Here is a 72,089-nt window from a genome sequence, read left to right on the forward strand (position 1 = left end):
AAACCATGACCATTTTTCGCATGAGTGTTGCCATCAATGCCAAAAGGGGAGATTGTTGGAAATTGACATTCAATTGGTTGGTTTCACTATGTTGTCATTGATGGCAACATGGTATTTTGTTCCGGCTTCATGTTTTGGTTCAGTTGTGTATCGGTAGTTACTTCACATACACTACACCAACATCGACACCAACAAGATAGAAGGATTTATTTGGTTACCGACAATGCAGACTGACATGGTTTATAATAAGGTTATCAGTATTGGAGGTTGACATCTCTTGGATCTGGCATCAGCAATTTTTTTTGGTATTCATGTATTTATGATATCTGGCTAACATGTAATTTTATATTATAATTATCTTTGTAATCCGACATAAGGCATGATAAGTTGTATAGGGTATATAGGTCAGATGGATTGGATCATTTTGGTAGGATAATGGAAATGGGATATGTGGATGTGATATGATATGAAATATATCAGAGAGATTATGTATGTGAGGATATTTTGTAAGGGTTATTCCGATAAAGGGTTTAGGGTTTTAGATCGAAATAGACAGAGCTTAACCTAAACTGTATTCTGGCATAGAAGATGTTATCTTTTTCAGTTCAACACTTCTCTGGATTCTAGTGTAGATTTATATGTAGTCAGTGAGGCTCCTTTTGTGATTGAGCAATGTGCTCTAGGTTGTAAGCCTTCTTGCAAGTGCAAGCCCCTTATATTTTGTAATATCTCTTCATATGGCTAGTGGATTGATATTGTGGGTCAAAAATCCCACCATGGTTTTTCCTAATGAATAATGATGAATAACAAATACCCCAACCGGTACTGAGAGGGGGGGGGTGAATCAGTACATGCAAAAAACTTTCTCAACAACTTATCTAGTTAACGCAATACCAACTGGTTATCACCATTACTGAACTTAACCATGGCAACACCAGTTAAACATAGTAAGACATCAGATACCATAAACTGATAAGTCTAATCACTTCAAATATGATCAATACTTGATATCAACTTCACCCAAAAACATATGCATGTGGTATACTAGTAATACCATAACCTATTAACCCTGCATGCATAATCTTTCAACCAAATACTTCATAAACATCACATGAAAAATGCATAACACATAACATACAAATTTTTCACGTGGAAACCCAAATGGGAAAAACCACGGTGGGGATGAATACCCACAAGCTTGTTTTTGAACTCTTTTGAAGCTTGTCCTGTTAGGAGCCTAGTCCGGTTAAAGAATTTACAATAAGGTTCTGTTAGGAACCGATCCTATTAGAGATCACCCGGTTAAGGGATGGCTATATACCCTGTTAAAGGTTGAAACCTTGTTAGAGGTTACCTCGCTAGAGGATTTGAAGAACTCAATGATCTTGAGTCACCTAGTTACAGGTTTTACAATAAGCCTATTAAAGCTACCCGACAAAGGGATTTTCCATCTATTGAAATGATTAGAAGACAATAGGTAAAACTTATGATCTGATAACAACACTACATGCCAAGGCAGATCCTTTTCATTTCCTCTACTCTGCAATCACACTCTGTAGTTTTTCTCTTACTGGTCTGGCAAGTATCTCATCACTCGGATACACACAACATTTGCCAACAACTTTTCAATAACAAACATCATTTCCCTTATAGAAAATAGATAGGTCGGTAGCATAAACCCTAAACCCTAAGCATCTTAGGTTTACAACACAGGCGGTCCAATCCTGACCGTCCAAACACATTGCATAGAGTATTACAATTTCAAATAGATCACAAGACAATCTACATCATTCATTCATCACCGCTCATGAGAATCAATAACCCATCATGCTTTCTTCTCATACCACTAAGAAGAATGATCATTCCCGAGGCAGACTTCAAACACAGTCGATCTTCTCATATCTCAATCCTTCACGCGCACAAGGCTGATGTGGCACCTTCATCTCATTTATATCTCTTAGCTAACTCATCACATAGTATCACTGGTTGCATCGCACAAGCTGGATCGCCAAACCGATAACCATAGAGCTGAGACTACTAGCCAATAGTCACACTTAGTGAAACCTTGACACTGGTTCACTGCATTTCCTCATACCTCTTCATACCGGTTCACTTGAACTTTATTGACATCAATGACAATATACATTATCATCATATCAATATACCAGTTCATCATATGCCAATGATATCCAACAATCTCCCCATATTCCAACAATATCCAACAATCTCCCCCTTTAGCATTGATGGCAATACTCAGTGTAGCATTGCAACTGAAAACCTCATAGATCAGTGTATCTGCATTATCAGATATCTTCTCCCCCTTTGACAACAATGCCAAAGTGGGCGCACAAGCTTCCAAAATCTACTTTGTTGCTCCCCCTAAGGAGTAGCATCCTTCAACACATCAATCCTGAAAGATTTGTCATTGTAGTACTTGACTGATGCAGAGCACACAACTTTAATTGATTTCATGAAGGGGTAGAACCCCTAATTCACCTCTCAAATAGGTAAATGTAGTCTCCAGTAAGGGCTTAGTGAATATATCTGCTAGCTGCTCCTTACTAGAAACATGTTGTAGTACAACCTCCTTATTCTGAACTTTCTCTCTCAAGAAGTGATATTTAAGCTCAATATACTTAGTTCTAGCATGCAATACCGAATTCTTGGAAATATTTATTGCACTTGTGTTATCACAAAATATATTCATGTTATCACAAAATATATTCACCGGTTTAGATACAGGTACTTTCAAACGTTCCAATACATGCTTCATCCAAATTGCTTGAGTGCGGTTCATAAATGCTGCCACATATTCTACTTCAGCTGTAGATTGGGAAATACAACTCTGCTTCTTACTTGTCCATGATACTAATCTTCCACCGAGAAAGAACGCTCCACCGGTTGTGCTCTTACGGTCATCCACATTACCTGCCCAATCGGCATCGGTATATACCTTGAGATTATAGTCACCATTATATGGATACCACAATCCATAATCAACTGGTCCTTTCAGATATCTAAGAATCCTTTTGACAGCTACCAAGTGGGATTCTCTTGGACATTTCTGAAAAATGAGCTACTATGCCTACTGCATGAGCAATATCTGGTCTGATGTGCACCGCATAGTGTATTTTACTGATCATTGACTGGTACTCCTTTTCATCCACCAATGTTGAATCATCTTCCTTAGTCAGTTTACAACTAGTCACCATCGGTGTACCAACCGGTTTGCTTTCCTCCATGCCAAAAGTCTTCAATACCTCTTTGACATACTTGGACTGGGTAATAAAAATACCCTCTTTCATTTGCTGAATCTGTAAACCAATGAAGAACTTTATCTCTCCTATCAAAGACATCTCAAACTCTTTCTTCATTTCATTTGCAAACACATGACTCATTTTATCATCTCCTCCAAAGATTATGTCATCCACAAACACTTCATAGATCAGAATCTGATCACTTCTGATTTCAAGTAGATATTGCTATCTTCACTTGTTCTCTGAAATCCAATCTTCACAAGATGAGAGTTTAGTCTTTCATACCATGCCCTAGGTGCCTGGTTCAGTCCATACATGGCTTTGTGTAATCTGCACACCATGTCACTATCTTCTGATAAGGCAAACCCTTCTGGTTTCTCTATATACACTTCTTCTAAGATTCCATTCAGAAAAGCAAAATTCACATCCATCTGATAAACCTTAAATCCCTTAAATGCTGCAAATGCAAGTAGCATTCGAACACCTTCTATTCTAGCCACAAGAGAAAAGGTTTCTCCATAGTCTTCTCCATCCTCTTAAGCATATCCCTTGCATACAAGCCTAGCTTTGTTCCTTACAATTGTGCCTTCTTCATTCAGCTTATTCCTGAAGACCCAGTTGGTATCTATGACATTTTTATGTTCTGGTCTGGGCACCAAAGACCATGTCGCATTCTTTTCTATCTGGTCTAGCTCCTCTTCCATTTCTTTAATCCAGTCTTCATCTGTAAGAGCTTCTCTGGAAGTCTTGGGTTCAAATTAAGAAATCATGCAAGAGTTATCCTTCACTTTTCTTCTTGTGAGTATCCCTGCATCTTTATCTCCTATGATTTTCTTTGGATCATGATGCAGCTTCACATATCTAAGAATGACTCTAGCTTGATCTGCTAGCTTTTCTTCTTCTTCACTAACCTCTTCTTCTTCTCTTATTGCAACTTCTACTGGTATAGGAACACTGAGATCTTTACAAGTTTCTTTCTTAACCAGTTCCCAGAAGGCTATACTCGGTTCATCTTCCACTTCTTCGCTACATGTTTCCTCAGGTTCCTTAGGGGATTCATCAACCTTGACATTGATACTTTCAACAATTTTCTGAGTTCTATTGTTGTAGCACTTGAAAGCTTTGCTCTTAGTGGAATATCCCAGAAATATTCCTTCATCACATTTTGCATCAAATTTGCTCAAATGCTCACCTCTCTTAATATAGCAGTTACTACCAAACACTTTAAAGTAACTCACAGTGAGAGTTTTCCTAGTCCAATACTCATAAGGGGTTTTATCTTTGCCTTTCTTGATGAGTACCTGGTTCATAGTATAGACTGCAGTGCTCACCGCTTCTCTCCAAAAAGTGTGAGCAACCTTTCCTTGGATCAACATTGTTCTAGCCGCTTCAACTACAATCCTGTTATTTCTTTCTGCTATTCCATTTTGTTGTGGTGTCCTTGGGGTAGACAACTACCTCTTGATACCATTATCTTCACAATACTTATTGAATTCATCAGAAGTGAATTCTCCTCCTTGATCAGTTCTCAGACATTTTATCTTTTTACCACTTTCTTTCTCTACTAATACCCTGAAAGCTTTGAATTTTCCAAATGCTTCAGACTTGTCGTTCAAAAATGTGACCCACATCATTCTTGAGCAGTCATCAGTAAGAATAATAAAATACCTATTTCCCTGAATACTTCTAGTTTTCATAGGACCACATAAATCAATATGCACAAGATCGAGTAAATTTTTTGCTGAGAAAGACTTACCTTTAAAAGTTGAGGAAGACATCTTCCCAAGTAGACATTCTCTACACAAATAATTCTCAGGTTTGTTCAGCAAAGGTAATCCTCTTACCGCCTTGATCTTACCAGCTTTGACAATGTTGTCAAAGTTCATATGACATAGTCTCCTATGCCATATCAAACTATCATCAAACTTAGCCATTAGACACCGACTTATCTTGGCATTCAACTGAAATAAGTTACCTCTGGTCTGCTTACCAGTGGCAATAAGTTCACCACTCTTCCCAATTATACTGTAGACTCCACCTTTGAATTCCAGAGCTAGTCCTTTATCATTCAGCTAAGCAACACTCAACATGTTATGCTTAAGACCTTCTACCCAGTAGACATCATCTGCACTGCTTTTTCCATTCAATGAGATGGATCCTTTACCTTTCACCAAGCATGGTGCATCGTTGCCAAATCTGACAACACCTCCATCATATTCCTCCAGAGACAAAAACTTTCTCTGGTCACCAGTCATGTGGTGAGAACAACCACTATCAATTATCCACTCATTAGAGTTTTCAATGTGAGAGACAAGAGATTTCTTGTCAGACACTTCTTCCTTTACTGCTACAAACACTATGTCTTCATTTTCTTCATCTTATGATTTATCATTAGTGACACCTTCATCTACAACAACTAGACAATTTCTTCCATTTCCTCCTTTACACTTTCTAAACCTCTCAGGTTTATCCTTATTGTAATTGTTATGACAATTAACAGCTATATGTCATATCTTGTTGTAGGAAAAACATTTCAAAGGAAGTTTACCTCTATATTTTCCAGTTCCCTTCGAAAGTCTTTTAGCAAGAAGAGCTTCAAACTCTATTAGAATCTCTTCATCATTCATATCTCTACATTGTTTGGATTCATAACCGGTACTAGTTTCTTTTCCTTTTCTGAATGGTACAGTAGATGCTTCAAAGGCTGACTCAGTCTTCTGAACACTGCCATCATAGCTATTCAACTCATATGCGGTTAAATTTGCAATAATAGAATCTAAGGATACCTTGGTTTTATCAATAGACCTTAGTTCCTGGATAGCAGCAACTCTAATTGCATAGATTGGTAACAATGATCTAAGGACTTTACTAACAATAGTGGTATCATCAATAGTTTCACCAGCGTTTTTGATATCACCAACCACAGTCTTAATCCTAATGCCATACTGTTGAATGGTCTCACCTTCAACCATCCTCATATCCTCAAATTTACCTCTAAGGCTCTCTTCCTTAGCTTGCTTTACATGCTCATCACCACCATAGATGTTTTCCAGTGCATCCAATACATCCTTAGGTGTGTTCTTGTCTTGTACATCAATAAACTCAATATCTGATAGGCTGCTGATAAGGGCTTCCATGACTTGCCCATTTTCTTGGATCTCTCTCTTCTGATCATCAGTCAGAGTGCCAGTGGGAGTCACATAGGAATTCTCAACATAGCTCCAGTGTTGAGCACCCATACTCGATATAAATTTTCATTATGTCCTTCCATATCTTAAAGTTATCTCTATTGAACTTATGACCTTCCCTCTTCATCATTATAGCAGGATCTTTTACCTCAAGTGGTTAAGCTTATATCACCGAGGACATGGAGGTGCTCTGATACCAATTGATGAATAATGATGAACAATAGATACCCCAACCGGTACTGAGAGGGGGGGGGTGAATCAGTACAGGCAAAAACTTTCTCAGCAACTTATCTAGTTAATGCAATACCAATTGGTTGCCACCATTATTGAACTTAACCATGGCAACACTAGTTAAACACAGTAAGACATCAGATACCATAAACTGATAAGTCTGATCACTTCAAATATGATCAATACTTGATATCAAATTCACCCAAAAACATATGCATGTGGTATACTAGTAATACCATAACCTATTAACCTTTCATGCATAATCTTTCAACCAATTACTTCATAAACATCACATGAAAAATGCATAACACATAACACACAGATTTTTCACGTGGAAACCCAAATGGGAAAAACCATGGTGGGGATGAATACCCACAAGCTTGTTTTTGAACTCTTTTGAAGCTCGCCCTGTTAGGAGCCTAGTCCGGTTAAAGACTTTACGATAAGGTTCTGTTAGGAACCGATCCTATTAGAGATCACTCAGTTAAGGGATGGCTATATACTCCGTTAAAGGTTGAAACCTGTTAGAGGTTACCTCGCTAGAGGATTTGAAGAACTCAATGATCTTGAGTCACCTGGTTACAAGTTTTACAATAAGCTTATTAAAGCTACCCGGTAAAGGGATTTTCCATCTGTTGAAATGATTAGAAGACAACAGGTAAAACTTCTGATATGATAATAGCACTACATGCCAAGGCATATCCTTTTCATTTCCTCTACTTTGCAATCACACTCTATAGTTTTCCTCTTACTGGTCTAGCAATTATCTCATCACTCGGATACACACAACATTTTCCAACAACTTTTCAAGACAACAGATAGGTCAGTAGCATAAACCCTAAACCCTAAGTATCTTAAGTTTACAACATAGGCGGTCCAATCCTGACCATCCAAACACATTGCATAGAGTATTACAATTTCAAATAGATCACAAGACAATCTGCATCGTTCATTCATCACCGCTCATGAGAATCAGTAACCCATCATGCTTTCTTCTCATACCACTAAGAAGAATGATCATTCTCGAGGTAGACTCCAAACGCAGATGATCTTCTCATATCTCAATCCTTCACACACACAAGGCTAACGTGGCACCTTCATCTCATTCATTTCTCTTAGCTAACTCATCATAGAGTATCACTAGTTGCATCGCACAAGCTGGATCGCCAAACCGATAACCATAGAGCTGAGACTGCCAACCAGTAGTCACACTTAGTGAAACCCTGACACCGGTTCACTGCATTTCCTCATACCTCTTCATACCGGTTCACTTGAACTTTATTGACATCAATGAAAACATACATTATCATCATATCAACATACCGGTGCATCATATGCCAATGATATCCAACAATCTCCCCATATGCCAACAATATCAGCATTTCCTCTTTGAGGTTTTCCATGTATAATTATGTGTGTTATGGTTCTCATTTATGTGATTGGCTTATTGGTTTCTTTACTTCTTTCAATTTTGTATGTACCGGTATACCGGTTGGTGTATGCATGTTTTAATAAGGCTAAAATTGAATTCACTAGTATAACACTGATTCACCCCCCCTCTTAGTGTTATTGGATTCCAACAATTGGTATCAGAGCCTCGTACCTTGGAGGAAGTTTAACAGCTTGAGGAGGATCCTGAATCCGGAATCCATGGACATGGGTTTGGAAAAGGAACTTGAGATGGCACTTGAAGATTATGATGTTGAAAGGTTAAAGAACTTAAAGCTACAAGATGAATTGAATTCTGCTAAGGAATTCATTCTTGTCCTACAGGAGAGGCTATCATGTGTTCAAGCTAGGAGGAAGGAACTTTTGCAAAATCAGGATGATGAAGAGAAAGATGTACTTAAGGAGCAATGTCAAAAATTGAGTTAGGAGAATATGGTTATGAGAAATGAAATGCAAGCTATAACTATGAGAATGTCTAAAGAGATTGAAGACCGAAATAAAATAGAAGAAAATATTGTTGTATCCCTGAAGAACAAATTTGAAGAATGTGGTAGGTTGGTTCATGAGAATGATATGTTGAGAACTGATTTAGTACAATCCTAGAGTAATGAACAAGAGCTTGAGAGACAAATGATAATTCTGAGAGATGATCTAACTACTGCAAGTGAGTACAAAGAGAAATTCAAGATTAGTTCGGCACAACTAGATGAGTTGTTGAAGAGACAAAGGCAGATTGGAGATTCCAGTGGACTTAGATTTGAGCAAGGACAGAGTTCCAGTACTGCTAATAAAGATCAAAACCATAAGGTGCTGGTAAGGTAGTTTAATGCTTATAAATTTAATGGTAGATGTTTTGTTTGTAATAGATTTGGTCACATGGCTAGGCAATGTAGAAACATAGCAAATCAAAACCCTAATTCTGCTCCTGGTCAATGTTCTAAATGTAATAAGTATGGTCATAAGACAAAAGATTGCAGAATGAATGTTAAATGCTATGCATGTGGAAAATTTGGACATATGGCTAATCAATGCAGGTCAAGCAATTATACCGGTTTTAGCAAAGCAATTCAAAGGAATAATGTTACATGTCATGCATGTAATGAGGTTGAACATATTGCTAAATTTTGTAGAAGCGAAAATCCATCGGTTGGTAATGGAGGATCAAATGAGAAAGGGAAAGAAAAGGTTAGTGAATCCATCAAGATTGTACTCAGAGATGGGTAAGGAAGACTAAAGAACAATCAGTAGATGAAGAATGCACCAATTACTTATCTGGCAGAGGAGGATGCTCTTGCACCAACAGGTAGCTCATCCGGTAACTAAGGAAGATGCCTTAGGGGTAGGAAAAATTAATGAAGATGCTGCATATGCCCCGGGAAAAGGTTCTGGAAGATGTTCCAGACATTGGAGATGCTTATCTAACATGGATATGTTCTGGTCGAGATCCAAGTATCTTTCACTGGCAATCATTGATGTCAATGAAAGATTAGGGTTTTTCTTGGAGGATAAAAGGTTGAATTCACTTCATTTTTTATCACCTTGCATCTAGAGAAATTCAATGCGATTAATAGCGATTTAGAGCGATCAAAGGCTATTCAATGTGATCAGATTTCTTCATGAGTGATTTCACTGGTGACTGGAAGAATCTGTTAAGGGTTTCACTGGAAGCGATCATTGAGTATTTAACTTTAAACATGGAAGCGAGATCATCATCTATTCCTATCTTTGTTGCAAACCTGACTGTTGTAGAGATCAAGGACCGCCCTAGGCCAATTTTCAAGTGGTATCCACATCTGGCTACCCTGGAAGATTCAGTTGGAGCATTTTCCTATGTTCCAGAAGGAGTTGTTTATGTTGAAGATGTTAGGGCATACATACATTGTCACATTGAGGATTTGGGGACATCTGATATAAAGAGCATATACATGAGCGAGCTTATAAAAGATTCTGGAAAGATCAAATTGACATACAAGCACATTGAAGACTTGGGGTTTACCGACATTCCGGACATTCCAAAATTCGAAGTTGAAATAATTAGGTATGTTTTAAGAAGAGTACATGGAGAGTTTATCTAGTTGGATAGACCTTACAAGATCACCAAGGAAGCCATTAGGGAAATCACTGGTTAACCATAGGTTGGGCAACGTCCAAACAAGAAGGTCTTTAATGATTATGTCAACAAAATTACTGGTGCAACATCTGATAGGAGATCTATGAGAATAAGCACTATCACCAACATAGACATTAGATTCGGTAGAATGATCATCAATTATAAGGTAACTCAGTCAAACCGATTGAATTCTGTTTCTAGCTCCTACATTTTCGTAGCTTACAAAATGATGAGAGAAAATGAGAAATTGGATCTATGCGGTTGGATGTTAGATGAATTACTGATAAACCTAGGAAAGATTAAAGGTGAAAAGAAAGGAACTTTTCAATATGGAAACTTGATTGTCTTCTTAATGTTATTTTTCATGAATGACACTCCGAGTTTTGGGAAGAGGCAATGGGCATTTGATATCTTGATAGGGAGACAATTGAAATAGTCAATTGCTACTTTAGGCAGTCAGAGAGATGATAAAGTATGGGGATATTTTAAGGGATTCCAGAAGTTATGAAATCTAGGGAAAGGGTTCCTAAGCATATTGTTGAGAAATATTAAACTGACATATGCTTTATGGTGAAGAAGGATGAAAACTTATGGAAGCGGTCAAGCCCCAAAAGATTTGGATTGAGGAAATGGGCTATGAAGTTGATGCATAGATTTTAGAGGCTTATGCAAAAATGTTGATTGATGCACCTGTTGATGAGGCTGAGAAGCCCTATGGTACTACAAAATAGAAAACACAATAGGTTGAAACAAAGTTCAACCAGAAGAAGAGAGAGAAGTAGGAAGGAAAGGCAAGCAAGTTTGTTGAGAAGGTTTCCCAAGATATCAAAGCATTGATAGATGTTGTCCCGGAGAAAGGCAGGAAGAGGAAAGAACCAAAAGTGTTCATTGAGTCTATCACAATTGAGTCTAAATCTGAGGATGACACACCCCCGGCATTCAAAAGGGTTGTAAGTAAAGAAAACAAAGGAAACCAAGGTAGAGGCTAAAAAGAAATTGGTTAGGAAAGTTACATTCAAAATACCGCCACAGAAGCAAGCACCAAAAGAAACAACTTCAGCTCCATCCGGTACTGCAAGAAGGAAGAAGAAGAATGCCATTGATGTGGCTATTCAATCTGGTAATGTAACTATCATTCCACCAAAAACTTGTCCATAATTAGTTGATGAAATAACTAAGGATGGCATGTTAAGAATGTACAGTTTTATTGTGAACATTTAGAGGATGATGAACAAAGAGAGGTAGATGAAGCAGTATTGTTATATTTGGATATTTATAAGAAAGCCTTAATAGAAATTGAAGATAAAATACCTATAGAATTGTATGATATGTTAGATGCTAGGAGACTATCAGCAATGCAAGAAGACAAACACATAAAAATTCAAGAATTGTTATATATTTGTGTCTCTATTACTCCAGAATAAATGGATAGGACACTTGAGGTGGCAGATAGAAAAGTCTTTAACAACAAACATAGAATAACTAGTCTGATGCTAGGAAGCGTAAATGAGATAATAAAGGAGACCCACAAGGCATGGGTTAAGTTCTTAAGAGAGAACCGAGGTTTCTTTACTTCACTGGAATCAAAGATAGACACTGCAGACACCCCAATTGAAGGGAAAGGAAAGGGTATTATGGGTACTTCACCCTCAATTTTGAAAAACATTAAGATAGTGGAAATCAAGCCCCCGACAGATACAAGTGTACAGACAAATGTTGATATACCAGTAAATACAAAGAGTGAAAAGATTGATAATGTACATGATACTAATGTTGAGGATAACAGTCCTTCTCATATGGATGTACAGATTGAGGTTACAGTTCCTACAGGGGAACCGACAGTTACAGAGACTGCACCAAGTGGAGAAGCCACCGGTGCAAGTGAGGAAGCTATAAAGGATAAATCATTAAATGAGAAGAAAGGGGAATCCGACAGGGAACCTGTCGTAGGTCCATCATTGTTGTCAATTGACACCTTGCAGGTTGTAAAGAAAAACATAACTGAGATGAGTCCTACTGAACTCATGATGATGGTTGCACATAAATTGATGAAGGAGGGATCTAAAAATAAAGGGATTATTGATCAGTCAATCATTGTTTTACACAAACTAGTCCCGGATTACAAGATTGACAGGGAAGTGAGCCCATCCGGCAAGCTTAAGACAATTACTGAGCACATTTCAAAGGATTTTCAATCCTTGCAGCAGATTTCAAATAGGCAAGCACTAGAGAGGTTCACACAAGCTAAAAGAGCTGAATTTGATCAGGTGATTGAATCTAAGAAGAAGAAGATTGATGAAAAGCTGAAACTGATAGATAATTCTTTGAAGCAATGTACAAATATATACAGAGTATGTTGTAACACATATATACTTATAGTTAATGTGGATAAGAAGATAAAGGAATTTCAAGAGAAAATTGCAAGTATAGCTAATTCTTTTGATGGATTGACTTCATTGACTACATCCATTGATGGTCAAATTTTGATTTTGGAAGCTCAAATTTCTGTTCTTGAGAAGAAAAAAGACAAAATCATAAGAAGAGCCAGAAGTCTGAGAGGCTTGGTGAGTTCACGATTGGATTCATTCAGTGTACATAAGAAGGAATGCATGGATATGGTTGAAAAGCCCACACTGACAGAGATAAGTGAGAAAGAATCATTTGCACATATACTAAATGGACTTGTATATATTTCTGACACTTTCAAATCTAGTTGGGATACTTATCTCGAGCTATAGGAGAACAATTATCTGGAAATTTTCAAATTTGTTAAGCTCCGGTAAGATGTTTTTGGGATATTCATTGTACAGTTTTTTGGATCTTTGACATTATTTTTTAGAATTTTTTATGGCATTTAGGTCAAAGGGGGAGTGATATAGACGTGAAAAATAAAAAGGGAGTCATATACATTAGGGGGAGACATGGAGTATGGAGTATTTTGCATTGATGAATATTCAGCTCAAGGGGAGCAAGCACAATGAAGCCAAAAGATGAAACCATGACCATTTTTCACATGAGTGTTGCCATCAATTCCAAAGGGGGATATTGTTGGCAAGTGACACTCAATTGGTTGGTTTCACTATGTTGTCATTGATGGCAACATGGTATTTTTTTCCAGCTTCATGTTTTGGTTCAGTTGTGTACCAATAGGCACTTCACAGACACTACACCGGCACCGACATGATAGAAGGATTTCTTTGGTTACCAACAATGCAAGTCGACATGGTTTATAATAAGGTTATCAGTATTGGAGGTCGACATCTCTTAGATCCGGCATCGACAATTGTTTTTGGTATTCATGTATTTATGATATCTGGCCGACATGTAATTTTATATTGTAATTATCTTTGTAAGACGACATAAGGCATGGTAAGTTGTATAGGGTATATAGGTCAGATGGATTAGATCATTTTGGTAGGATAAAGAAAATGGAATATGTGGATGTGATATGATGCAAAATATATCAGAGAGATTATGTGTGTGAGGATATTTTTGTAAGGGTTATTTCGGTAAAGGGTTTAGGGTTTCAGACCAGAACATACAAAGCTTAACCGGAATTGTATTCTAGCATAGAAGATGCTATCTTTTGCAGTTCAACACTTCTCTGGATTGTAGTTTGGATTTATATGTAGTTAGTGAGGCTCCTTTTGTGATTGAGTAGTGTGCTCTAGGTTGTAAGCCTTCTTGCAAGTGTAGGCCCCTTATATTTTGTAATATCTCTTCATATGGCCAGTGGATTGATATTGTGGGTCACAAATCCCACCATGGTTTTTCCTCTTTGAGGTTTTCCACGTATAATTTTGTGTGTTATGGTTCTCATTTATGTGATTGGCTTATTGGTTTCTTTACTTCTTTCAATTTTGTATGTACCGGTATACCGGTTGGTGTATGCATGTTTTAATAAGGATAAAATTGAACTCTCTGGTATAACACTAATTCACACCCCCCCCCCTCTCAGTGTTATTGGATTCCAACAGTTGTAATAAGGTTCTAGCCGACCTCATGATAATTTTAATTGTGTGATGAGGTATGAAAGGATATATATATATATATATATGAGCTTGATAGTGTGATATGTGATGAGCGAATTTTATATTTCAGATAGTGCAAAGATCATAGGAGTTGAGAGATGAAGTCTTTGTGATGTTGTAATGTTCTGAAGTGGATCTTATCAAACACAAAAGGTGTTATACTAAGATCATTTGTACTTGTTGTCTCCCTAACAGTTGTAGCAATAAAATCCTCTTACAAGGTCACTCCTAATAGGGTGTAGTCAAATCCTAACAGTTTTGATGATTAAATCCTCTAACCAGGTGACACATTAACTTGTCTTTGAAAATCCCAGTAACTTGGGTAGCTCCTAATAGGGCTGGTCTTCACAGACCTTTTTGTAAAGCTCTTAATCGAGCTTAGACAGTTTTAACAGGGTGTGCCCCTAACCAGGTATCGTAGACCTTAACCGGTCAGATCTCTATACTGCAGATAGTGGATCTTGTGGGTACTAATTCCCGTCGTGTTTTTTCCCATTTGGGTTTTCCACGTATAAACTCTTGTGTCATGTGGTTTATGCTTTATGTGGTGATTGCATACTTGGTGTTATTTCTTATATGCCTATTGAGTTTTAAGTTGGTGAAATTGATAATCAGATTTGTATTGTTTTTACTTGCACTAACTCACCCCCCCCCCTCTCAATGCCTTTTAAGTTCATCATATGGTAGTAGAATTCTTGTTATTTTTCCCTTTTCCTTATCCTTAGTCTTACCACTATCTTGTTGTTTTGCCTTATTTTTTCTTGTAGGAAGAACTTCTCTTCTTGTTTAGTTCTAGGTAATGTTCTTGGGCACATACTTTGTAAGTATATTGTGGGTTTTTCATAAGTTTAGGTCTCTTTAAGTGTTTAAATAAAATTTATGTACTTCATCATCTCCTCATGGTCCATGATAATTTTCACCAATTGAACCACTTTTTTCCTAAACTCATTAGTATATTCTTAAACTTAAATTGGTTCTTGAATTTTATTAGTGTCACTATATGACCCTCTTCATCATGGAAAATTAAATATAATTATTTCTTAAGCATTTCTTTATATTAATCTCATTTAGAGATGGATAATACCTTACAACATTCCAAAGATTGAGAATTTAGATTCCATACCACCTGAGAGCATGCCTAGAATGCTTGAGTCTTCCATATTTAGTTTAAAAATTTGCATGACACAACTTTTGGTGAATAAAGTAAACCTCCATCTATTTAACCCATTGATCCAAATTTTCAACACCTATTTATCCACCAAAAAGGTTTACTATACATATTGGATTTAGCTTGGAATATTCCTCGACAAGATGCTTCTCTATATTTTTGTTCAATAAACTTGTAATTTTTCTTTCTTCTTCATGGTTTCTTTTTATATTGATTTTCTTAGTTAAGGACATGATTATGATAGCTATATCTTGTTTATTTTACCCATAGTGTTGGAAATTCTTAAAACATCATCATCCAAATTTCTAAGTTGAAGTTCTCCATCATCCTTTTCTCTTGTCATTGATCCAGCTGTCTATGTTTACTCTTCAGATATAAATTTCAAGCTTTTAAGGGAATAAATCACCACTTTCACTTGATCTTATGGTTCTTAAGAGGATAAAACCCAACCTCCTTTAATATGCTTGGTTTGTAAAAGACCTTTAGTAACTATAGATGTCCAACTTGTCAATCCTACATGACCTTCATAATAAAAAATATATTTTTTTGCTTCTAATGGGTACTAATGCAACCATATACATTCATAACAAATACAAAACATGATATGAACAAAGAACAACAACAATCGTGCAAATGAATCACACAAAAACTAAAAGAATAAAATTGGCTCGATAAAATCTAAAAGGGAAAAACTCTAACAAGAGAGCATGTTACTTCTCATTCCACTATCTATTGTTTAATTGCAAATGTTAAAAAACTTCTAGGGTGAATTGGAGCCTTGGAAATGCATAGAAATAAGTCCATAGACCTACAATATGCCTTTACAAATTCAAAAACTTTCTCATATATCATAAATACCATCAAAATAACCAAATAATGAAGCTTGCCATGAGAGTCAACCAGAACATGTTCTTAACATGGTTAAATTATATTTCAACATCCCTCCCTACGAAGAAAAAGTAAATATTTAAGATCAAAATAATAATTTGTAATGTGAATGACCCTTCACATTCCATGCTTTACTTGCATAATGATGAATAGATCTCATTATAGGAGGTGATTTTAAAATTTCCCTATTGGTGATTGATTGTCCACTTTCACTAGGAGGTTTGAATCTAAAATTACCACACTTGAGAATATTTCACTACTTGTGGAAATCAATTATTTCATCATTTTCAATTTTCTGCTCAATTTTCAATTAAATATTAAATTAGAGTTGTACATTTATTGTTAAATATTGTTTCCTAGACTATGATGTGTGCTTGGACATGGTTGTGCACAAATCTATTGGAGGGGATGCAATTTTGCCTTCCTAGCCATAGTTTTATCCTTTGATGTCACAAAATTTTATAACCTTAGAACCTATAAACTTATTAACACATTGGACTTGGTGGTAACTAGAATCCCCATGATTAGCTTGTCATTGGTTGATGAAAATCATTTTGATTTGCTTGATGTTAACCAATCCCTTCTTGTTGATGAAGTATGTAGAGTGCCTATATGATTCCAAGTGTAGAATTTATGATGCAAGACATTGAAACAATGCTTTTTATGATGCAAGACATTGAAACAATGCTTTTTATGATTAAATGACAATAAATCTTGATAATAATTACTATTTGAGAGCTTTTATTAAATTATAACATAGTAATAAATTTGAAACATTTAATACACAAACAGTGAACAACAACCGAATTAAACACAAAAATAAGATCTAGTAAAACATGAAAATTATTTTAATAAGAATTCAAAATCATTAACATATTCTTATCCAAAAGACAAATTCACGCTCGAATTAAACTTACAATAAAAGAATAATTATGCCTAGTTATGCCTAGTTATGCCTAGAGGCATCTACAATGACATCAAAATGTCCGTAAACAAAAATTCAATTTTGAAACAATTTGACATGCAAATGACGGGTAGATGCATGAAATATGCAATCTTTTGGTTTTTGTGGAGGTATTATTTTAATACTCCAAATAAAATAGAACCCTCACCACTTGTCTCCAACTATATGAAACCGTTACATTTGAAACTCTTGTAATATTACTAATATTGTTGCAATTGTCAAATTCCCTTCTATTATAAGGTATCTCTTGGCATACTTTTTAAATATAGATATACTAGTCACATAACAATTAAATTAAATTTACTCAAAATTCAAAATTTAAAATAACTTGATTGAGAACTATTTTAAAATGTTATTGACTTTTGCATAAATAAACTTAAAAAAACATTTAAAAGAACTTGATTGATAATTATTTTAAAAAAATTATTGACTTTTGCGGCATTAAACTTAAAAAATCATCAAAGAATTAATTCGTTGTAAAAATGAGACAAATTTAGTGTAAAAACGGAAGTGCGTGGATATCATTAACAGAATCTTGATTTCACTGTTTGTCTTTTGACGTATATTTAGGTGGACGTAAAATTGTACAGCAGTCAATTTATGACGTTAATAAAAACAAAATCGCTTAATTGGCCACCTAACTCATGCTTTTCCAACGTGTTAATTCGCCCAACGCTTTGAAAAAGAATATAATAAAATAATACAATTCAATACACGGTACTCGTGACGCTAATAGTGACTCGGTGACGACATAACGTAATTTAATGTGAAGTTATGCCCATTTTCTTAATTTTTATTTATCTTTATATATAGTCCCCATCTTATTTTTGTGTACACATTCCAACGCAGTTACATATAATTTATATTTATTATCTTATTTGTACACTTATCTAATTATAGTTATTATAAATTTGGGTTTGATTGTTTGTTCATCCAAAGTCACTTTTACAATTATAGGGTCATCCTCGCAATCATAGACTTGACTCCTAAATTTCTTAAATTCAAGATCTGTATTTGATTGATTGACTTGCTTTATTTTCCTACCCTAAACTAACTAAGAACATGTTTTGTGAAATTTAATGTTTTTGATAATAAAGCAGCCAAAATAAGGGGGCTGACCCGGAATACACAGTAAGCCTTAGAGAGAGCATAACCAGCACAAACACAGTTGCCAAACGACAGTCAGCCAATCCCTATCTTAATCATAAAAAACAAAAACATGTTTTGTGAAATTTAATGTTATTTGCCAACATTTAAAGACATTCATTAGCATTCATTTTAGACATCTGAAATCCACAATTTCTCTCAAATTATAGTGCATCAAAGGAGCAATCAATAGAAAAATGTTTAGATTTGACACACTTAAAAGAGTAACCAAGGGAACAATCAATAACGAAATGTTTAGTTTTGGCACACCTAAAAGAGTAACAAATCTACATACGTTGTTTCAAGATTCTTATCTATTGTCTATGAACTTTTACAATTTTTTCAAGGGTTGACCTAGGAGAACATATCTCTTTGCAACACAATGACATTCCTTTCTAGGCAAATACTCCCACCCTAAAGGATCAAAGAAGAGTAGAGAAAATATAGGTCAACAAAGTGAACTAAAGAATAAATATATAAATATTGCATAGGGTTGTATCCAACTGCTAAGAATGAATCAGTGATTACAATCCTAACCCATCCCTATGGACTTGACCCAAACAAAATAAAAATTTAGGATAGGCCTAAGGCTCTTTATTGACAAATAGATCACATTTTTAGACTAAAAGAAAAACATATTATGAAGTCTTCATTGATTGACACTGGTTGTTCATTCATAGAGCTAGATACTCCTATCAATTACATTTCATAGTTTAACATATAATATCACAAAACATTAGCCCATAGACCATCATTACTTAACCCAAGTTAGTTTGTATTGTGTTGTACATATTTTGTTGGATTAAACTAGATTGCCCTAGTAAAAGTTGTATTTTCCATTACACTCTATGTGAACTTGATCAGTCCTAAATGGTCCAGCCCTCTTCAAGGATCTTATCCACATTAAGGATTTACATCTACAATTTTCTAATATTTGTATCTCATTTTTAGGTTTGAAACTCTTTACATCTTTTTTTTTCTTGCTTTAATCTTTTACTGCTAGGGATTAGAGCATTATTGTAATATTATCACTTGCCCTACCCAACCTAGCCATCATAAATAGTTTCACTTTTAGATTTAGTAAATTATTGATATTTCTATTTTTTCTATATGAAACTTAACTTCTTAGATTATTTTTCTTATCTTTTATTTATGCCACATGCCACTCTTGAGATCATAATCTTCTATTATGAAGGAATTCTCATCTAAACCCTAACATGGTCCAAACCAATGTATGAAGTCTCTTGCAATGCTCATAATAGGATCAATAATGATTATGGATATGATGCTCTTTTGAACAAACAATATTTTGGAAATGAATTGGCTAGATTGACTAATGTAGAAGATCCTAAACTAGTAAATATGTATCTTGATGTGTTTACTATCAATTCATTTGGATAAGAGCCTTTGCAAATGGTTTATGTTGATCTTATTTCATCTATTATTGTGCTCATATTTCTACTATGGATATATCATGTACCATTACCACTTCCACCATCACTATTCATCCCTATAATGCAACTACTACTACCATCTCACTATCAAGTATCAATTCCCTTTCCATTTATCCTCCCCTCAATGGTACCACTCATGGATATGGAGGTTCCACCTTATATCTAAGAGTTTTTGAAACCCTAACATGAATTCAAACACTCTTAGATATAAGGTGGAACCTCCCCCCTTCTCCTATTTAAGCATGTCCCTCACTCAAAGCGTTGTTGTTAACTTTGTCTAGACTTGTCTACTGGAAAGGGTTTGTAGGAAGTTGGCTACTTGGAAAGGGACTCTTTTAAGTAGTGCAGGAAAATTCTAACTTCTCAAAGCCTCTCTTTAGACTTCATTGGTGTACATGTATTGTCTTTTTTCTCCATTCTCAAATCAATGGATTCCAAATTTGAAAAAATTCAAAGAAGATTTCTATGGTTTTGGAATTAAAGGAAGAACATGATTTTCCTTAAGGACTAAGATTTTTTGTATTTCCATAAGTGAACTGGAGGATTGGGTATTCAAAAGATCAATCTTATGAATAAAGCCATCCTAACTAAAATTAGTTGGAATCTAACTAAGTAGGATCTAGATTGGGCCTAAATTGTGAGATTCAAATACCTCAATGGCCATGAAGGTGTCTCCTTAATTTCAATCTCAATAAATATCTTTGGTTTGGGCTATCAATGGAAGATTGGCAATGGTGAGAGAGCTCATTTCTAGTTAGACCCCCGACTCTCCCTTGTTCCTTTAGAGTTCCACCCTATCTACTCTACCATTCAACTAGTCCTATAAAGAAGGTTGGGGTTCTTTGTCAAAGATCACCAAGATTCCTTTATCTCCCCCCACTCTAGAGAATCGATTCCAATTAGGTTGACTCATATCTTTGTATTGTTGAGTTGAGGAGATCCTTATTACTCTTTCTAGTTAGAGATACATTATAGGACCCACCTCTAAGCTATCCTAATTTGACCTGATTCCTACTTTGGTGACTATTTAGTGAAGTCTAATTTTAGCTTGTTGGAGCCAAAGTGGCCCCCTATTTTGATAGGTTGGTCATATTCTCATTCACTATTGATCTTATATTTAATATAAGATAGAGAGTTATTAGAAAATTCCTTATGAACTGGGTTTGATAGAGTAATGTAAAGAGTATTTATGAAATTTGGTCCCGTCCATTCTCTCATCCTCTCATTGTGGAACTCTAGTGGATGGGTTTTCCTCGCATTGGTTGGGGGGTCTGAAAAGAACAAAATAATAGTATTTAGAGACAAAAATTGTACCAAGGAAACTCATCATTGATTCCAAAATTATCTCCATCAAATAGAATATCAAAGGAGTTTCTTTAAAGAAGCCTTCGTGAAATCCTTCAAAGTCGCAAGTTCAAATTTCTCACATCTAGGATATTTCATATCTACACTCTAGTGTAGACATCACCAAGTAATTTCCCCAGTCTACTACCTTTTGGTCCCCCTTGCCCTTAGCTACCTCAAGCTTAATTTTGATAGATCTTCCAATGGTAATTTGGGGCATGCCAGAGGGGTGGTGTTATGAGGGATCATAAAGGAAATTTCTTGTTTTTTTTTCCTATCAATTTAGGAGTGCAATCATTAAACTATGCTAAGGTGGAAATAACTTACCATGAAATTATATTAGCAAAGGAAAAAGGCCTTAACAACATAATCTTTACAGGTGATTCCTTAAATATTGTTAACATGTTGATGGACAAGGCTAAGCCTAGTTGGAATATCCAAGATATGATTACTATGGATTGTAATAGCTTCACTTCTCTATAGAATCACAAGGTTTGTCACATGTTTAGATAAGAGAATAAAATAGTAGATTCATTGGCCAAGTCTGCAATGCATGTGGATGATCTCACCATTTAGGATGACAAGACTTCTCTCCCAGTCTGAGTGAAACAAAGATTAAAATATGATGACAATTTATTTGGCTCATATGATTTTGATCTCTTGCCTACATTTTAATTATGTTGCTTTCATATATGCTTGTATCGAATTTTTCGGTATGTTCTTGAAGATTCCCTATTTTCCTTCCTAGCATGTTAGAAATATTTTAATTAATCATTTCGTCTTGGCTCTGGTTAATTTTTCTTAATTATTTGGATTTGGGTAATTCATTTCTCCCCTATCCTTTTGGTCGGTAGTGTTGGTGTTTCAAAAATGGTGGAGATCTTATCCATATTAAGTCTAAGGACTCTGAAGTGCTCAAAAGTGATCAAGAATTGTGGGAGATCTTGTTGGTGGGCAATTCTTCTCCCTATATCATATCTATGAGTCTTACACTAGGATCTGTCTATGGATTTTTCCAAGTCTTGGAAGGACGGTATGGTGACTATGCAAGCACTTCCTTCTAGGTTTCTATGGAAACCATTCTAGTTATGACTGGATTTCTCAATGAGTGCATTTGACTGGCAAAGAAACAAAAGGTGATAACAGAGATGCCATGAAGAGGTTCCTGGTGGATGAGGAAAATGTCAATCATCTCCAAACTGGTTTTAATAGAGAGGTCCTTTTTAGTGTCTAGGCCAAAATCATTAAAAAATTGATAAGGTATGTTACCCTTGAAGATTGCTGCAGGCAATTTCAAGTCTTTCTTTTTCCTATGCTTAATCATTTTAGGCATAATGTCAAGCTTAATTTTGACTTTTAGATTTTCTCCTCTTTAGAAGATTCCATTAAAAAAGCAACAAATATTGATAAAAGCCTTCCTCTCCACCAATTGTTAACCTTCAAAGGTAGACTAGATTTTTCACCAAAGGAATGACAAGCCATTAAGGGATTGATATTTCTCAATGACACCTAGCTATTTGTTGGTTCATGAATGGTCCTACTTGTTGTGTTGTGTAGTTTTTTTCTCTTTTTGGTTAAGTTTTTTGTTTTCCTAACCTCACCTTCTTGTGAGATTCACTCTTTTTTCTTAATGGTTGCTATGTAATGGGACTAGACCCTTCTCAAGCTTATCTAATCTAAACATTTCTCAATAATTTTTTTAATATATTATTTAATTAGTTATATTATTTCATAAAATATAATTTTTTTAAAATGAGATAAATTTATAATTTTTTGAAAATAGACAAGTAAGGTTCATAGATCTATTGTATGAATTATTTATCATGATCTTTGTTAAATTTTTTATTTAAATATAATTTAGAGTATGGATTAAATATAATGCGTATTTTTTTTTTGTAAATATCCAGATTAATTAGTTTTTAAAGAAATAAGGACATCAATATTAAGTTTATCATTTTTAATTTTCACATGCATCAAATAAGACATTTATGTTTAGGTAGAAGACAATATATAAAGAATTAGATCACAAAACATCATGTTAGGGTGAGCCCATTTGATGGTCCAAATCTTGCTTCAAAGAATAAATCTCTTCTAAAAACTAGGCCAACAAAAGGAGGAGGGTGTCACTAAGTCATTCCAATGAAGGACCTATGTACGAAGGACATTCAGTCCTTCAATTCAATGGTTCCTTCCAAAAGGGATATTTAATGTGAAACATTTAAAAATTAGAAAAGACCTTCATTTGAAGGCCCCCTTCATTTAAATTCCATTAACTCGTGGTGCATATTTTATCTTTGAATGAAGTTTCTTAATTTGAATTTGTTCACTAACTTTTCCTTTCAAAACTCATTTTTATCTCCTATACCACAAGTGGAACACACTATTGTGAGATCACCCTTGTAGAAATTTATACTGGGTCATATAGAATTATTTCAATTTCAATACATAAAGGATGGATTTGCAACTAGATGAACAAACTATTGAAGATCACCCTTGTAGAGCTTTCTATATGCATATACATAGAAAAAAAATGGAATTATAAGTAGATGAACTCCTCTACAACTATAAAAATATCTTGAATCTAATTTCTCACAAGAATCAACACATTTTATTGTTTCTTCCTCATATTTATGACTTTTGGTTTAACATATAATACATCAAACATCAAACCAAGATGTCATTCTTTACCCTCTTTATGCATATAACATTTTTTCTTTCTATAATCCAATCTAAATGTCAAGAAAGTTTCTTTTTTAAAGAGCTTAGAAGAATATATTAATTATATTAATATTTTAACTTATACTTTTACACTTTAAATAATAATAATAATAATAATAGGTCTAATTTATATAAAATTTTAGAGTATATTAATCTTCCTTTAATAATAAGGTAGTGAATTTGCCTACTTGTCAACTATAATAAATTATCTATTAGTGAATATTCATCATCAACAAGCATAACTTAGCGACTTTCTAACATTTTTCTTTTTTTGATTTAAATTTAATTAATATTATCTAATTTATTATTTAATTAAAGTTAAATACAATAAACATAACCCTACAATAATAAACATGCAATTAATTTTTAAAATAAAATTCTATTGTGTGTCTTCTCAAAGTTAAAGATATTTCATGATTATTTGACTTTTAAAGTTTAGAGACAATAACTGATGGACTCATTCCACCAAATTTTCTACCGACTTGACATCCACATGTTATAGTTTTGAACTCAAATTAAATTGTTTTATAATAAAACTTTTTGTCACTTGCAAGACTTTAATAAAGTAAGAATAAATATAAATCAAATCTGAATTATATTTTTTTAAAAAAGAAGAAAAGATCATATGTGAATATGTTGTCAAAATTGAGAAAATTCAAACAACATTTATTTTTTAAAGCTTAAAGATAATACTTGAAAGGTTCATTTGAGACAAAGTGCAACATAAATATATATACACTTTCATTATAATTTAAAAAAAATAATATTGTCTAATATATTATTTAGTTAGACTTAAATACAATCATAAGCATACATTTAATCTTCCAAATAAAATCCCATTGCATATATTCTCCAAGCTAAAGATGTTTCACAAATACTTGATTTTTTAAGTGTAGAGACAATAATTGATGGATTCATTCCACCAAAAATTCTATATACTTGATATCCACATATTGTAATTTTGAAATTTGCACTCAAAACAAATTCATTTATAATAAAACATTTTGTCACTCACAAAACTTTAATATAATAACAATAAATATAAATGAAATCTCCATTATATTTTTTTAAAAAGATAGAGATCTCATGTTAATTTCTTGTCAAATTAAGAACATTCAAATAACATTTATTTTTTAAAGCTTAAAAATTGTAATTGAAAGGTTCATTTGAGACTAAGTACAACATAAATATATAATCACTTAAATTATAAGTTTAAAAATAATATTATCTAATATATTATTTAATTAAACTTAAAATTCAGTAAAAAAACATAAAGTTAATCTTTCAAATAAAATCCCATTGCATATCTTCTCAAAGCTAAAGATTTCTATGAATATTTAATTTTTTAAATTTAGAGATAATAATTGATAGATTCATTCTACCAAAATTTCTATATACTTATTATTCAAATGTTACAATTTTGACCTAATCAAAACAAATTAATTTATAATAGAACTTTTTGTCACTCACAAGACCTTAAAAAGGTATCAATAAATATGAATCAAATCTCCCTTATAATTTAAAAAAAACAAAAGTTCTCATTTGGGACCAAGGACAACATAAATAAATAACCACTTAAATTATAGTAATTAAAAAAAAAATCTTATAAACTAGCTTGTCAAACCTAATATTTAAATTGAAAAAGCAATACAAAATCTTGTAAACTGTCTTGTCAAACCTAATATCTATATGGAAAAAGCAATAACTGAAAGATCCTTTGCACCAAATTTTTAAAGCTGAATTACCCAGTAAAACCTGGCAAGCCACAGAATTTTTATAAATATCACTCACTTGAAAAGATAGTCCTCCTAATCGATGGTAAATGGCTAAAAGCTAAGATAGACTGTTACAGCAGGGACCCTTACCAAAAACATATCATTTTAGACATTTCCTTATCGATATACTCACAGTGACACTAACGGCTTATGATAAATTTAATCTTCTCTTTTTTAACTGCTAATGGCGGCTGCTCTGGGACACCTTGTGTGCTCTATACGACTCTTTTCACATTTTCTAATCCAACCCATTACTTATATTCTGGGTTGGTGAGCTGATCGTGTCTTGCGTGTGCTCTTCTCCTTCCACTGATTATTCTGTCAACGCATCTCTGCCCTCTTAATAAACTCCTCTTTCACAGAACATCTTGGTGGGGAGAGAGAGCAAAATGGAGCAGAAGAGCTTAATGGCAGGAGTAATAATGGCGGCAATACTTATGATATCCCTTCTGCCAGAAGCGAAAGCCACAGGAGTAGCATGCCCGATGAACATAACGGCCGAACTGGATGCGCACTCATGGCTGTTTCAGCAATGCTTTTTACCTGACAAATCCTATTGCTGCCAAGGCATAATCGACCTGGTCAAAATCCTGCACTTCTCATGGCTGCACACTACTCACTCTTTCCTCTTGCCAGACAACGGCACCGCCGACTCTTGCGTTGCCGAATTCAACAAGCAGCTCATAGATCGCGGGATCGACTCCAACCTCATCACGACTTGCAGGCTCGGGCTTCAAAACTTCCTCAGCGACTCTTCCACCTGCAACAACATTACGGATCTCAAAAGCTTCGAGAAGACCGTCAACGTGTCTTTCCTGCAACAAAACTGCAACGCATCGAAGCCGGGGGCGTTCCAGTGCAACAACTGTGTGATGGCCATGGGCAGGGCGCTCAGTTACTTGAACGAAATCCCCCTCAAGGGGAACTCCAATTGTCCGGCGTTTGTCATAATATATGTCGGCGGTGGCATCAACTGCTACGACGCCCTCGGGCCTGATGCGACTTACTGTCTTCTGAGCGTCACCAATATGTCTCTCGTGGCTAACACCAGCGGCCCACTTCGCCGCCGACATAGCCGAACTTCTAATGCAGTCACCAAGACGCTCATCATCACGCTCGTTCCTTCCCTGGCGGTGCTCATCCTTGTCTTTGTCGGCGTTTTCGGGTACCTAAAAAGGTTGCGGGGCGTGAAGGAAAGCCAACAGAGGAAGCTGATCCGGAGATATGAGATCCTCAGTGAGAGCACCGGTTTGATTTTCTTCAACATGTCGGAGATTAAAGAAGCCACGGGGAATTTCGTGGAGTCGAATCTGATCGGAGAAGGGAGCTTCGGGATGGTGTATAGAGGCACTCTGGCAGACGGAAGTCGAATAGCTGTGAAGAGATTTAAGGACTTTAGGCAGAGAGCAGAAGAGGAGTTCAGCCACGAGGTCCAGGTGATCAGCAGCACCAAGCACCGGAACTTGCTGCCTCTGAAAGGGTACTCCGTGGGGATCATCGACCAAGATCCAGAGCAGGTTCTGGTCTATGATTTGATGGAGAACGGAAGCCTGGCGGATTATTTCTTTAGCTCTACCCGGCCCTGTTTGACATGGCCACAACGGTTCAAGATCGTGGTGGGTATAGCGAGGGGGCTCGCATACCTGCACGAAGACGCAAAACCGGCTATCATTCACAGGGACGTGAAGGCGGCGAACGTGTTGCTCGACGAGGATCTCAGTCCTTTGGTTGCTGATTTTGGGATGGCGAAGTTCAAGACGAAGGACAAGACGCACTACACCACGCGCACCGTGGGCACTCTGGGCTACGTTGCTCCCGAGTACGCGCTCTATGGGCACCTCAATGATAAAAGCGACGTCTTTAGCTTTGGTATCATTGTGCTGGAGCTCTTGACGGGCCGTCGGGCTTTCGACTCGCGCACTGATCGTCTTGAGCACGTCCTCATTTCTGACTGGGTAGTGGAGATGAGTCAGAATGGGAAATCGGCAGAAATAATAGACGAGAGGATTCGGGATTCTGGTTGTAAGAAGACTATGGAGCGGGTCTTGTTGCTGGCTTTGCAGTGCGCTCACCCGCGAGTTGGGTGCAGGCCTTCCATCTCCAAGGCGCTTCTTATCCTGGAATCCATCGACCACTCTTCGCCAAACATGATCTGTGCACTGCAGAGCATGGAGTTGGACCTTGAATCGTCGTGCAATAGCAGAGGCGACTTTACGTGGCTTATGTCTTCTGATACGGGTGATGCGTTCTTTTCCTCCAATTCTACGTCTACTTCCAATTCAAGGGAATTCACAGGTTGAGCTATTTTACAGAGCTCACCCACAATCGTAGCTCAAGCAACGGAGCTCATGTGATTTCGTCGGTCCCACGGGTGGAAAGGGAAAAAATTGGTAACAGGTTCTTGTAAATGGCCTCTTGTCAATTTTGGAAGGTGTAGTTTGGTCACCACTGTGTTGATTGGAGAGCACCGCCATGAAATTCTTGAGAGATGGCGAAGGTTCAGTCATTATCAATCTATTCTTGTCACTGATGTTTACCTACTAAACATATTGACTAAACGTACACAGTGCCTAACTTACGCTACTTTGGTCCAGCAATTATCCTTTTGTATATTTTTTCTTCTTCTTTTATTGTTGTGTAGCCTTCGAATGTAAAACGAGGGAAAAACCACTGCACACAATTTCATTGTTTTTCTATATAAATACATTTTGTACGATGTGTGATGAAAATAAGATGTATTTTTATGATGAAAATTGTGTTTCATGGAAGGATGGTACTACCTACTTGGAATGAATAAAGTATGTAGAATTTTAATACTAGGATGATTTTTTTTCAAAGGTGAGTTTGATTTGTTGGTCTTTTCTAAATATTAATTTTTTTCCTTAGTGTGTTTGGTAGTTGAATATATGTAAAATATAAAAATATGAGATAAGGTTGTTTTGCTTAAATAGTAAAGAGAAAAACAAGTGTCCTTATCTTTGTAAAAGTCAAGTCATTGGGACAAAGCAGGTGTCAATATGTATTAAATTAATGCTTGTTAAGTTTTTTTTATTTTATACTTGATAAAATATGTTTTCAGATAATGTTTTGTTAAATTTTTCTTCTTTAAATTGTCTAAAATTACTTTAGTGGGGAATATGTCGGTGACTTGGAAAATAGCAAATATATTGTATCGATCGGGGGTGGCCATGTCGCTCGGACTTTATAAATATCCAATTGCCCATTGTTTTATGTAATTAATTGTATCTCTATCAAGATTTTGCTAATAGAATCTATGTTTTCCACACGCTAAATTCAATATTTTCGCCTACACTTTCTGAGGTTGTCTTAATAGATGTCCATAATTCGCCACTAGTCATATAAAGATTTATTGGCCAGGAGGACCCAATTCACTTGGAATTTTGCGGAAGCCTGTCTCAATTCACCTCAATTTTTGCCAACTCTATTATAATTGCCAATTAATTGGATGACCCATAATTGCCTCGAAAATTACATAAGACGTGTTATAGTTAAGTGTGATTCACCAAATATTTGTATGCCATATAAAATTCCCGTCGAAATAGCCAAATAAGGATTGGTATAAATACAATAAAAAATCAGATTTATCTCTACACAATTTGGTCGGTTCTGAGCTCTCGATTCAGATCACTAGCGAAGTTTCAGACCAAGAACAACCATTGCTCCTGATTGCATTGGCGACTACTAGTGACCTAAAGGTAAGCGATCATATTTTTTAAGTGTTATAATATTATTCCGAAATCATCTCTATCTGTTTGCATTATTGAGTTCATTTTGTATTTCTCTCAAGAACTTATCCAAAAATTTATGCACCCCCGAATCTAGATTCATCCCTTCCAAATTTCCCATAATCAACTTCGTGATACACTTGTCAAAACTAACAAAGGCCACATTGGTACTAATATTCCTTATCTGACTAAATCCCCTGTCCAACTCCTACACATGCTAGATCATCTTTGCTCGACTTCCACCAATCCTATTCTTCGGATGATCCTCCCATTTCCACATGATATCTCAAGTCTAAACCAGAGCATATCCTTTGGGGAAAACAACTGTGGATGGTTGATGCTAACCAATCCCTTGCCTTGGAAGCGGAGATGAATCTCCACCCTCCATGACACCTATCTCCCTTAGTTTCAATAGCTTCCTAAAAGGGAAAAACCGTGGTTAAACTTCATTTCTTTTTTTTTCTTTCTTTTATTAAAAACATTCATTTATTAAAACCTTTCATTCCTGACAGTGCTCACACTTGTCTCTATGTCTATTCCGAGGACTTTTTGAAGAAACTTGTGTTCTTTACAACTTCGGCCCATAATAGAGCTTATGCCATCAATTAAAATTAATTAAGTATAGACTTAAAGTTAATTAAGTGTACAATTTATAATAGCTAATTAATTATTAGACAATGCTAAGACCTATCTCTATTTCGATGACTTTTTGAAGAAACCTTTGTCCTTCAGAACTTCAGGCCGAAATAGAGCTTATGTCGTTGATCTGCGATCATCCAACGGTCATTAAGTTGATTGATTAATTTAATATTTAAATCTAAGTAATGAATAAATTTATAATTTTTTTATTTCATTTTATTTGCATCTATTTTTAATTCTCTATTGGTTAATTGTTGAATTAGTTTGTAGATCTAGGGTTAGTGGTTGGATCTTTAGGGTTTACAAATAGGTCAATATTTAGCATACATAGATGTATGTACCTATTATGTGATATATATATATATATATATATATATATATATATATATATATATATATATATATATATATATATATATATATATATATATATATATATATATATATATATATATATATATTTATTTATTTATTTATTTATACTATGATGTTATACACGATTATGGATGTATTTATGATTCTTATATGTAATAATTTTAATCCATATTCTTGTGAATATGATGATATGGATTATGACCTAAGCTTTATGTTGAAAATGCCAAAAGATTGAGAGGGGGGTGAATTAGTCTAAACCAAATCCTAAACTTCTTTAATCACAAGTACTTATCAATTATCATTAACAAATTAAACATCAATACAAGATGAAACAAAGAAACACCAAACACATGAAAACCATAATTTTTAGTGTGGGAAAAACCATGGTGAGAATCACACTCACAATATAAATATAATAAAAAATAAAATTAATGACTTTCATAGTTTACCCCGTCGTGCACTTCCTTTGATATCAACGGTCTAGATCTCTGCGAATGCACATTTAGATCAAGATGCTCTTTCACCTTAACTCCACAACCCCGCTACACACATGGCACATGGGCCTGCTGACGTCAAGCTCTTCTTAAGTGGACCAATAAGAATATGCATGTTGGAGGTCAAAGGACACGTCGGAAAGGGTTGGCCCAATCTATCCTCCCGTTAATTAAGTATATAATTTATAATAGTTAATTAGACAATTCTCAGACCTATCTCTATTCTGGGGGCTTTTTGAAGAAACCTTTGTCCTTCAAAACTTCAGGCTGAAAGAGAGCTTATGTTGTTGATCTGTGATCATCCAACGATCATTAAGTTGATTGATTAATTAATTACAAACTTATAGTTAAATAACACTTGTAACTCATTGTATGGATAGCCGAAAGAAAATTAAAGATTAAATTTAATGTAGTTTAATATTAGAAGTGAATAAATTAATCTAGTATTTAAATCCAAGTAATGAATAAATTTAAAATCAAAAAGTGCCTCATTCTCACTTATAGAGGTCGAATTAATGTCGAATCATGTGGATTGATTGTAGAATAAAGCTTAGACAACACATTGATGGCAGAGCATGGGGATTAGAATTTGAAGAGGTTGCAGACAAGGTGAAGAAGGCCTTGCAAACTTTAATTGTTGTAGAATACCTAGGAGGGATGGACTCAATTTGGGAGTGGGTTTCATCATTTTTTAAGGGTCGGTGGAGCCTGCAGACCCACTACCTTTTGTTCACTGGAAAGAGGATGAGCTAAAGGCGAGATGCAAAGAGCTCACAAGAAGAGGATGGGAGGTGGGTATTAGGGTTTGTTTCAGATTTGGGTTTTTTGGTGGCGGTTATAGATAGATGGATTAGATGGAGGTTATTTGATGACTCCAATCTTTTTGTAATCTTTTGTGAAGCTTTAAATCAATAAAATATCATATTACCTACTGGTAGGTCCAGAAAAGTGGCAATGTGATAAACCCTACTAGTAAATAGTTGCACAAGGCCAACACCCATTATAATATATTCTGGTTCCCCCTAAATAATGAAAGATTCACCAAAATAAATCATTTGAACATTTTTTTTTATAAGTGAATAGCTAGTTAGGGCCAACACCCATTATATTAAGATTTAAATAAAAGATACAATAGTATTTGGCTTGTAGCCGAAAATACATTCTCAGTAACATTGATCCAACAATCACCCATAACAACCCATAATCCCCAATACAAAATTCAAGAATCAAAACACAATGAAGCATCCACACCATGCTTCAAGGCTAGAAGACATTCCCAATCCGCCTTTCTGCCTTCCCAGCTTCACGTTCCTCCCTGACTTTCTTGGCTCGTAAGATGAGTGGGAAATCATGTCCGTAGTTAGCATGAGCTTCGCCTGCTATAATTTCCTCCACACTGTGTCTGTCATCCTGAATCCATTACTATCCTCCCCAGCTCCACCACCCCTACAATCTCAACCGCATCCTTCTCATCAATTTCATCTTCATCTACCAACCCTTTAGTGTTCAAGTAGTCCCAATGCCAATCGTCCTCCTAGGGTTCCTTAATTTTGGCTACATACATAAGGAAATTGATACTGCATAGTATATCACTCCTTCGTGTTTGCAACAACTGTGCATCTTGTGTTTGCACAATCGAAAATTTAAAAACCCTTCCAATGTAATATTTCCATGGGAGGGGAATGAGGAGGTTCTCATCCACATTGTCGATGACCGCATCAATGTCACACAAACATGCATGCTCAAACACCATCTGGGTGATTTTTTTTGCCCACTCCTTGGAAACCCTGACATATAATAACATGACAAGAAAAAAGGCCAGAATGTACAAACTGACCCTATGCTTGTGATACGCCATTAGAAAATCCAACTCTAGCACTGTCTTGACCTCATACATTATGTACGGGTGGCAATTCACCAAGACCCCCCTAACCATTTATCCGTGACTTCATCTACAAATGTTGTCTATGGTTTCATTTCCCTAACATAATTGGCGTGTCCATAACTCCCATCTCAGTGTTTCCAACTCGAACATGTAATGTGAAAATATGGTAATACCCCAATGCCCAATTTAAAGGCATTCGATCAGCTTCAACATAAATTTCTCATTAAATGCACACTTACCATAAGTTGTCTTGCGCGATATATATTAATAGTATATATATCTTATATCTTCTTTTGTTTATAATTTTTGATACAAGTACATAAACCCACAAACAAAATTTTACTTTCACAAGAGATTTGCAAAGACAAATAACAAAACCATTGATATTATTATTCATGTGAGACCAAGAAGTACATTCTATAGACTATATCTGTAGTAATTGTCATGACAGATCATAAACTAATTAATATTGCTGAAGGAGTATATACATTCTTCACTATGGAAGACCCCACATTCTAACTTAGACACTACTACTATACCCTTTTCCAAAGAGACTAAGATTCCCTCCAAAAAATTCTCTTAATTATAGCCTTGGAATTTCTTTTATAAGAGTAAGGAATGCAACAAGCTTCAGGTTGTATGCAACTGCCATGTTCTCATTTGACATATATTTGTTTTATACGCATGAAAATGATATATTCCCAATATGAAACCTAAAATAGAATAGGATAAATTATCAAACCATATGACTAAAACTATCATGAAACTATCATGGACCATGGTGAAGAATAAAATACTGTTGAAATTCAACTGCTTGAACCATGCCACCATCACATTGCTGATAACTTTATGAATGAAAGATTCTAACTATAAAAACTAGAGTATTTTTTACAGATGCAAGATTCTAGCTATTAAAACTAGTGGATGATCTCCACAAAAACTACTAGATGAGCTCCAGAGATGGGTATTGTAATCATAATAGGGTTCTGACTTTAGTTATCAATTTTAACTAAACAGGCTCTTTTCTAGAGCCGACTCTTCCCTATACTCATTGTTCTCCTCACCTCTCCCTCTTGCTCTTAGGCTTCAGGAGACGAGGGGGAAAATGTAGGTAGCCAGGGAAAGGCCATCTGTAGTGTCAGATGGCCTTTTAAAATCCCTTTAGCTACCTCCTTCGATTGGAAAGTCCCTTTAGCTACAAAGCAATATGTTGTGCTGCTATAAACACAACCTTCTTGAAATATTCTCCACCCAGTGTCATTAAACCTATATCTTATGAACACACAAGAAACATCTGCATATGGGCATTCCATTTTTGATACTCTTCTTAAACAAGTGTAGAGGGAAATATTTATAATGCTCCTTGATAAACTCAACTGCTACCAATTTATGAAAAATGTCAAAGCTCTATATTTAGAAGTTCTAAATATTCCTTTTCACCTTTTTGCCTTTCCAAAGAATCAGAACTCTCCATGCTAGCATGCAACTCTTCATGCCACCTAATGAAAGGATCAAAACTCATTAGCCTACTATAATCATTTAACTGCCAATTCAATATTTTCTTCAAGAACAAGCTAACATCCGTACCCATGCAACTCTTCATCAAAATGACAAGCATAAAGTCCTTTTATAGGAGGAGCATTTTCTATGTGAAAATATCGCTTAGAATCTGAGATGAAGATTTCATATGTGCTAAAAAGTAAGTTTCTAATTCCAATGGATATGCAGTACATTTTCTATATGGGTTATTTTCCAAAAAAAATGTGAAAGATACGCCTTAATTAAACTACATTTAATTGGACTTTTATTTTGTATTTCTAAAACAAAGGAAATTGCACTTTGATTTTGATGTATTTCTGAAACAGATCTCGGAGTTGAATATGAGATCAAGAATGCAAACCCAAGCAACAGATAATTTTATAATAGTGAGTCACTTGAGCATTAATGCCTAGCATTAACACAACTTCATGTGTAGTTGCACAAATTATTCTTATAGATCCATTACATTACTCCAGACCTATAGTAACTTGCAAATAGAATGTAATTCCTTCCTTGAAGGAAATCCACACTCACACTACACAGTCAAACATTGACAATGAAATTTTCAAGACAAATTAAAATATCCTTAATATTATAATTCACCATTTATGTAATATCTGAAAGTACAAATGAAGACAATTTTAGCAACAATAATAAATATAGTAGTCTATTCATGAACTAATTGAAAAACTATTGAAAGAAAGTGTACATTCTTTCACCATGAAACCATCCTACACACTAGACAAGACAAAGCCCCGTTTCTAGTTCTACTCTCCTCAGAGATGAGAAAATTACATAATCCTTCTTTATGGCCTTGATATTCCTTTTATAATCATAAGGAATGCAACAATCTACCGACCTTTTACAAGAATGTGTAACATGTATTGCAATTCCGTAAAACCTCCAGGCCAATATTCATGAAAGCTTTGGTTTAGAGACATAGAAAGCTTCCATGAATGTGAACTACCTTATGAACCATGCCACTATCACACATTTGTGGTTATTGATGCAGAGAATACGAGGATACAAGATTCTCATTGCATTTCTTGGTAGGGGAGAACTTTGAGACTTTTGTTCAAGCAGAGATGCTTGACTCCAAAGTTGCATCTCCTATGTCTTCACCCAACTTTCTCTCTGAATTCTACCCATTATAAGGGGGACATGGCGGTTGCCAGAGATATCAGAATTATTTGCAACTGCAGTTGCACTCGAGCCTTTTAATAACCCTCTGGCTATCTTTGGCTATTTTAATAACCCTCTAGCTACAAGATAATTCATTAATTTTCCTTACTTCATGGCATCTGCAAACCTTCAACCATATGTCCTTATGCCAGAATTCAGCTGCACCTTCTATGCACTTCATTTTAAAACATCTATAAGAAAAACAACAATATTTCCTAAAAACTTATCTCTAGAAAATGTCTATCTTCTACAATCTAAAATGCAGCATGCGAATGATGTAACTTCTATCTTCTACATTCTGAAATGTAGCATGCAAATAATGACCCTATTTCTCGATTTGCAAAGTGGCGGCAATTGACTATCAGGTCTATACTTTGGATTATTCCATATACTATATTAATCTGTGTGAGATGTACTTTTCTCTCATTCCACAAGAAAGATTTCATTCCAATAGTCCTGACACCTGTACATGACTCACAAACCTCAACACAGATTAATACTGGTAGCTTCTCATTGGATATTAAATATGTACTATCATCCATATTTTTCTTCCTCAGACACATGCAATGTTTTGAGTTTTCTATGAAAAAGGATTGTAGAGAATCCTTGATCAAGATTTCATACGTGCCAAAAAGAGGGTTTCTAAAAGATTTTATATGGATATGCAAGACACTTAGAGCTAAGATGTGATGTGTTTGCTATATTAGTTTTTTTCTCCAATTAGTAATAGAAGATTAGCCTTAATTATTATTTTCCCCCAAAACCAATGAATGATTCGCCTTAATTTTTCCACATATTTCGTGCAATATGAACAAAATCACAAATATCATTATTAATTTTCCCCCAAAATAATGAAATATTCGCCTTAATTTTTCAAAAAATTTCATGCAAAAGAAAAAGATTCGCCAATAAAATTAATATTTTTTCCCCAAAAGAATGAAAAATTCGCCTTAATTTTTGTACAATTCTTACGCAACTAAGAAAAATACGCCAATGGGATTTAATATTTTCCCCTATTTAAAAAAAAAATTGCCAAAAAAATTTAATATTTTTCTCCAAAATTTTGAAAGATTCGCCAGGAGTTTACACCTTTACCCAAGGGGGGCTTCTTAAAGTTATCCCTGAAATTGTCTAAAATAATAAATTATCAATGTTGTTCATAAAAAAATGGTAATAATTAAATGTGGGTATATGTATATGCAAATATAATTAACAAAAGGTGATGTGATTTAAAGAGTTGACGGTTGATATAGAGAAATTTACTCCTCTTGATAAGTGCCTTAGAACTAGGTTGTCTCTTCTTCAACTTAGTCTTTTGATGAAGACTTCTTTTTCTCAAAATGTGGGGAGTGGTCATACAAAATTATCAATGTTGATGTTGATGTTGGATATATATCCTTTGTTTTGGACACTCAAATTTATCTGTCACGTAGAAGTTTAGTTTGATTCGCTTCTATGACAAAGTGTGTCAAATGATATGAGTCAAGTTTCACGATGTAGAAACTTAATTTGACAACTTGAGAGCCTAACTAGGTATTGTTTTGATAAGACTTGTTGGATGATGGAACATTTGATCACTCTAATCGATACTCCTTTATTTCATTGGATGAAATTCTTATCCTAAGATAGTTGAAGACCTGATACCTTTTTTCTAAAGGTGCTTAGTTGGATTTGGAAATTTTCTTCTCACTAAGGTTGCTCTTTTCTCTTTGTTTTGAACTGATTGTTGTATTAGTTGATTTGTAATTTGCAAGATTTTTTAATATTCATGACAAGAAGACATAGCACACATGAAAATAATGTCCATCCCTATGCTAAACATTGAGTGTATGTTTTTGTGAGGATTTCAAATCCCCGATGTTATCACTGGTTTGATTTACAATAAAAGACACATCAAATAGACTCTTTATTCAAAGGTCATTGGCAATATCATTGCCCACTAGTATCGATACTCCGTTAGCTCAAACAACCTTGTCACCCCCTAGAGGGCACCCATTTTTTTGCCTTTTGCCAAAAATTAACCCAAAGTGAATTGCTTCACAATTGGGTAGTTATCTCGTAATCTTGGGGACGGATTCATCCCCACCCTTGCACTATGATATTGCCAATGTATGGCAACTGAATTGGTTCAAAGCTTCTAATGCTAAGGTTCATAGTAAGGATTCCAATCGACGTGGCAAATGATAAACTCAATTAAGAGGCTTCCCAACCTTTAGAACAAAGGCTTTTTGCATCACAAAGATACTAGGGGAAGGCTATCAAATACACACTTGCGTTGGAGAGGATTTTCATCAGCCTCCACATTTTATTATAGTGGGTTGATAAACTTGGCGATAAATTCGTTACCCACGTGGGTCATACCCTTCACACTAGCCCTTTTGAGGCTTCGGGAAGGCGGTCCCTCTAAAGGATTTAATTCTTGAAAGTAAATAAAGAAATAAAAAAGTGGGTTTGGCTTTTTGATCACCCAATTAAGGGGAGAGTGCATATACCTACCACTTAAGACAGACAAAGAAATCAAATTTATTTTTAACCTTTTCAAAGAATTTTTTGGCTAAGTCCTATTTGGAGATGTTGCTCCAACAAGCATGGTGTTCTTTTTATCCCACAAAGAAATTTGTTGTCTAACTAGGAAATTAAAATCCTGGTCAACATAAAGTAAAACACATTTACTTGAAATGGAAATCGCTTGGCAAATTGAAAAATTTGTGGCTTGTTCTTTTTAACTTGCAATAATAAAGTTGATTATTCTTTTTAATCCTTTGCAAGAAATTGAAAATTTGTTGGTTCTTTTTAAGCCCAAATCTGAAGTGTTTTCCCTAGCTTGCAAGAAAGTAAAGGTTTGATTTGTTGTTATTTTTAGAGCCCAAATTTGAGGTGTGAATCCTAACTTGCAAGAAAGTAAATGTTTGATTTGTTGTTCTTTTTACCTTGCAAATGTGATTCTTTTTAGAGCCCAAATGAAAATGAGGTTTGATTTTTAAGCCCAAAATAAAGATGAGATTCTTTTTAAACCAATGAAAAAACAAATTCTTTTTAAGCCAACTTTGAAAGGAAGCAAAAAGAAAAATAAAATCTATTCTAACTCCTCCAAATCTGCAAGAAACTATTAGGAAAACCTGCAAGAATGGAAGTTAGCAAAATCAAAATCTCAGGTGGGCTTCCACAAGCCTAATTTTTTTAACACTGGATGACACTTTTCATCCTCTGTTTTATATGCGCAAAAACAAAGATCATATGCACCAAAAGAACTATTGTGTGCGCAACAGAAACAATCATATGCACCACATAAAATATTGTATGTGCAACATAAACAATCATATCCGCAAGAAAAATAGTTATATGTGCGAGAAAAATAGTTATATGCGCAATAAGAAGAGTCAAATGCGCAAGAAGAGGAGTCAAATGTGCGAGAAGATATGTCATATGCATTATTCTGTGTTTGAAAACTGTAGGCGTGAATCCTACGGAAAAAAAATAAAAATGTCTAAAAACAGGGTTTGAGCCCCACGGTGGGTGCCAATTAATGTATGTCGGAAATGTGGGATCAACCTCCAATAGAGAAGAACACTTCAAACATACACATGAAACATTGCATTAGAGTTAGAAATCAAAACAAAACAAAGCAAGTGAATGAATCAAAACTCTTTAAAATTGTTTCATGCTCCTCTATCTCTAAAGATCCTCAAATTCAAAGTGGCCCTCACTTGGAAGAGCACTTGATCTCTTGGATGACAACCTAGAGAACGGGATTTGGATGATGCTAGGATCAAAATGGATGGAACTAAGATCCTAGTGAAAGATTTAGATATGAAAATAGATGATGATATGATGCAAGATATTGATATGAAGCTAAACTAACATGAAAATGATGTTAAGATGATATTAAGCTAATATGGAAATGAAGCTAACATGATATTACTACATGATATGCAAAACCTGATAAATCTGAGCTATGATGCTATTAAATGATTTGAAATGCTATTATCAAAGAAAGGCTAACAATGCTTGATTAAATGAGACTATAAATTAGATGCAAAAAAGACTTGATATTGAGAATGAAGAATGGGAGCTCTATTTATAGGGAACATAGGGCAATGGAGGGTTGAGATTGAATCATCTCAACAAGGGCTAGGATTGAAAGTTATCAATCCATGTGAGGGATTCAGTCCAATCTCAAGTTGACAAATGTCACCTTCAGTGGGCTTGAGAGGAGATGTAAGAGGCATTAAATGCTTGAGGAGACATGGAGGTTACCTTAGGAGGTAAGGTTATGGTTAGGTTAGTGGATAACCAATGGATAAAGCCTTGACCCAAGGGGTAAACTCTTGTGCAAGAGTTAATAGGATAACTAGGGTCAAAGCCATAAGTGCTTGATGAGACCCTTGGGTTAGATGAGGGTTAAGTTAGAGAGAAAGTCTCTAACCATGTGGGAAGGTTGAGTTAACCATTAATGGTTAAGAAGACTTTGGGGACAAATTTTTAAGAGTCCTTCCAAATTTGGGGTACTCAACAAGTTAGCTTATTGAATGGATAAAGCCTTTATTGCTTTTAGAAGACTTTCCTCCAAGTTTGAGAAGTGACCTCCTCAAACTTAGGGAAAGGACATGATTAGGAGTTGATTAGGCTAACTAAAAAGGATTTAGAAGAATCTAGAAGGCTCTAGAAGAGGTTTAGGAGGCAAGTGGGAGATGTGGGATTTTGCAAGTGGGTGAGGGAAAAAAGAATTTAATTAAAATAAAATTAATTTATTTTAATTTTGGTTGCAACTTGCATTTGTAGGATTTTGCAAGTGGGGGGGAATTTTAAATAAATTTAGATTTATTTAAATGTAAAAGGGGTTTTAATTAAATGTAGATTTAATTACAATGGCTAGAAGAGGAATTTTAATTAAATGGCTAGAGGGGGATTTTAATTAAATGTAAATTTAATTAAATGGCTAGGATAGAAGAAGGGAAATAATAATCAAATCTTTAATTTGATTAATAGGCTAATAGGGATATTAATTAAATCTTAATTTAATTAATTGGAAGAAATAGGGATAATTTAATGAATAAAATTCGCTTTTTTTGTTGTGCAAATTTTAGGTGTCTACAATTTATAGTCATAATCTCCTTTCATCCATTTTCTCTAGTTCCAGTATTCTCACATTTCATGATCCTACAATACCATGTTACACTTTTTGGCCAAACTTGACACTGAAACCAACATTTTGCACTAGATCTTCACTTTCTAACACTTATAGCAAATAAACCATTAAGAATTTGGAGATGAATTAAATTATTGATTTTTGAGATTTTTTGTGTAGATTCTATATATATATATATATATATATATATATATATAAAATCAGAAATAATGGATCATACTTTCACATAACTTTTAATAACTTGATTTTTACAGTAATCATCATTTTTTAGAAGTGACATTTATGATGTTATGCATAACATTTTTTTAATAGAAATAATAAAATTCTAATTTTTAAAATATATATGTCACACCAATATCTAGTGTATGAATAATTTTTCATAATTTTTTGTTGCATATATATATTTTTTAGTTAATTTTTGAAGTCAGAGTAATTGTAATTTGGGTAGAGGTGTATGATATGATGCATAATTTTTTTGTATACATTTGAATTAACTTCTTCTTTTTTTAATTTTACAATATTGGTTACCTCAAATTTGACCCATTTGGTGATATATTTAATATTAGCTATGATAAATCTAGCATGAAACTTACAAGTTGGAGGTTCTTATGGGTTCAATATAGTGTAATGGTTATTTATCAAATGGAAGTTGGGCTAAAACTTGTTGTAAAGGCATTTCATCCCTTATGATAGGTATTCGTACCCACTAATATAAGATACATATTTGTGCAAAGCTATTGTCATCTATGAACACGGTTGACCACCACAAACCTGCTAATAACATCTTTCCCATTTTTCTCTCTTGCAACACATTCCTTATTATTAATTCATCTTTTCCTATAGTATGTAACTATCTTTTGACTAGGGTATAGGGAAATTATCTTCACATATTTCTACACCTTTGCTTCTTTGAGATTCCTTTAAGAAATCCCTCTTTTAATAGTAGTTAAACCACATTTATGATATTTTGAGATACTATCTTTAATTTTAAAATATTTATATCAATAAAATCATCATTCATATGCCTTAAATCTTCTCATATATTATTTCCTGATAAATAATATTGTCCATAATTAAAATTCATCAATCTCAATATAATCTTAAAGTCAAATTATTGAAATAACCACAAGTCATATATATCCATATCTATATAATCCCAAGGAATTATTAGTCCATCAAATAACAAAGGGGTTCATGATCTCCAAAGAATAATAAGAGAGTAAGACAATAGATAATGGTATCATTGCTAGTGCTTCTATTTTCAAATGTAATATAAATATTTTTCTTTCTATGCTAATTTTTGGATTGCAAATATAATTTTGAGTGGTCCTTATCACAATCAAATCCTCCCCTACCTTTCTTTTTGAAGTGTCAAATGCTTCTTTATATCTACCTGTCCATTCAGAGTTCTCGTTGCTTTTATTTTAGGAGTTATCTAATAAAGATAGAAATTCCCACATATTTCCAAACGAACTTGTAGTGATAGCCTATATATACTCTAACAATGTCAAACTGTGGGAGTTGTAGTATTATGACAAGTGTGAAGGGGTTTACCATCCTAGCCTCTTAAATATACTAGAATGTTGAATCCTCTTGTTTATTATTTTGGTAGATAGCCCATTCTGACTCATTCATGGGAGCTTGACGAAGGGGTGGCATTGGAGGAAAAGACGCCATTGGCAGTGTTCAAAGACATAAGCCATGTAAACTGCTATTGCAGGAGGATTCGAGGTCCAATTCCATGCTCTGTAGTGCAGAAATCATGTTTGGCGAAGGGTGGTCGATGGCTTCAAGAATGAATGACAGGAAAAGTACAAGTGGGGGTGCATTTTTCCTTAGACCTTAGTTGGTTTCTTGGTCGAGTGAGAAAAAATATTTAGTATCATTGTCTACTACTAACGATAAATATATTGCTGCTACAACTTGTTGTACATAGGTATTATGAATGAAACAAACTTAGAAGGATATTGGAATATTGTTCAATGATGAACCAATTTTTATATTTTGTGACAATAATAGTGCAATAAATATTTGTAAGAATCTACTACTACATTCAAGAATGAAACACATTTCAACCTAGTATCACTTCTTGGGGGAGAAAGTTTTTGAGGATGAGGTGAAGCTTGATTATGTACCTACAAAAGAATAGATTGTTGACATCTTTACTAAAGCACTCTCTAAGGATACTTTTGAATATCGCCGTGAGAAATTAGGGCTAATTTCCCCTCCTTTTATAAACTAAATGTAGAGGTGCATTAGTATAGTGAACTTCATGAATATTCTTGTCTCGACTAATGATTGCGGCTTCCTCTTGGGGAGAGAAAAGTGCAGTTGAATTTTTTTTTAAGGAGCTGAACAAAATGAGCTAACATTTTTTTTTAGTTTGAGCCTTTGTCCTTGATGGAAAAGGGGAAGAGACTGAGAATTTGGGAGAGAATGAGAAGATTGGCAAAATGAGAGAGAAAATGTGAGTAACAAAGTAATTAGCAAAGGGGGAGAATAGTGTACTGGAAAGCATTAAAAATTTGGTATGAGAGCTATTGATATTGTTTCTATCGTTGATGTGTTGTCATCAATGACAAAGGGGATATTATTGCATATTTGGGAAAAATCACCTATTGGTGTGTTGCAATTGATGTCAACATGCTTTAGTTGTCATTAGTGACTGGTTGGTATAGTTGATTTTGATTTTCCTATGTAGTTGTGCTAAGAGATTTGCTCCACATTTATTTTATATTGTACATCTATTCATGTGGTTTGGATATGTTGTTAATAATTGTTTAGAGATGCTAGATTCAGGAATCGGCCGTGTGGTTGTCGGGTAAGAGGAAAGACTGAGTCGTGTACATCCAGGAGAAGTGCAGGCTTTTGATCAAGTCGGTTATGCCTTCACAACAATGTGATTTGTCTGTAAAGAAGCATTGCCGAAACATCTAGTTCCTTGATTATATTCATCGGGCATACGGTTGGAAGGATAACCACGAATAAAATTAGCACTAGCTACCAGCTTTATCCTCTATTCATAAATGAAATATGCGTTATTCATTCTTATGTGAAAAATATTTATAGTGTTGAGTGGAAGAATTCGTGCAAATAGACATGTTATAGAGGAGAGGGATCAGTAGTCGTTAGGGTTAACTTCGTCAACATGTAGCCATCACATGGAATATTGTAAGATCTTCGTTTTTTTTTAGAAATGTAAAATGGACACTTAACTATCTATAACTAAGGTTTGAAGGAGTGACTCATCATGCAACTCATCAAAATAACATGTCTGTTGCAAAGTGTCTAAAAAGGGACTTTTTAAAGATTCGACCAAAATTTAATCTAAAAATGCTTAGTAATTGAAAAAATATATATCATTTCTTGTTAGTAAAATATCATATTTTTATTTAGAGTATAACTTATATGCAACATAAATGGACCAGATACATATTAGTAACCATAAATAATTGTTGTATCTAACTTGTAAATCCAACATAAATGAATTAATAGTTGAACAAAAAAAATTGTTGTTATAGAAAAACATTTTAACTTATATCCAACACAAATGGACCAATAGTTGAACACTAAAACTTGTTGAAAATCCTTATCATTTCATGGAAAAAGACAAGGTATTTTTTGTACTCGCCTTTTATATTTGTGATAAGACAAAATATTAATATGAAATACTCCAATGAATATACATTGCTACCCCAGTAGTTGTACACATAGGAATACTATTTTTTCACTATGACAACAATACTTGCTTAAGCAAGTATCTTATTTCATTAAATAAGCATCTTATTTTTTAAATGAAACCTTTATAGTGGATGGTTATGATATTTTATTTCAAACAAAGAACTATTTATTTCTCTTGTTAATGAATGTATATTTGTACTTTTTATATAACATTTACAGGTTCTTATGTGTTCAAGTATAGGTCTGTTTTGACCAACATTAGGTTATTTTTTTATTTACAAGTGGACTATTTATTTATAATATATAGTATAAATTTGTGGTAAGATTGGATATTATGTGCACAATTGCTATAACGACTATTGGACCTTGTTCAATTACTGGTCCCTCTCCCCTATCTGATATCAGAAAATAAAGAGATTGAGGACCCAAAAATTAGTCTGTCAAGTTTGCCGTAAAGCAGGCATACATGTGTACACATTCAACACCGTGAAATTTCTTCTTGGTGAGAGTGCAAAACAACATGCTTGTATGTTATTCAATGTTGATTGCCAAAGTATTCCACTTTCTCATTATAGCTAGTAAGACTTCATTGATTACTCTGATTTTGCAGTACTTATATTGTTGATCCCACGTTGTTAAGGTTGTTTGTTTTGTCATGTTTTGAAAGTCGTCATTTCATCATCAAGGTTTCCTAATGCGTCCACTCTCGACCATGATGCACTTTAATTAAATATTAGCATTTTATCTTATTAAGGTGCAATGGTTATCTTGATAGTCAAATATAGTTTGGATAATTTATTTAGAGGGTTGAAATTTAAAAAAAAAATAGAATTTTTTCTTACTAGAAGTAATAACTAGCATACATATATTTTATAAATAAAATTTATGTAGAAGATATCTAAATCTTTAAAAAGAAGAAGAAGAAGAAGCTTTTTAATTCAGATTTTAGTCTTTAACTTATTTTTAAATTATCCTCTATCTAGTCATTAAAATGACACAATAAGAAAGCTAGGTCGGTGTCATTGTAGTGTTACACCAATAAATATAAAATAAATATCAAGTTAATTAAAAATGACATTTAAGCAAATTTTAATCTTATCCATTATAATAAAATTTAGACTTAACAGAATATAAGTGGATTCATGATTAGAAAAAAAATGTGTTAAATAAATAGTTTGAATAATATATGTTAGTTTTTTTAACAAATAAAATATATATTGTAATATATTGATATGAAGAGAATAAATTAGTGAAAGATTTTTATAGTGAGAAATTTGGGTCATTGGACACGTACGCCAAGTTTTGTTGGTTATAAGTAGGAAGAGCAAGAGCTAGGGGAATGTTACAATCGCGTACCTTTACTAATTTTGAAAAAATTAATGTGATTTATATTCTTAATAAAAAAATTTAACATAGTAAAATCTATTATAATTACTTTTTTGGAGACAATTATATTGACATTCATTCTTCTTTTTTTTTATCAATTAATTATTGGATCTAATTACCTTATTTGTGCAGATCAACTATGGAATTGTGCTAGTATATATTTAAATGTAAGAAATAGGGTTTCAACATATTTTTCTTTGTAGTTAAACTAATCTATTAAAATATTTAATATGCATTTTGTTAGTTTGTAATATTTGTTTTAAAAAACATATTTTAATCATTTAAGAATTCAAAGTATTAATTAATTTTGAGCACGATAATTTGCTTTAAAATTCAATGTTAAAATAGATATAACTATTTTATTAATTTACTAACAATTGCATTAGTTACACAATAATCATTATCATGATCAACGTTAGAACCACACTAGCATAAAAACTACTATTGTGATCAAGGCATATAAAGTCATTGTAACATAAATTACAACTTAAAAGCTTTTCACGAGAAGTTCAAGGATCCTTAATTTTTTCCCAAAATTCTCTCTTTCAATGAACTAACTATCAATGTAATATATGATAGAGTTTGAGAAGAGGATGCATTTATGATTAACTCTCCTTATAACTCTATTTTTTTCTTATATATTTAATTATTTTTAGGTCTTATTTAATTTTTCACATGAGAGCTTGCAAAATAGATGGATATTTTTTCATGGCAAAGAATTTAATCTTACTGTTCTTCACACCATACATTGAGGCCTTTTTGTGGGTGGTATGTGAATCAATTGGAGATGATATTGGATCAAGAAATGCCAATGTGTCTTGCATGCACTCTATTTTACCCCTCAAATTATTTGGAAGTAGTGATGGTTTAAGGACAACTATAGTTGTTATTAATTTCTCTTCTTTCCATCATGGTTGTCATGATCATCTTTACTCTTACTACTTTTCTTGTTAACTTCTTCTTGGATGCTCCCTTTTTTCTTTAAAATTTCATGCTCTTTCTTTTCAAGAAATTATAACAATGACTTGAAATTTAATTTTCTCATGGAAGTGACTCTAATGATGAAGAGCATGGGAAACTCCATGTTATGTATGGTAAAAAATGCTTACCAAGGCTTCAATCCTCATGTGTTCTCCCAATATCAAAACAAATTTATCCTTAGATAAATATGGCCTCCACCTTTAAAGTGAAATAGTTCATCAATGTAACCCTTCTCAAGTATGATTAGGATTACAATTTCTATAGATTAGTTGATAATTGATGAGAGAAAAAAAGAAGAAAAAAGTCAAGAATACTATCAATGCTTTGTAATGAACAAGAAAATCACATTTTTAAATTTTTTTTTTCTAAATGGACCTATTTAAGATTTTTAATTTTTTTTCTAAATGAACCTATTTAAGAAAGTTGCAACATAATTCAGAGGGTTTGACGAGACACATCATTAAGACACAAAAACTTTTTAGACTGAAAGTTTGTAGTAGATGCAAACACTCACAATTCAAAACTTGAATTTCATAGTCCTTTTTATTTTCATCTACCTCAAAGGGGGTCTATCTTGAATTCTGTGTTACCAATACTATGTAAACACAAAAGTAGACTAAAAAAGAAAATCGCTAATTTAGATTATCAAAGAAGAAAAAATCAGATGACCCGTCAAGAAGTCAATGCATTGAAAAGTCAAATAGATGCATTGCATAATGGGTTGCTGGCTAGATTGCAAAGTCAAATGGCCAATAGCATGCAAAATACCAGCACCACAAGAGATGTTGAAACTCAAATTTTGCGGTCTAGAAGTTTTTCAATATATTTGATATTTCATAGATTTGATGGAAGTGGAAATGGCAAACATTTTGGGAAAGAGAAACTTTTTCGATAGTTATAAGATCACTATTGTTGTGAAACAATATGGGTGGATTTCATAGTTCTGTAATCTGGATGAGCATTATCCATTACAAATTTGATCTAATTTTCAAAAGTGATGATTCAATTTTTTTCAAAGATAGTTCAATTTATTGAAATAGGTCATTTATAACTTGTAATAAATACATAGATTCTTCACACTTACTTTTAAAAAAAAAATACTTTATTACTACAAAATCGTTGGAGGCCATCAAAAATATTTTTCCTATATAACAATAAAGGCAATTAGGCTAGTTAAATGGAAAAAATAGATTCAAATATATGTCCAAACATAAATTAGATAAATTTCATCATTTGGTTACAAAAGTCACAATTTATTATTCAATAAAAACCCTGAAAGAAAATGTAGGCATTGTAAAATGCTTGAATTTCATCTTGAAGAGAAAGAAAGGAAAAACTTGCAGTTAGATCACCCAAAGGTTTTCTATTCAACGGGAATCAAAAGAAAATAAGTACAAATAAATAAATAAAATGTCAAAATTTCAATCGCTAGACCAATAAATAAATCACATTTACGCTACCTTTATTGACTTATTGAGCATTTAATATTGTTTAATAAGCTAATTCTTCGTTACAAGTTATATTATGTGTAGTATTATTGCCAATGCAAGTTACTATGGGGATTACTAACCTTACTGATTAATTGAATTTTTCAATGATCTCTTGCTCACTCATTCAAAATTCTTTATGTCACTTCATTTTCAGCTACATTGTATCCAAAATAGGAAAAAATTTACATACGCTTAAAAAATGTAGTCACATAAGTTCAAAAATATTCTAATTTATGCTTGCATAAAATTCATGGTCTAATTTACACAAACTATTTAAGTAAACATGATCCAATTTACAAAAGCTCAAATAAGTATGATTCAATTTAGAAAAAATCAAGAAAAATAGAACCCAAAGGAAAAATTATAAATGCTAAAAAGACATAACCCAATTTGCACAAGCTCATAAAAAAACAGATTCAAATTTTAACAAAAGCCAACAAAGAGCATAACTATTGGTGAAACGGAAGTTATAATGCAAAAATTATAAAATTTTCGGTCGGCTAGCAAAACATCAACTATATTGGGACATGCCCTCTTACTAGTTTAAATGCTAGCCATTCTTATGCATGTTATCCATTGAAATTCATGCATGCCCTATTACTAGTTTTTGAAAAGAAACATACAATGCCCTATTACCAGTTTAAACTTCACCATCACAAATGATTAGGGTCATTTCAGAAGGAGTGCTTTCTTTGATGGAAAACCCAGAAATCCTATTGGAAGTGGATTGACTCTGAGAGGGGGGGTGTGAATCAGAGCCAATAGAAATTTTGACTCAACTTGCATAATTTAACACACTTCACAATTTATAAGAGCTTTCAACCAAAATGTAGGACAATGAACCAATTGAACTTAGTGAGCGATTTGATCTTATCAAAGAATGTGAATTTGACCATTCAATATAATTAAATTGAATAATCTTTTAATGCTTATATTCAAAAATGAATTTTGCAAAAGTTAATTGACTTGACCTTCATATGTATTGCAGTATTGAAGTTTATAATAGAGAGAAAATTATGAACCTTGAATGCTTTCAATTAACATGACATCATGACATAATTTGATTTAAAAAGATGACAAGTGAAATGCATATTGAAAAACACACAAGCATAACAATAATAAGAGACAAAAGTATTAGAGCAGTCTAATGGAGAAGATTTAGAGATAAACAATCAACATATGACACAAAGATTTTCATGAGTGGAAAACCCTCTTGGGGTAGAAAAAACACTTGGCAAAATTCCTTTCTCATTAACTCAAAGAGCACCAACTCTGTACACTGAATTTAGAAGTATCAAACTTCAAGGAGCACCAACCCCTATATCTCATACAATGTCAAAAACATCTCAAGTACTTACAAACACTGGTAACCTTATAACTACACTATATTTGTATGTGCAACTACAAAATTGTCAGTGATTGAACGAGTTCTAAATGAGAAAAATGTGCAATGATTCCAATTTACAAGGTATTGTCAACACAATACAAATAATGACTCTTAGATTCTCTGTAAAAATAACTAGAGATTTTACAAACTATTCAAAAAGTGTACTCTGTATTTGAATAAGATTTTTGAACAATAATATAACCCTTTGATAATTTCACAAAATTTTGAGTTTATCATTGAACTTTTTCAACAACCCATACACTAAAAAAAAACAATTCTGAATGATGTATCTTTTATATCATAAAAAATATCTTTGTGTCTTCAAAGTATACCCTCGAGTTAGGGTATCTAAACCCTAGTTAGGGGTTATAACAAAACAAATTTATAGAATCAACAAAAATGATATTTTTCACTTGGTTTAACCTTCACAGTTCGAAGCCAAGAGTTACTACAGTAAATAATCTCTTTATACTTAAAAAAATAATAAACCCTTTGCCAGTTTTCTTTGTTTCAATCATTTTGAAAAAGAAACAAAACAGTAAAACCAAAAACTGATTTTCCTTTTCTTTTAATTTTTTTCAGAAACAAGAACAATATTACCCGTGAAGATTCAAAGGAGAAAGCTGAGGATGAAGATCCCTTGAAACTAGCCAAAAATCCCAACAAAACCTCCCACAAAATCCACCACCGTAATCTGCAATGTTTGAAGAACATCATAACTGAGACCCACAAGAGAAATCTGGCTAGAATGCTCATTGTAATTACCTCTTCTTTTCTATGGTGGCAACCCAACCGTAGGGTTTCAAAAATGAGCAAACATAATGATTTTCCCTTAGTCATTATAACTCGAGCCCTAAAAGTAAATGAAATGGCATTTGAAAAACCGTGAGTCAATCAAGCAAATATCATTGCCACATAATCTGCCCAATCAGCACACTTCAAATCACTTCATTTGTTGTCAAAGAACATAATCATTAGCCATGTAACCTAAATGAATAATGAATGTCAGGTCATTAACATAAACATATGCCATGTCACAAAATAGCCAATTTAAATTGTTGGCTAGTGCTTGGTTAGCACTTAAAACAATAACCTTCATAAAGCCGACAAGCACTTTGCAAAGTTATTTGTAAATCTCTTAAAAAAATAAAACATTGAAACCCAATAGGTTATCAAAGCTATATAAATATAAGCCAATGTCAATAGCATAATAAAATGCTATCAGTGAATAATATTCACTTAGCACTATGAAGTGCTATATAAATCAAGTGATTACCATGCATTTTAGGGTGCAAGCCAAAACATATGAATCATAGTAGTGACTGGCACAATGATGTGCTTTTGAAAAAACCATAATCACCATATACCTTGAATTGGGCATTATGAATAACACATAAATTCTGTAATGATCCCCTTGATATGAAACCATAGTACTAATGCCATGTAAACAAACCAACCGTATTTCCATAGGGATCAATTGTAAAACAAAGTGTGTCATTTACAAAATGAGTCATCACTGAAAAGACAAACTTTAAATGAAACAGATGTATACCTATAAACCTGTATCAAGTGCCACATGATACAATCACCTGTGAATACAGAGTGCTCTGCACATGACTCAAAAAATATCAATGAACCAATAAACCAATCTGCAATGATATATCAATAAACCAAGAGCATCAACCTGATAATGTCACTGTTATGTTCAAATCCCTTTTTGTCATCAAGGAGAACTAGAAAGGGGCAACAAATTCCCCCTTTGTCCTTGATGGCAAAACTCGTGCCATCATTGACCATAGATCACCTGTATGCCCAAAACCATCACTATACCATGTTAGAATGATTAAAGAAAAATGATCCAAATGCCTGTACATGAACAATGTGAACCAAAAATTGCATATCACTGAAATGCAGGAATCACTGCCACATATGAATACATATCACTGAAATGCTAGGAATCACTATCACATATGAATGAAACTGTCAAACATGCCAATGCCAAATGCTAGAATGCTGCCAAATGCAAGAATGCCAAAGAAAAATGTGTCAACGATGCCTTCTCCCCCTTTTTGTCTCAAGGACAAAGGGCAAAGCAATAGAGTGTAGCTTGTGGAGAGCTAGGCTCCCCCTCAATTAATGCAAGGTTTTAAGCAAGAGCAGATTGAGGGATGACTCCCAGCCTCTCCCTGAAATGTTTAAACACTTCAATAGATAGAACCTTAGTAAAGATGTTAGCCACTTGTACTTGGGAAGGCACATACAAAATTTGAAATTCAATAGCTAACACTTGTTTGTGCAGAAAATGTAATTTTTTTCCTACATGTTTAGTGCGAGAGTGCATAACAGGATTCTTAGAAAGATTTATGGCACTAGTGTTATCATAGAAAATAGAGATTGGCTTGTCAATCGTAATACCCATATCAACAAGTTGATAAGACATCTAGATTAACTGGGTACAACAAGTTGTTGCTGTAATATATTCAGATTTTGTAGTGGATAGAGTGACACATTCTTTCTTTTTGTTGTGCCAGGCAACAAGACAATCTCCTAGGAAGAAAGTAGCACCACTAGTGTTTTTTCTATCATTCATACAACCAGCCCAGTCAAAATCAATGAAACCAACAAGAGTGAAATTATTATTCCAAGGATACCATAAGCCATAGTCTAAAGTACCCTGAATGTACTTGAAAATGCTTATCACGATATTAAAATGAGATTGTTTGGGTGCAGATTGAAACTGGGAAATCAAACATACTACATGCATCAAATCAGGGCTAGATGCAGTCAAATAAAGAAAGTTGTCTATCATTGATCTATACTTAGATTGATTTACCTCAGGCGAGTCATCAGATTTAGTCAACTTGCAACCAGTCTCCATAGGAGTGCCAATTGGTTTGCAATATGTCATGCTAAATTTATTAAGCATTCCTTTTGCATTTCTCAAGCTGCGTTATTTGAAGACCAAGGAAAAAGGTTAATTCACCCAACATGGACATTTCAAATTCAGATTCCATGAGTTTAGAGAACGTTTTAGACAAGGAATCATTATTGCAGCCAAAAATAATGTCATCCACATAAAATTCAACAACAAGAATGTCATTACCTTCAAACTTGACATACAAGTTGTTGTCCACTCCACCTCTAGTGAATCCATTTGCTGTAAGGTGGGCATCCAATCTGGAGTACCAAGCTCTTGGAGCCTATTTAAGACCATAAAGAGCCTTTTTCAACTTATATACATGATCTAGTTTATCTATAGATACAAAACCTTTTGGTTGTTCCATATATACCTCTTCATCAAGATAACCATTAAGAAAAGCAATTTTGACATCCATTTGGTAAATTTTAAATTTTTTGTAGCAAGAATAAGCTAGAAAGATTTTGATTGACTCTAATCTAGCTATAGGGGCATATGTTTCACCAAAGTCAGCACCTTCTTGTTGAGCATACCCTTTACAAAAAAATGTGCCTTGTTTCTTACAACATTTCTAGATTCATCATTTATTTCTAAGCACCCATTTTCCTCCTATAACATTTTTATCATCTGGCCTAGCCACTAGTTCCCATGTTTGATTATTTTCTATTTGACTGATTTCTCCTTTCATTGCATTCAACCAACAATCACCAACTAAAGCATCTGAGATAGTTTTGGGTTCAAAATTAGTTACCAAACAGTAATGCTCTGCCATTTGAGCTTGTTCATCAACTTTTGCTCTTCTTCTGGTAAGAACTCCTACATCCTTGTCACCAATGATCTAACTTTGTGGATGATTCTTGATGATAACTTTGGAGGGTTTTTTAGGAGGTGTGACTGCTTTGGAACTTGCATCATCCTTTTATCTGTTGAATTTTCTTCTACAGATTTAGGAACTTTGTCATGTCCCACCAGAGTATCCTCCTCAACATCCTGCAAATCATCACATAGAAGCAACTGCTCATCAAATCTTACATTAACTATTTCAACAATTTTATTTAGTCTATTATTGAAGCATCTATAAGCTTTGCTATGAGTGGAGTATCCAAGAAAGATACCCTCATCAGTTTTAGTTTCAAAGCTTCCTAGATTTTCTTCATCTCTCTTAATATAGCATTTGCATCCAAAAAATTTAAAATATTTAATAGAAGAAGCCTTACCATACTAGAGTTCATAAGGAGTGAAGGTAGACTTTACCCTAATTCGCACACGATTTAGGATATAAACAGTTGTATGAACAACTTCTTTCCAATACATGTCAGGCAAATTTGCCTCATTGAGCATTGTGCAAGTCATCTCTTTCATGGTTCTATTCTTTCTTTCGACCACCCCCTTCTATTGACGTGTCCAGGCAACAACATATTGTCTCTTAATTCCATGTTTTTCACAATAGTCAATAAATTCTTGTGATGTAAACTCACCACCCTTGTCTGATCTTAAGCATTTTAATTTTAAATCAGATTCATGTTCTACCATTTTTCTGAATATTTTAAATATGTCAAATGCTTCAGACTTGTGTTTGAGAAATGTGACCTGTACCATTCTGGTATAATCATCAACAAAGAGCATGAAGTACTTCTCATCACTAATTGATTGTGTCCTTGTGGGACCACATAAGTTTGTATTAACAAGTTGCAGTGGTCTTGTGGAAGAGTGTTCTTTTGGTTTGAAAGATACTTTTTTTTGTTTGTCTTTTAGACACTCTTTGAATATTGTATTTGTAGGTTTACTTAGAATAGGCAGACCTATGACATTTTGGTTCTTGTTAATGTGAACTAGGTTATCAAAATTTACATGTCCCAAGCACTTGTGCCACAACCAATTTTCCTCAACTTGACCCATGAGACATATACCTTCATTATTTTTAGATTCAATAGAGTCAATCAAGTTGTAGATATTACCAGCAGTTCTTAATCCAGTGGCAACTATTTTTTCGGAGCTACTTTTAATAGCACAACCTTGAGAATTGAAAGACACATTATACCCACTATCACAGATTTGACTGACACTCAAGAGATTTTGTTTAAAATCCTTCAAAAAAATACACATCATGGATTAGGTTGTCATCATTCAAAAGTAATGTAAATTTACCTTTGATGTGAATACCTGAATTGTCACCAAACTTTACAAAGCCACCATCATAATCTTCCAAGTGAAGAAACTTAACTTTATCTCATGTCATATGGTGTGAACATCCAATATCCAATAGGTCCACATTGTTCTCCTATTAGAAAGAAATGCAGTTTGCACTAGCATTGATTGCTATGTGCTAGGTACAAACTTAGGTTTCCACACCTTTTCAATATTTGGCTTTGATTTGCACTAACTAGAAGTATGTCCAAAGGTGTTACACTTGATACACTTCACAGTGTTTGGAAATCCATAGGCTTGTTTGTGTCCAAACATAGTTCTATTCAACAAAAAATTGCAGGTGTTAACCTTGTGGCCAAACTTATTGTAGTAAAAGCAATAACCATGAAAGAACCCAAACATAAATGGTGTCATTCTGTTATAAGTCTGAAATTGCTTTCTGTTTGCAGGTTTAGTGGTCCATTTTGATGATTCGGCTTTTTCAAAGCCTACACCAGTCAAATTCTTGTGTTGTTTTTGCTTTCTCAAGATATCATTTAAATACATTATGCTCTCATATTGTTCAATCTGTTTTTGCAAAGAACTAGCTTGATGTTCTAAGGTGTGAATTTTCTTGTCACTATCATTAAGCAAGTTTTTTGAATTTTCAACTATCTGCTTTGAATCATTTAATTCAATCTGCAGAATCTGATTAGAACTTTCATGTGTAGCCACTAACTTTTTCAGTCTTTTGACTTCCTGAAGAGCACATAGAAGTTTTCCTTCCTAGATCAATTTCACAATTTTCAAGATCTGATAATTTTCCTGCATTGCTAGGCATAGTTCTTTGAGGATGTTCAATTTCAATTATATAAAGTGTCTCATCACCTTCACAAGGTGAGTTATCTGATTCATCTTCAGAGTCTTCTTTAGTAAAGAGACTCTTCTTTTTCTTTAAAGTATTAAATTTATTTTTATGGTTCCACATTTTCTTTTTGTAAATTTTTTCTGTTTTTTCTTCTTCACTATTTTGATCACTTAGAGGACATTGAGTAGCAAAGTGTCCAAATTTTCCACAATTAAAGTATTTGAAGGGTAATTTTTCCTTTTATTTCTTTTCTAATTTCCTAATAAGGAATGCTTCAATAGAATTTGACAGTTCATATTCACTATCAAGTTCTTATTTCTTTTCTACTTTGTAAGCAGTCTCTTTAGAAGTAGAAGGATTGCTGCCAATCCTCATTTCATAGGCTATAAGTATGCTTTGTAGGTATACTCAAGATACATAGTAGAAAAACTCTTCTTTTCTTCTAAGGTTCAAACCTTAGTTTCAAATTTGAGCAACAAATTTGTAATGACCTTTCTTACAACATCTTTTTCATCAATGTTTTCACCAAGACCCCTTCTACAGTTCACAACTTCATCAATTATGAGAAAATAATTTTCAATAGTCTCATCTTCTTTCATTCTCAAGGACTCAAACTGATTCTTGAGTGTGCGAATTTTAGATTCTTTTACTTTTGCATCTCCTTGATAAATAGTTTTAATTTTGTTCCATATCTCATGGGTAGATGAACAATGCATAACCTTAACAAATACATCCTTTGTGAGACCACACAAGATAGTGTGATTAGCTATGGCATTTAATTCATATTGTCTCTTTGCATCAGGATCTGTGGTTATAGTAGTAGGAACAACATAATTTGTGGTCACAATGTTCCACACATTAAGATCAACAGAAACCAAGTAAGTTTCCATCCTAATCTTCCAGAACACATAATCTATGCTATCAAAGAGAGAAGCTCTAAAAAGTAAAGCACCTTCTTGTGATTGAGCCATATGAACTTCCAAAGACTAGAATCAATCCCTAGGACAAACCTAAATGGAGGGACCCTATTATTTGATACCACTTGTTGGAAGTGGATTGAATCTGAAAGGGGGGTGAATCAGAGTAAATAGAAATTTTGACTCAACTTGCACAATTTAACACACTTGACAATTTATTTGATCATTCAACCAAAATGCAGGACAATGAACCAACTCAACTTAGTGAGTGATTTGATCTTATCAAAGCATGTGAATTTGACCATTCAATATAATTAAATTGAATAATATTTAAATGCATATATTCAAAACAGACTTGACCATCATATGTATTGCAGTATTGAAGTTTATAATAGAACAAATTATGAACCTTGAATAATTTCAATTAACATGACATCATGATATATTTTGATTTAAAAATATGACAAGTGAATTGTAGATTGAAAAACACACAAGTATAACAATCATAAGAGACAAAACTATGAGAGCATTCTAATGGACCAGATTTAGAGATAAACAATCAAGACATGACACAAAGATTCTTATGAGTGGAAAACCCTCTTGGGGTAGAAAAACCACTCGGCAAAATTCCTTTCTCATTAACTCAAAGAGCACCAACTTTGTACACTAAATTTAGAAGTATCAAACTGCAAGGAGCACCAACCCCTATATATCATATAATATCAAAAACATCTCAAGTTACAAACATTGGTAACCTTGCAAAATTTGCACTATATTTGTATGTGCAACTAAAAAATTGTCAATGATTGAATGAGTTCTATATGAGAAAAATGTGCAATGATTCTAATTTACAAGGTGTTGTCAACATAGTACAAATAATGTCTCTTAGATTCTTTGTAAAAATAACCAGAGATTTAACAAACTATTCAAACAATGTACTCTGTATCTGAATAAGAGTTTTGAACAATAATATAACCCTTTGATAATTTCACAAAATTCTGAGTTTATCATTGAACTTTTTCAACAACCCACACACTAAAAAAAACCAATTCTGAATGATGTATCTTTTATATCACAGAAAATGTCTCTATGTCTTTAAAGTATACCCTTGAGTTAGGGTATCTAAACCCTAGTTAGGGTTTCTAACAAAACAAATTTGCAGAATCAACAAAAATTACATTTTTTACTTGCTTTAACCTTCATAATTCAAAGCTAAGAGTTACTACAGTAAATAATCTCTTTATACTTAAAAAAATAATAAAGCCTTTGCCAATTTTCTTTGTTTCAGTCATTTTGAAAAAGAAACAAAACAGTAAAACCAAAAACTGATTTTTCTTTGTTTCAGTCATTTTGAAAAAGAAACAAAACAGTAAAACCAAAAACTGATTTTTCTTTTCTTTTTTTTAAACCAGAAACAAGAACAATATTACCTGTGAATATTCGAAGGAGAAAAATGAGTATGAAGATCCCTTGAAACTAGCCAAAAATCCCAACAATGTCGGCCACAAAATCCACCACCGTAATCTGCAATGTCAGAAGAACATCATAACTAAGACCCACAAGAGAAATCCAACTAGAATGCTCACTATACCTACCTCTTCTTTGCTATGGTGGAATGTAGGGTTTCAAAAATGAGCAAACATAATGATTTTCCCTTAGTCATTATAACTTGAGCCCTAAAAGTAAATGAAATGACGTTTGAAAAACTGTGAGTCAATCAAGCAAAAATCATTACCACATAATCTGCCCAATCAACACACTTCGAATTGCATCATTTGTTGTCAAATAACATAATCATTAGCCACGTAACCTAAATAAATAATGACTATCAAGTCATTAACATAAACATATGCCATATCACAAAATAGCCAATTTAAATTGTCAGCTAGTGCTTGGTTAGCACTTAAAACAATAACCTTCATAAAGCCGACAAGTATGGAAGTGAAAAAGCTGACAAGCACTTTGTAAAGTGCTTTGTAAATCTTAAAAAAAAAAAACATTGAAACCCGATAGCTTATAAAAGCTATATAAATATAAGCCAATGTCGATAGCATAATAAAATGCTATGAGTCAATAATATTCACTTATCACTATGAAGTGCTATATAAATCAAGTGATTACCATAAATTTTAAGGTGCAAGCCAAAACATATGAACCATAGTAGTGACTAGCACAATGATGTGCTTTTGAAAAAACCATGATCAACATATACCTTGAATTGGGCATTATGAATAACACATAATATTTGTAATGAGTCCCTTGATATGAAACCATAGTACCAATGCCATGTAAACAAACCAACCGTGTTTCCATAGGGATCAATTGTAAAGAAAAGAGTGTCATGTAAAAAATGAGTCATCACTGAAAATACAAACTTAAAATGAAACACATGTATACCTATCAACCTGTATCAAGTGCCACATGATAAAATCACCTGTGATTATAGAGTGCTATGCACATGACTCAAGAAATGTCAATGAACCAAGAAACCAATCTGCAATGATATATCAATAAACCAAGAGCATCAACCTGGCAATGTCACTATTATGTTCAAATCCCTTTTTGTCATCGAGGACAACTAGAAAGGGGCAACAAACCCCTATACTAATTATAAAGTGGTGAAAATAAGGATCCAAAAATTAAGTTATGAACTCACTTATTTCTACACAACACATTAAAGGGAGAGGAGGACCTAATAGATTCAACCGAGCAATCATATTAGGAAGAGGGCTAAATACTGATTGGATTCTATTCCCTTTTTTATGGAATTAAGAATGCAATTGAAATGATATAATTTAAAGGCTAGATCTAGGTTAAATTATAGGAATTTGACATAAAATAACATGAACAAAAAGATAAAGACACATAGCTAAATATGAGCACAAGAAATAGAGAAGCACTTGCAACAACAAATTCATCTTGAAAGTATGAGATTAGGAGGCAATTGGGGACCTGGTCCTCCAAATATTAGATGCAGACAAACACAAAAAAATGAAATCATAATGTTTCTCAGATTCTGTTCCCAGAAGTTCATTGGAAATTTGTAGGATTAGGAGGCAATTATTGACTTGGTTCTCTATGTTTTTATCCTGCAAAAGTTAGATTTGATCATCGTCAAATTCTTTGCTAAAATATTCATCCGTGGTTCCTAAATTTGTCACCAACACACAAAAAGAAGGGAAATGGTGTTGTTGATAAAGGTTCTCGTAGGTCAAACACTGATTTTGGAACTAACCCTTGAATTGAATCAAAATTGAAATGAAAATACTGAAGTAAATGTTAAATGATATACCATAGATTTGTTGCAAATGATAATGGATGATGATGTAATGTTGTTTGAATGTAATCACAAGTGTTGATGTAATAACATGACATGGCATGAATGGCCTAATAAAACACACATACTTGTATTAAGATTGATGTATATTTTCTTCTTCATGATGTTGAAATGCTTGAAGAATACAGTTGGATGAAATGTTGTCTTGAATGCTTGAAGATGCTTGATGTGGATGCACAAATGATGGGTGTAGATGGATTATGGATTATAAAAATTAATAGGAAGAATGCTCTTATATAGGTTACTCATTGTAATTGACTAATTAGGTTGACCTCCAAAGGTCAAATTGAGACACCGAGAATTAAAATCATTGGGGAGGGGAAAGTGCACTGACATGTTTAAATTAGGTCCTATTTAAGGAGGACTAGGATGCCCTGGGTGCCATGGTTGACCAAAAATAGGGAAGACAAGTGGGAAAAAAGAGTGCACAACCCATGGAATAAGTTTAGTTATTTGTGTAGAAAGATTACATTGGGTTTGAGGTGAAAAGGCTAGAAATGGACTTGGGGTAGAGCTAATGTGGGACATGCTAAAGTATGGGAAAAAAAAGTTGTGTAAATTTGTGTGGGGTTACAATTTATGATGCTACATTAACCATGCTTATAAATCTACCTTTATAAATTTTATTCTTGAATAAAGGGAAAAGTTTGTACTAGCTAAGGGACATAATGAGTGAGAAGAGAATCGATGTGCACAAAAACTTGGCTAAGATCAAACTATGCTTATATATATTTTTCATTAAAATTTCATCAATTTCTTGGGAAAGAATAACAAAGGATGAAGATAAGAATGTTATGAAAGACATATTGAAAGAATGAAAAAAATTACAAGAAACATTAGAGATGAAACTACCTTTTGATGTGGAGAAAAACCCTAAAACACAAGTGAGGGCATGAGACTAAATGCATAGATAACTCTTAAAATTTTTAATAGTGAATATCTACCTAGTGGTGCACTAAACAAAGATTTGATAAAGAATTTTAAAGGTAGGGTGAAGGCCATCGCATTACATCACATTACTTACCACTTTAATCTTTATATGAATCATAGTCAGTCACAAAAGGAAGAGTAAATCGACAAGAGGGCCCATTAGAGAATCTTTGATAAGAAAACTACACTAGAGGAAGATTCATTTTGTCTATTAGTGAGAAAATATTTTAGTATTAATATCAATATCACACCCACATTTATATTTGCAACAACCTTTATTGACAATGGAAAAATGAACATTGAAAATTAGTGTGAGACATGACATTTTTTATGGGCTTTTTTTTACCATATATAATCGACTGAGCCTCCATTTTCATTGTACAATTTCTCCTTCCATTTTTTAGTAATAGAATTCTCTAGAGATTCCTCTATTTTCTTTTGGAAAGTTGTTCTCTCTAAAAGTAATAAATGTTCATCACATATGGGGCTCCCAAAGATCTTCATCTCTATTGCAGCTTCCTCTCCAACATGGACTACTTCCACTGCTACAACAATTTGGGCCTCCTCTTGTAATAGGTTGCATTCCTTCTCTTCGTAGTCTCTCAACTCTTGTCTTTTTGCATTGTAATCTTTAGTTTCTTCACTTTCTTTGGGGTAACACAACTAGATAGCTCCATCACACTCATTCTCTTTATACTCATCCCATTCATCTATCTCCTCTCTTTGTGACTTGTGGAATGTGTCATTCAAAGGTCTTCTATACATTAATATTTTTGAAAAATATTCAAGGGATTCCTTCATTGCTCTAATAGTTCCACTCCTTGTCTAATTCTTGACACAATAACTTTCCTCTTTGAGAATGGCTCATGCCCACAAAGTGAATATTTATTTTTATGTAGATGTCCTTATAGTTTGCAGATTCAATGCACAAGGGAACCATTATGATTGCTATGTGAGTAGACGTTGTTTATGGGCCACATTACAATATAAGAGTAATTATGACCCATACTGCAACTTGATGTTCAAATAGATGTTGACTCTCTAGCACAACTCTCAAATACAAATATAGACATTTCAAACATGCTTCATACCATTAATGTTGAACATGAACAAATGTTAGCAACAAACATTGAATGTATGACTACTAAGGATCAACTTGAAAATGAAATATACTCATCATCATTTATGGATAAATTACCAAATAGGTACCATGGGCTAGAAATCATCAAAGAAACCTAGCAAATTACAGATGAATATGACACCCTTATTCATTGGCCACAACTTGACCCTTGACAAATAAATGAATACAATATTAATGGCCTTCTAGACATGGCTTTTCCCACAGTCTTCCTAAGTAGTATTGCAGGGTAAAAGCACAAAGTTGTGTCACACTTTTATAAAGGAAATGGCCAATGTTGATTCAACTTTTTAAATTGAATCAATAGAAAGTGAAATATATGTTTTGAATTTTGAAATGATGTAAACTAATAAAATCTGTATATTTTTTTTTGTATTTTATGTTTGTAATTTTTAAATAAAAAATAAAAAAGTATTTCAATATACTTTCTTATAAAGTAAACACTGTAGACACTAAAAAATGGTCAACACCCATGTCTCCTATATATTTTTTAACATATCATGCGCATAGTGCCTCTTAGGTTTAATTAATTAATCAAATCCCTTTTACTAACAATTCTTCTAAGTCCTAAATAAATAAATTGAATAATTTATTTATTCGTCCCCTTTTTCCATTAATTAAATAAATTCATTTTATTTAACTAACTAATTCATAAATATGAACAATAAATTAATAAATCATTTTTATTAATCTATCATATTTATCTTCTTCCAAAATAAGGATAATTAATAAATTTTATTTATTAATTTATTTCTTGCTTTTCTTGATTTTTTATTCTTCCATTTTATCCTCTTATGTGGAGATATTTAATAATTTTTAATTATTAAATCTTCTCATCAATCCTCCTAATTTTCAAATTTGGAAACTAATACCTTTCCTTGATTTTCAAATATCAATCTTTTTGGCAATATCTCATTAATCTTCATTTTAAATTCCAAAAGGAGGTATGCATCTTCAAAAATATGTTTTTTTTTGTGAGGAGATAATTAATAAATCTTATAAGAGGATATTTTATTTATTTATTAATTCTTTTATTTATCTTTTCGAATGAAGATATTTAATAATTTTTAATTATTAAAATCTTCCTAATATTTTCAACCTACTAATTTGGTGTTTACGAGAAGATAATTAAAGATTTTATTATTTAATTTCATAATATATTCCCATTTTCTTTCTTCTATCTTCATCATTCCCTAAATGGCAATTCTATTATGCACTCGATCTGGTTCGTCCATCTAACAAAAAATCTTTTCAATCTTAGCCATCCAATCAATTCGATTTTTTTTTATAAATTGATCTTTCATTGCTCATTTTCAGCAACCATGCTTCTAGTATCCTCACACTATCAAAATCGATCTTGCTTTCATACTTTTCTCTTGCACTTGTAGGTGAGATCCACAAATCCTCTATTTGGAGGAGAAAGGAGGACAATGGAGAGATATGAAGGAGATGCTTTGCTTCTATGGTTTGCAATTTGATTAGCATTTTGTCTGAACATAGCTTCATTGCGTGCAAAAGGAGCAATTTCATTGCAATCTAGTTTTTGTGGTTGAGCTAGTTTAGTATTGCTTTGATGTATTCCATTTTCCTATCTACAAATACTATAATTTAGTTGTTGATAAAATACTAAAATTGAATTTATAGGAGGCGTCACACTTTATATAATAAATTTTACCTTTTTTCTTCAATGTTTTTTTGTGTATATTGATAACCTGAAACTTTAGTGCAAAAATATATTTTTAATTATTTTTTTACGTATATATTTTTCAATAAATTTGAAAATTTATGTGTACTAAAATATAACTCTTTCCATTTGGCATCACCTTTTTTCTTAATTATTTATCCAAATTAGAAAAGAATTATATCATCTTGAAATAGACTTTTTTCTCTAGTGCATTTTTTTTTTTCAAAATTTTTAAATAAATTTTAGTATTTTTCCTTTACAAGATAATCAACCTTATATTTTAGTGTTGATGACCTACTTTCAATAAAAATAAAATATAAAATATAAAAAATAAATTGAAATATTAAAAGACATGTATATTTTGGAAAATTCACTTATAGATCTATAAAAGGGTATTTTAACATTTCAAAAAATATATATATTTATAAGAGTAGGACTTGTTGAAACATCGAGTTTTTTTTTTTTTTTTTTGTTAATTAGACCCAAAGTGGTATAAAATATACATTTAGTAGACAATTTCAATTGAAAAAGTTCTGGCTCATATATATAAGATAGCTATAATGAATCTCTATAGACCATATGTTTGACTAAAATTAATTTTTAGTTAGAATTGCTTAAATTCACTTGTGCTGATAAGTTGGCCTTAAACGTGACAGTTTTGTGCTTTTACCCTACATTGGTATTGCAACTTCGATATAGACAAGTTGAGATGCATGCATATGTGTTGCACTTGATGAGGTTTAAAGGTAATAGATTTGGAAGCCATCCAAGATTTTGATATTTCATATTGAATCTAATGATGAGACATCGAAGCTAAGAACTTTCCTCTATTTTTGTCAAGAAAAATGCAAAGGATTGCATACCAAACACCATCGATAGCCTTTGCCTCCATATACAACAAATGCCCAACACTCAACTAGGCGAAGAATTGATGCATTTTGGATCTTCCTTGAGAGGGACCCACTCATATTGGAACAAGTGTCAAGGTGAGCTTTAAAATATGACTAGCCAAATAAGATCCCCTACTCTCTGCTTAACGTTAAGTGTTTCAGACACTAAATGGCTAGATTTACAATGACTATTTTTCAATGGCATTCCATCTAGACTGCAAACTAACAAAGATAGTAGAAATAACATTATTAATAACCCACATACGACATCTCCATATTTGCATCAACGGTTCACAATATTTTGTGAAGAAGTAATAGAGAAGCACCTTTGTGCAACATATTATTTGTATAGATATGATCTACGCATATACATGGATTTATTTGGCTTGACAATGCACCAGACATGAAAAAAATTGACCGGGAAGACCATATTGTTGTAGAAATAGCAAAGTCATTCTTTGACAAATATGTAAGTGCATGGAATCCTCGTACTCTGGCTGAGAGAAAAAACACGACACCAATCTTTGCAAGATGATCCTTTCTTGCTCAATACAACTAAGATCTTCTCTAGAAATACACTTGTTGACTATAAAGATTTAATCAATTGTGTTCAAAGGCACACAAAGTGTATTGAAGCAACATGCCTATGCAAGTGAGGTCATCTTGTAGATTATCATTACAAAGCTCCTTAGATGGAATGTGTTAACTCTTCCTTGTCATGTGATGAATCAGGAAATAAAACATATGCCCCTACGTGAAATGATGATAGGTTGAATATACATAGCCCATAAATAATTTCAACATGGAGAGTTGATATGGATTTTCAAGCAATTGTATCAAAAGCACTTGTTCTTAAATACATTGTGAAATATGCATCGAAGGAAGAAAGAAAACCAAAGTCTTGTATTGATATGCTAACATGACTATGTAAAAAGAAAGCAATAAAAGACCAAGTAATAGCAACATATCACAAATTTATGGCTGAGGTCATTGCAGCCCATGTTATAGGTGCACAAGAGACATGTCATATGCTTCAAAAACTATCACTTTTTATTTTCAATCACTCATTTATGACACTAAATTTTGAAAGAAAAGTATTCCATTGAATAGAAAAATCCCAAATAAAAATACATTACAATTGAGTTATCTACACTCCTACATACAATGCCCTCTTGAGATGGAAATCATAACTTTAATTGGATCTACCAGATCATTCTCATTTTGTCCCACTCACAAAGAGTGGAAATGGAAAGAAGGGAAAGAAAAGGAAATTGTGGATGTGTTTCTTCGATTCTATGCTATTCCAAATGAGGATTTTGAACAATTTGAAACATTTTGCTGGAGTGAGCTACTTCTATACAAGCATTTTTGTAACTTTTTTTTATAGATATAGGTCTCACTAAAGATGAGATTGTTGTAACTTGGAAGCAAATGAATGTACAAAAATACTATGTGTGGCATGTTGATCACATAATTGATAAAGAGGATAACCATGAACAGGATGAGGACATTGACAATGAGATAAATATAGGAAATACAATATAAATGAATGAATGGGAGTTGCTATCACAAATGGGGCTTGCTAGTGGTGGAGATCTAAATGTCCTTGAAATTCTTAGTAGACGTGACTTTGATAATATGAAGAAATGGGATGAATATTATATTCCTCCACATTTACATGACACTGTAGAACATTTCATAAGCACAAACAAGATGCCCCAACAAGACGAATAATCCAGGTTATAGTTCAATGATCCACCATATCCACTATCTTCCAAACAAGGACTTGCACTTACCATTATTAAAGAACATTATAATGATAATTCCTTCAAGAAACTATTACGCATGATCATAAAGGGAACAACAGAGGCAGGAAAATCCTACCTAATACATTGCATTAGACATGCACTTTGGGTTAAATAGTATCAAAAAAATATTAGTTGGTCCTTGTTGTTGCTCCTACAGAAATTGTTGCATTTAAAATACATGCCTCAACTATAAATTCTACCCTTAAGATTTCAATAAGAGAAATGTAACCATTAAAGGAACAATTACTATTAATATTTTAAGAACAGATGAGACACATAAAATACCTCCTTGTTGATGATATGAGCTTCAGAGGACCAAAGTCACTATTGAAAATAGATAGTAGATTGCATGAAGCTTTCCCCCACCAACAACACTTGTGCTTTGGTGGGACATCTATCATTCTTGTTGGTGACTTGGCACAACTACCACTTGTTATGGACAAGCCTACCTATGCATCACACTTGAATGCCAAATTCCTATGGGAGTAGTTCACTACAATTATCATTTTACAAACAATATTTCGTCAACAAGGTCACACTCAAATTCAAATGGACTTTTGTCAAATATTACAAAACATGCGTGAGGCAAAACCAATTGAACAAGATTTGAAATTACTAATGAAATACACAAACAAATCACTATGTACAGATGAAAAAAATAAATTTAACTAGTCAATGCACCTATACTCCACCAATGATTTACTAAGGACGCACAACAAAAAAATGCTTAAACTGCTAAATATTCCTGTTGCACTTAGTGTTGCAATAAAAACACACATAAAACCAAACAATGATAATGATGTTGACCAACTTCCCCAAGAACTTTTTCTATGTAGAGGCCAACAAACGATATTAACAACAAATCTATGGATTCAACCAGGCCTTGTAAATGGGTCCCTTGGAGAGGTGCTAGATGTTGTGTACCCGATTGGCTCTAAACCCCTAGATTTACCTTTGTATTTAGTTGTCCAATTTGATAATTATAATGGCCCACCTTGGAACCAAGATGACCCAAAAAGTATACCTATAACACCCATATCCTTAGGTAATCATAGACAAATACCACTATCCATGGCATGGGCAATCATCATACACAAATCCCAAGGACTAACACTCCCCAAAGCAACAATTGATATAGGTAAAATAGAAAGGCAAGAGTTAACTTTTGCAGTTGTATTAGGAGTTCAATCAATAAAGGATTTTTGTATAGAACCACCATTCTCCTTTGATCGATATTCAGGAATGAAAAATAATCCACACACAATTATTAGGAAAAAGGTGGAGTCTTGGCTACATCAACTCACATTATAATGAATAAGTGTACAAAAATTTGGATTTAAGCTTCTGTACAATAAAATTCATTTTTTTACTTTTTGACATTGTACAAACTTTCACATTTCTATATTTCTTACCTTTTACATTAGACCATCCATGCATCCTTCATAAAAATCCACTAACTTCTTGTTTTAATGTGCAAGAACAAAATCAAAGAATAACCAAAAAGCTATTCTCATACTCATTTTGTACAACCACAGGGAATAATCAACTTCAAAATCTTGAAAATTGAAATTGTAAAAAATAAATTCCTTTGATTCAATATGACTAAATATGTAATACAAATATTTTTTTAATATCGCAAACAAGATTGTATATAAATGATTTGAATAATTTTCTTTGAAAATAGAATTATTTAATGAAAAAAACATATGTCAATATAATCATCTTTATTTTTTATTTCTTTAACATTTTGCACTGTTGTATATTAACTTACAAATACTATCCTATCGATGTAACCCTCGCACCTCCTTCGCGCGAAACCAATTTTTTAATAAATAGTTTACTATTCTTAATGCGATACGCGCACGGGATCGAAATCATAGCAAGATTCTGACCCATCATCCCACCGCCCTTGTCCCGCTCTTTCAATCTCGCATGCATTTTACGGTCCCAATACGGAAACGAATCATGAAATAGAGAGATGAAACAGAGTCATTTCAAACCTTCCAAGCCCACTCACGTACGATTACAGGCTCGAATCTTTGCCCCGGCACTATACTGGGGCATCTCCCCCAACTGTTCACACTAAAAATTAGCTAATTGGACGGCCCCGTCTGCAGTGTGGGAAGATATAAGCCACGTAAAGTCGCCTCTGTTATTCAAGGAGGATTCCAGGTCCACCTCCATGCTCTGCAGTGTACAAATCATGTTTGACGAAGGGCTCTCCATGCCTTCCAGAATCAACAACACCTCTCCGATGGAAGGCCTGCGCCCAACTCTCGGGTGGGCGCACTGCAGCGCCAGCAACAACACCTTCTCCATACTTTGCCTGTTACCGGAATGCCTAATCCTCTCATCTATTATTTCTTCAGATTTCCCAATCTGACTCATGTCCACCACCCAGTCGGAAACGAGGACGTGCTCAAGACGATCAGTGCGCGAGTCGAAAGCCCTGCGGCCAGTCAAGAGCTCGAGCATAATGATGCCAAAGCTGAAGACGTCGCTCTTGTCGTTAAGGTAACCGTAGAGCGCCTACTCGGGAGCCACGTAGCCCATCGTGCCCACGGTGCGCGTGGTGTAGTGCGTCTTGCCTGCCGTCTTGAATTTCGCCATCCCGAAATCCGCCACGAGAGGGCTGAGCTCCTCGTCCAGCAGAACGTTCGCCGCCTTCACGTCCCTGTGAAGAATCGCCGGCTTCGCGTCTTCGTGCAGGTACGCCAGACCCCTCGCTATTCCCACCAAGATCTTGAACCGTTGCGGCCATGTCAGGCACGGACGCGTGGAGCTGAAGAAATAATCCGCCAGGCTCCCGTTCTCGATGAAGTCGTAGACCAGAACCTGGTCCGGCACTTGGCCGATGACCCCCACGCTGTAACCTTTGAGAGGGAGCAAGTTCCGGTGCTTGGTGTTGCTGATGACTTGGATCTCGTGGCTAAATTCCTCTTCCGCTCTCTGCTTCAAGTCCTTAGATCTCTTCACAGCTATTCGCCTTCCGTCTGCCAGAGTTCCTCTGTACACCATACCGAAGCGCCCCTCCCCAATAAGATTCGACTCTGAGAAATTCCCAGTGGCTTCCCTTATCTCCGACATGTTGAAGAAAATCAAACCGGTGCTTTCGCTGAGGATCTCATACTTCCGGATCAGCTTCCTCAGTTGGCTAGCCTTCTCGCTGCGCAGCCTTCGGAGATACCAAAAAACGACGGCCAAGACAAACATACATGAAACATCTGATAATAAAAATTATGAAGAAGCCACAAAAATAGTTTGTTGGGCTGGCCGAAAAGTAGGCAGCAGGGGGATTATGGAAACGAAAGGTTTAGCTGTATACAGGTGTCCGTGGGGTTCCTTGCTGGCAAGAGTCCAAAACAATATGGCTGCATATATTCCACGCTGATTGCCAAAGGAGTCTACGTCATTGGTTACTCTGATTTCGCAGTACCTGTTTTATTAACCCACGTTGTTTAGGCTCATGATTGTTTTTTTGGTTTCATAATGCGTGGAACAAACTTATAGGAGCAACTAATAGTGCGCCACTAACGACCGGGATGCACTACTGTTAACACTGTGCAATGTGTATGGGCAACGTCTATCTAGCATCTATATTGTATCATTGCATATTTAATAATTAATTGAAAGATAAACATCTGTTTTATTTTAATTATTAATTGATTAAAAAACATGGTCAATAATACAATATGGGTGCTGTGTAGACAGAAGTATGGGTATATCTAGACAGAGGTATTGGTATCTACAATTACTGTCCTATGTAATCAAAACCTGTTTTCGAAACAAGGTATAAAATGGACTCGACAAGTTGAAGCATTATTCGTTTTAAATGTTTGTAATTGAATTTAGACGAGTATTCTAAATATTATTAGTACTTGTATTAAAACGAGGTGTAATGGTTATATTGATAACAAAATATACATTAAACAATATATTGGAGGGTACAAATCAAATGATGTAAACATTGAATTTAATAGTGATAATAATCAATCATGGCACTGCCAACCAGGAAACCTTTTGTAGAGCTAATTTCTATCAAGACACATTATAAAGTACACTTGCTTGTACAAGGGTGAAATTATTAGCAGTTCTCTTAGTTGCTCCCATAAATCTATTTGAATTTTTTTTTTTCAGTTATGGATAAGAAAAATTGATGGCAATCTTCATTTCGCTTGGTTTGGTATGATGCTTTCCAAAGCAACTAATCAATCATACTCTAGAATACCAAGAATATGACACAACAATTGAAATCATATACTTTTATTCATTAGTTGAACTGATCTTCATAAGCCATCCTATCACAGAATTTAACAATAATAGGCTACAATAATGTAAGATTTTTTAAATATTATAGATGTATAGATATCTACAAATTTTGGGATCAAATGCATAGATTGTTTAAATTTTGTCTTACATATTAAATATTTATATTGTGATTACATAGATTGTTTACGAATTTTGGAATCAACTTTATAAATTGTTTATATTTTATCTTACATATTAAATAAACATATAGTTAGTTGCTTAATCAATATAAAAATAACTAAAAATCTAGAAATGGTGGGCTCAAAATTTGCTACATTCTCTTCTTGATGTCTTTTTAAGAGAATATCTAGATTTTTTGTGAAGGGGAAGATGATTGTGTAAGAACTAAACAATAAAATGCAAGATTCAAATGAAATCAAACAAACTATATGACACATGTACTTTATTTGTGTACTAATTGAGCTACAAAGAAAGATGTAATGGAAGTTAATGTTTTCTTATAATTTGAAAAAATAGAATCATAATAATAGACATCGAGGGAAAAATCTAATGCAAGAAATGCTATCCCCCACAACCAAATCCAACTATACAATAATATAGTTTCAACTAGACTAAATATCATGCAAAATGTTGAATAAGAACATGCTATTATCCATCATTACATATGTGGGAGAAACCCTGCCAGAATCAAAACAACCCCTTGTCCTCTAGTAGTGATTGATCATTTGTCTTGTACCTATAAAATCTACTTCATATCTGGCTTCTAGCTAGTATTTCTTGTGTCACAAATGAAATGTTCCAAAAATCCACTCAAGACCAATAGGTCAAAATTCAAAGTTTCTATCTCTCATAGAGACATGTAGAAAGCATGATAGTAACATATATTAAATGTGGGGTAAAACAACACATTGTAACAAATTACCTCCCTATATATAAAATGTGGGGTAAAACAACACATTGTAACAAATTACCTCCCTATATATAAAATGTGGGGTAAAACAACACATTGTAATTTGAAAAAAAAATGTCCCACGTCACTTGCTCATTAAATTATTATGACATGCACAAAATCTCCTTGCTGGGGACATTCAAGGTCATTAGTACTTCTCATATTTGTGTACACCTTAGAATGGAGATTAGATGATCTTAAATGAAATTCTCATTTATTAAACTACATCAAAATGATGGTATTGTGGCTTTTTGTAGATTGATTATTGATAGTTGTTGATAGTTTGACAACTTTCAATTATTAACAACGTTGATACCAAAAAAAACGACCATAATATCTTGTCTAAATCATTCCATCTAACTCTTAATTATTTAACTTCTCTTCGACTAATTTTGTCTAGTGATCTGTCTTGAAGACTCACTAAATGGTAGGCTAAAAGATTCTTTTTAGTTTTTACCTTCTTAGCTAGAGAGTACATTATGACTAAGCCCCTTTCAAAAGAAATCATGAATATTAATGCTAAGTTAATTCATAATGGATGAATTATATGGGATTGGTAGTAATTCATGTCATATTTATTTACTTTAGAGAGGGCGTC

At 33.7% G+C, this 72,089-nt stretch overlaps 2 protein-coding genes across 2 annotated transcripts; one reads left to right on the forward strand and one right to left on the reverse strand.

Annotated features, from left to right (window-relative positions):
• The first annotated feature begins 26,988 nt into the window (after window positions 1-26,988).
• On the forward strand, window positions 26,989-28,023 carry LOC131069498 (probable LRR receptor-like serine/threonine-protein kinase RKF3). Its single transcript, XM_058004958.2, has one exon. It carries the CDS (start codon window positions 26,989-26,991, stop codon window positions 28,021-28,023), a length of 1,035 nt encoding a protein of 344 aa, XP_057860941.2.
• Window positions 28,024-68,355: 40,332 nt separating this feature from the next.
• On the reverse strand, window positions 68,356-69,433 carry LOC131069497 (probable LRR receptor-like serine/threonine-protein kinase RKF3). Its single transcript, XM_058004957.2, is given in 1 exon segment — window positions 68,356-69,433. A coding segment is annotated over 1 exon segment (1,005 nt). The 5' UTR covers window positions 69,361-69,433.
• Between the last annotated feature and the right edge of the window lie 2,656 nt (window positions 69,434-72,089).

Source organism: Cryptomeria japonica, chromosome 3 (genome assembly GCF_030272615.1).
Source record: "Cryptomeria japonica chromosome 3, Sugi_1.0, whole genome shotgun sequence".
Lineage (NCBI taxonomy): Eukaryota > Viridiplantae > Streptophyta > Pinopsida > Cupressales > Cupressaceae > Cryptomeria > Cryptomeria japonica.

Coding starts and splice junctions, on each gene's coding strand:
- LOC131069498 (XM_058004958.2), top strand. CDS start 26,989: ATGTCGGAGATTAAAGAAGCCACGGGGAATTTCGTGGAGTCGAATCTG.